The sequence below is a fragment of the Alosa alosa genome, chromosome 18, assembly GCF_017589495.1.
Source record: "Alosa alosa isolate M-15738 ecotype Scorff River chromosome 18, AALO_Geno_1.1, whole genome shotgun sequence".
Classification (NCBI taxonomy): domain Eukaryota; kingdom Metazoa; phylum Chordata; class Actinopteri; order Clupeiformes; family Clupeidae; genus Alosa; species Alosa alosa.
In genome coordinates this window covers 11,953,816-12,025,904 of record NC_063206.1, presented here as the reverse complement: position 1 = coordinate 12,025,904, position 72,089 = coordinate 11,953,816, and the positions used below count along the sequence as shown (strand labels likewise).

The following is a 72,089-nucleotide window of genomic DNA, read 5'->3' as shown; positions in this document are numbered from 1 at the left end:
AGCGGCATTTGTTTGTGTTTATGTTTATATTTAAATTTATTAGCAGATACTATGTCCAAAACAACATGCATTATATTTTAACCAAGGAGCAAAAACAAATCACACAAGAGATGCACGCAGGGTTTCGGTTTAGTTTGCGGGCCTAGGCTGCATACAGAAAACCATTTTTTTTACAGTGCACGGAATGGGCAGCTAGCTGCCATGAGGAAATGATTGCTGAATGTGACAAAAAATGTTATGGGCTTGAAATCGTGTATGATTGCTAACTGCACCTTTAAATGTCTTGTTACCCAGTCCAGCAAATGAGAATGTAGGGTAGCTTGCTTTTTCCCCACCACCACTAACAGAGCACAGTAATGGACCTGCCATCATTACAAAGAGTGAGTATGGCTCTGATACTGCACTTAAAACAGTCACATACTGTAAACTCCAATGCAACTGAACTAATCCAACACACATCTGTAATGAATAAAATAATTTAGATCCACGTTATCAGCTCCAAAACAGGTATTTCTTCATAAGCCCGTCAGACATACGCTTACTCAGTATACCACTGAATAAAGCAATGCTGTCATCTAGTGGTGACCCTCAGTCACAGCAACCTCATGCTACAGCATTGGCACTAGCCCCTGACTTTTTAACAGAGACTGAAAAACACAATCACACAATTCTGAGGTTTGTGTGATTAATTCTATGAATAAAATCAGTCAGTATAGGTTTGCCTATAAATCAGGCACATTTAAAGGTCAGTAAATAGCTACCACTACAATGGTAAGCAGCACAACCAATGCATTATATTCCTGTCAGTCAAGCTTGACACATGAGTGTCAGAAGGATGCAGTGAATTACAGATGGGAAAAATTCAGAGCAAGTGCAGAGTGCTTTTGTATTGTTTCTCTTTCCTCTACCATTCTCTCAGCATGTTGACCCTTTCAAGAGAGTTCCATTATCAGCATCATAGTTGGCCCCACAAGGCTTCCGTTTTAACATTCCATATGTTATCTTAATGCAGAGGAAGTACATAGGGAACCAAATAGAACGTTCAAGCATTGTTTTTGTTTTTATTGTTGAAAGGGTCTATATTCTGAAAGTCAGCCATCGGGCCCCTCCACAAGGCAGACTGCAGGCAGTGTGGCCTTGTTTTGTCCCTCTAAGGCCATCAGGTTGGGGCTTGTGGGAGAGAGAAGCACCCACAATGCCTTGTTTTCACAGCATACACATTCAGGGCAGGTCGCCACGGGAACTGGCACCAGATGTTATCGTCACACCCGTTGTCTTCGGGGCTTGTTGTGATTTCCTTTTCACATAGAGAGTATGCATAATCCCCCACACATCAACATGGAGGGACCCAGAGTGAAAGGCAAAAAATAAACACTTGACCCACATGTCAAATAAGAGGTCTTTAAAAAAAAAAAAACTCTTCAAAGAGTCCAAATCACAAAGAGTGAAGTGTAATTATTAGACTATCATTTAAGAGTACCGTAAGTGATTCTGGATGATGTCATGTCCGGTGATATTTGAACAAAACACCAAACGAAAAACTAGAGAGTGAACTCACCCCTCCCCTCCCCAAACTTTGCTTCCATTTCCCTAAACTCCCAGTCTTGACCTTTGCTTATTGGCTGGAACATTTTTTTATGATTTGGGTGACAGGCTTGTTCCACTTTGTTTGTTTCCTGTTCCTTGAGCCAGGAGTCTGTACGGAGACCGTTTTTTGTTGTTGTTTTTTTACAGTACTCACACAATGGAAAGCTAGAGAATTCAAGAAGTGAAGACAAAAAGTGTCACTTTGAATCGTTTACGCCACTTTTAACTTGAATCCACTATTACACTGGGGACAGTCATACATGCCAACATCAATACAGCTGCAACCATCACATAGTTTCACGGTTAATGCACCAGCTGTTGATCATACGATATTCACAAGTGACAAGAGAGTTCTGGACATGTTTGCCCAATCCAAAATGGCAGCTGAGACAGGCAGCTTCAAACACTTCCCTTAATCTTTTAATTTCTTTTTCATCGCACATCTCACTCGGATGAAATAATGTCACAGAGTGCTGGTGCTGTCAGTCAAACTAAACAAAACAAATGGCCTATTAGGTGGTGTCAGCATATGTGAAGTGACAAGAGACAGGTGTTTTGTCTGTTTTTCTATAAACAATTTCAACTTAATCTGCCACAAGAAATAGCAAATCAGAATACATGTGAGACAAACCAATGCTTGTTCCTTAAAATAATTTAAGATTATTTTTCTGTGACAAATAGCCAGCTCAAACACATGGCTAGACAAGTTTGATAATTGATTTTTGTATATAAAATTGCATACAATTGGACACGGGGTTGGAAGTAACTAGTTACATGTAATGGAATTATATACAGTAAATTATCACAACTAAATATAATCAGATACAGTTACTGAAAAAGGTAGGCTAATTAAAATCTTGCTGATTACAAGGGTATTATATCTTAATATGTTTCTTGGTAACACAGATTACACAGATGTAACACAGATTATAAATTGCTGTTGCTATGCACCTTTTGCCGTCTAGTATGCCAAGTGTCATTCATTTGGCAGTAAGCCAAATGAAGTATTTTGGGCACTGTTTTTGTGAAGTCTTTTTTTTTACATTTTTCATTGATTTTCCTCTGCCAATCAGATATAAATACAATGTAATAACTTAAATAACTTTCTAGTAACCCATTACATTTGAGAAGTAACCTTTCCTGCTTGGATCAGTTTTATTTGGTGCCCACTGACCTGTGTTACAGTCCTCTTTGGGTCTGTTAAGTAACTATGCAAGAAAGGCGTGCTCTACTCTATAAAAAACACTACATAAAAGACAAGCTCATATATCCAATAAGAAGTAACCAGAACTAATGTAAAAATTCCACTGCCAAAAAGTGTAGTCTGCCCTAATTGAACCAAATGCACTCAAAGACAACTACTAGAATCTTAGAAAAAAATATTAACCACAAGCTTAACTGGATCCTCAACAGCTGCTCTGTTAATTTCCTTGTCAATGCATCAATTCTCTCAATCTTCTCATTAAGATTTAACAAATACAAATTGCTGATTTCACACACTGATGTTATGAACTGATGAGTATGAGAAGGTTCTCTGTGTCTTCTGCTACTCATTGCTGCACTGAAAACTGTCCTTATGTGTTTGCTGTGTCTCTTTTAGGCCTGTAAGGGTTTCTGCTGATTAAGGCCTCGGCATAGGCCCACACAATGAAAAGTTCTGATGAAACAGGTGAAAATGGGTGAGAGCATCTTTACTGAAGGAGAACTATCTTTTTTTAAGCTGGCCTATTGTTCCTAAAATGTCGGGCAACTGGCCGTGAGTACAAGAACATAGGCAAGCTATAACTTAGTTGATAGTTGAACATCTCAGGGGAAGTGGAGTTTTAAGACCGTTAAGCGAAACCACTAGAGGTATGCAGTAGCCTTCACTGTAAAAGTAGCCAAATAAAACAGAATTGTCTAAGATTATTGCTAGTTCAAACGCTCTTCACAAACAGCACACTGTAATGTGTACCTTTAAAGGGAAACTTGGCAAGATTTCCCCCTCTGCTGGAGAAATTGCACATTATGCTATTTCAAACTGTGTGAAAAGGTAATGATAAAGCACATGGATTTGTTTACAAGCTAGCGAACTGTTAGCATACGTTTGGCAGAACTATGTGGATGTTACAAGGTAAGAAACACGATTTAAAACGAGTTTCTTGTTTCTCCGCGTCTCTTTCGGGGCGGTAGTCTCAATGTTGCAAGGTTGGTTTTCCGCCTGGGGACGCTAGGCGCAGCGGGGAAAGTCACCATTTTCACCGGAACAGGTCATTTAACCATCCAAATGATTTCTAAACGGGTTTATTAAGTTGAAATAGTTGCCAAGTTCCCCTTTAATGGAACACTAGTCAAACATCAGGTCATAAAACATGTTGGAGTTCAGAGACCATTATGTTGATTAACATCTAACATTACGTTCTGATATTTTGCCTGTGTGCCTCTCAATAGCTAGGTTACAGCAGGAGTAGAACAGACTAATCAAGATCTACCAAAAGGGTATTCGTCTTAAGTCTATGGCCTCACACGGCCAATGCAAGGTGGGAGAATAATCAACAGAACCCAGATGAACTAGCATGCCCCTTATGATTATCTTAAGGGAAAAGGCTATTTAATGACAAGCACGGAGCTTCTGTTCAAGCAACCAGGGCTTTTGCAAGAGTTCAATTTATTTCTGTGAGCAAAGAAGTACACCTGAAGCAAACAGAGTAGATGAACATTTACCAGGAGTTTAAAGTCACTTAGTGCCCAATCTATTTATCAGCAGGCGTCATAATAACCTTTTAATTCACAATTAGTTATGGCTATGAATCTAGCAATTATGAGCACATGTGCCTACCCCCTTGGACACCTGTTTATCTAGAGAAATCTTGGCATACAGTTTGTCTGCCTGACCTAACAGACATCCTCCAATGAATCTATTGCATGACAGCTGCAATAAATGCTCTACAGGACAGATGCACACACAAAATGTAGGCCTGGCCTTTTCTATTACTGTGTGACACGAGTGTACAGAAGGCATCGAAATGTCAACAAAGGGTGCAAACAGTCAAAGACACCGTTTTGTTGAAATTGACTTAATTGACCTTTAATGCACAGGTATTCTTCGATGTTAAGGGAAGTATATTCTTGAAGTATTCAACCATTGGCCTTCCTCTTAAGAGTTAAACAAAGCCTGAGGTGAGGAGGTGAAACATAATCTACAGTTGCTTTGTTCTGCTGGTGTAATGAGTCTGTAATGACATCATGCAATATTCAACAACAGGATCGTGTGTCCTAGTGTCCTTGGCCCCCTGAAAGAGAAATGTTCTCCCACCAAAGCCTAAATTGCCCATACACTCTCACCGTAGGCTAGATCAGTGGTTTTCAAAGTGGGGGCCGCAAGGGGGTGTCAGGGGGGCCTCAGCAAGTTGTAAGGAAACATAAAAGCAACAAATAAATACATTTGAAAAATGTAAAATATACCTATTACTATGAGGGTTGTTATACAATGCCATTATAATAATTTGTTGCATATCTGAACAATATATATGATGATAATGACTGGGAATAATAGTAGAGTGATAGCTCTCATATAGCAGAAAGCCCCAAATGCAATTTTTACACACTGTATGCTCCATCACGAAGTGCTTATGGCTAAAATAATTATCAGGATTAGCTCTTTTTTTATTTATTTTTTATTTGCCGTAGTATTGTCGATGGGTTTAATAACATATCAAGGGGGTCCTTGAACATAACCTAGTGGTATTTGGGGGGCCTTGTCGTGGAAAAGTTTGGGAACACCTGGGCTACAGTAATGTGTGTAAAGAAATGGCAAGGGACAGGGTGGCCCCAAGTGAAGACCAATTTTATTTTTACAGCCTTGTATCACCATAGTTCAAGCAAGTGATACATTTAACTATGAAGTTTTGCACTGGCCTCTCTTCTTAGGATAGGTAAGATTCAATTTCAGACGATCGGCAAATTTATAATAAAAGGTGGCAGGACAATAACGACATAATAATGCAGCCAAATAGTACTGGAAATATGAATATAAAAACTGTATGAGGATGCACTTGTGCAATTCTGCACACGAGCTGTGAACCGCTCTAGAATCTTTGCTGTTGATCTGGCAGGAAAAGTAACATTATTGAACTGCATAAGATTAGCTAGATCTAAGTCATTTAAAATTGCTGGGACATCATTATTCTTCATCATGACAACCAGAGTGGGCTTACCTGAAAAGGAATCTGGTGCTCTGTATGTGTTGTATGAAATCAGTCAGATGCACTTAAATTTGATCAGTTGGTGGATTAATAGATCCTCAAGAAAAGTTAACGTTAATGTTAGCCTACTCTAAATGGCCAGAACCATTCATTGTTGGTTGGTTTTTTGCGTCAAATAATCCAAACTCCAAAGGCAAAGTGGCTACTGGCTAACTAAACTCGAATTATGTTAGCAATCAGCATTACAACGCAAATGAACGTCATTACAGTACTGGAATTATAAAAGTGATTTTAAAGGTGTCTATCGTGGACACAGCTATCACTTGCATGTCCAAACCTGGCTAGGCTAACAAGCTAACATGTGCAGGGATTGAGTGATTCGTGTCCAAGCAACCAAACAGCAAACCCGGGTAAAACTCGATGCGAGTTTGTTGAAGTCATGCTAAGCACAAACTTACGGTAATTATCATTACGGCAAATATGACCTTCCGGGTTGGACACGCGAATGCATTTTTGTTACATAATATTTCTAAATTGGGAGTTATGGACACTCCTTGATACAATGTGTTTCTAAACCGTCGCAACATTCCATCTCACGGTAATTGTAAACATTTCATCAACTCAGGAAAGACCGTTAGTTATCCTCAGAAACAGAGTAGGCCTAGGCTATTAATTAGGCTACCCATTTAAAATTGCATATCATTTGTGTTTATTGCTTATTGTATTGCTTTGAGAACATCGCTGTATAAATGTTGCATACCCTCCACTAATAAGTTTGTGTCCAACTGGTGGTTTAGTGTGTTGCCACTGATTGTAGGCAATGTAGTCTTTAAATGACCTGGTCGAACGTTTCCTGTTGGCTTTTCCGTACAAGTGAACTACGAGTCCCATAAGTCAGTTAACCTGCCATCGTCGTGCTGTAACCCGTGACTATCTCAGTAGTCTACAAGAAGGTGACCTCCGTGACGGTTGAGAAGTGGGAGTGCTGTGGTTGTGAGTTGCTGTTACCCGAAGATGGTAAGTGCAAAATTGTTCGAGCACAAGTTTTTATTAAGTATTTGTAACAAGTTTAAGTAGTGTATGAATGCACCCTTTTTTATTTTGACTGAATTCAAGTTCACGTTTTGAAAAGAGTAGCCTCTGACTTAGGACTGACTTCGATAGCAGGTCAAAACTTGCATCATCCATTCAGTGTAATGTCAACGTTACAATGTAACTTTAAAGGTTGTCGAGTAGAACAGTTTGCATTAGTTTGTGCAGTCTATCTTCAATCCGGCAAGGTCATATTAAAATATGATTTTGTTACTTTTGTAAATAGGCTGTGTGTGGAGACTAGCTGCTCTGCGGGGGACACTGACTTTATGGGTTCTGCCATGGAGTGCATTAGCGGCTTCAGTTTTGAATCGTCGTCATGACGCACAGTTTAGTTTGATTAACCTCAACCTGTTTTGACCTGGAACTATATTGGTTGCCGCAAAGTCACAGATATCCGATGTCGTATAGCCTACTGTGGCTGGTCGATCAACTTTAATATCAAGAATAGGTTGGATCACGATATGCATGAACTTGGGAAGGAATGAATGGAAAGTCTGCAGGCTATGCCTAAAAATACATCTCCTTTACTACGTCATTCAGAAGTCAAGCTCTGATCACTAGAAATGTAGTCTATTTTTAAGGTCCAACGTGGTGAGCCTCGTGAGCTTCGTTAGAGTGCACACGGGTAGCCTAGTCTTTTTTACATGGTCTGAGAGCTCGGACATCTCTTAGCCTACAAAGATGAATGTTTTTGACACGTTATCTTTTCGCAGTCTGACCCAATTAAAGTGTTGGTGACCGGCGCCGCTGGGCAGATTGCCTATTCTCTCCTTTACAGCATTGCAAAGGGAGATGTCTTCGGCAAAGAACAGGTAAAAGTTATGTTATGACTGAAGTAATGCAGAGACCTAGGATTGACTTTGTTTATTGACACATTTTATGTTCATCTCGCGAATCTTATATGGTCACTTTTCCCCCATTTTTAGCCCATCATCCTTGTCCTGTTGGACATTACACCCATGATGCCAGTTCTGGATGGTGTTGTTATGGAATTGCAGGACTGTGCCCTCCCACTTCTGAGAGGTGACCGGACACGTTTGTCATTCATCATATTACAATTTATGCAGTTCATAGTTACTCAATATCTCTTCAGATTTTCACCAATGTGTAGTACAGGGTTTGTGTCCTTCTTTTAGGATACATGTGGGATGTCTTTTTAGACTCCATTAACTAGGAATACTGTTTCACGTTATGCTCTTAAGCGTGGGGCACTTTTCGCAAACAGTATTGTGAGCCAGTATTTTTCTTTAATCTCCGCAATTGTTCTGTTCTTTTTTTTTGTGCAAGGGGCCTCAGTCAGAGACCCCTGTATGTATGCACAGACCCCGTTTGTGCAGCAAAAACAATGTGGGCCCAGTGACTGAGTATGTGAAAATGCAGGGCTCTGATTGGTTGCTTTCTGATCCCCCGCCTCACTAAAACCCTATCCAAGCTTAGATGCTATGGACAGACAAGACGCATCTAATACCGCCTCTTATCTTGAATTAGAGAGGCCATTGCCACCAAAACATTTCACTTAAATATGTATTGGCTTTACTGCTTGGTTCTCAGTAATGATTGCAAAAATAGAGCCTGTTATTTTTAGCGAGAAGTTTTATTTGTGGTGTAGTAGCTGTCTTTGACATTTATATTTAGTCATTTGAGCTTATGCTTTAATTCAAAGCCATGAAGAGCATAATTGAAGATTTATTGACACACCCAGGGGATTTCACTTTTATCTGATCTTTGCTTCCCAAAATTGAGCTATAGCTATTTGGATTTAAAAAATGCAGGTAATTCGGTCACAGTGAAAAGCATATTGTGTCATTTTTTTGCACCAGTTTTAAACATTACTAATGTTTTTGTTTTCTGCAGAGGTCATTCCCACCGACAAAGAGGAGGTCGGTTTCAAGGACCTTGACGTTGCCATCTTGGTGGGCTCTATGCCCAGACGGGATGGCATGGAGAGGAAGGATCTACTGAAGGCCAACGTTGCCATCTTCAAGGCCCAGGGATCAGCCCTGGACAAGTATGCAAAGAAAACTGTCAAGGTAGCGTGGCACACTACGTTAGCTTTTGTTCATTTTAAAAATAGTCAAAAGGTTAAAGTTGTTTAAGATAAACCAATAAGCTTACATTTTTGTTCTGTGCTATTCGAAAAAGGAGTGGACTGCACTAAAGGTTGAAAACATGAGGTTATTGACAGGGCCGGTTCTAAGCAGGGGCCAGGGTGGGCTAAGCCCAACCAAGCATTGCGTTTTGACCACCCAAACAAAGTCAAGATTTTTTTTTTTTTTAGTTGTGCATCTGCGCAGTGTGCAGCCTCAAACCCAGCTAGGATGTAGAGGAGTTGGTGTTGAGTGGAATGGTACATAGCTGTGCAGTAGGCCTATGTATGTCTGTTAGGTAAACCCCCCTCCTAATGACTTGAAAGAAAATCTGGCCATTTTTCACATAGATCTCTGTTTATTGAAGTCACTGAATACTGTCTGTACGAGAAAAAACAAAAACAATAGGTACAGCCAGGCAGCTTCAGTGCTACACTCTGGGGTGTATGATTTCTCCAGAGTGTAGCACTGTAGCTGCCTGGCTGCTCTAGCTGTCCGATTTAAGTGGACAATGTTTGAGATTTTCTCTACCTACAAGACATGCCATAACCTTGAACCATAACCATGCCAAATCTTGAATTTCCCCTTTTTCTTGAATTTCCCGTTGGGGATCAATAAAGTATCTATCTATCTATCTATCTATCATTCATAACCTGCAAACAGTCAATGCACTCAGTCACAACTGAACTTGTCAAGCGGATGGAGACAAGTCTCGTCAATGCATGCCCAGATTGAGCAATGTTGCAGGGCAACCACATAACCGGTTCCATGTGTTTCGATTGGATAATTAAACAAAACTAATCAAAAAAGAGTTCTCAAGAAACTTGAGGTTGGTATGAGAGGGAGTGGTGTGTGTGTGTGCGTGTGCGCAACCTACAAGTTACTACTCCTTGTTTTTGTGTTTGTCAATTTTGATCCAATTTAACCGCTTTGCCATGTTGCCCACCCAAAATTTCTACCGGCCCACCCAAATGTAGTAGAACCAGCCCTGGTTATTGATGAGAAATATCTAATAAGATTTTTTGTGATGCTGACAATTACAACTTTGAAGCAGCCTCTGTCAAACCATCAGTAAATCACTATGGGCCGAATTCTCCCATTCGCACGTGAATTCCTTGTAAGCCCTTTTTTACGGGCTTCAAGTTACGCACTTTTCAGTTATGCGCATTCTACCATTCCCGCTTCTGTCACATCCACAGCGCACAAGTTTGGAATTAAGGCGGCCTTAGAGGCGTGATTTATTTAAAATAGAACCAGACTGAGCCACCGCCTCGTTAATTAGGGGTCCAAGCAGAGAAGCTACGGGACTCCTATTCTGTGTAACCTACATGTGTTTAGAACTAGGCCTACTGCCGACATCAAGCAATATGCTATTTCACCTTGTAGTGGCGCTCAACCTTAATACAGCCCTCAGATGCGCTTAGCTGGAAAGGTGCTTAAGTCAGTGGCAGAATGTGCACAAGAGTTGTATCCATAAGAAACGCCCGGATTTTGGAGTAGCTCCTTCCAAAGCGCTTTACTGGCTTCATGGCGTGTAAATGACAGACTTAAGTGAAGGGAAGAATGCACGCAGGCTGAAAAGCACAACAGTTGCACGCTTTTTTTGACTTACGCACCCTAAGGCACATGGGAGAATGTCCCAGAGGTGTATAATCTTAACTAAAAAGGTGTTCATTAAAAGAGTTGGGAACCAAAATATTGGTCAAGCAGAATTCATAAGACAGAAACCGAATTCAACAATTCAGAAATGATTTGTATCAATTCAAATTTGGTTCTGCCTATCAATTCCTAATAGTCCCTTTATTGCAAACAAAGACAAGGAAAGAAATTACTAATTGAGACTCTCCTAAACAAAAAGGCCTAGTAGTTTTACACTGCGTTCCAAATTATTATGTAAATTACATTTCTCAGATTTTCCTAAATAGTTGATGCAAATTCTTTAGTCATCAACCGTTATCGCATAATTTTAATTTTATTGAACTAACCTCCTAATGATGACAGTATTTTTTTCAAAAATAAACTCAAAATCCACTGTTGCAAATGATTATGCACGCCAGAGTTGTTATAGGTTGTAAAGAACTAAAATTGTTCATTTGTTGAATTTGCAGCATTAGGAGGTGATCTAAATTAAATCAAAAGTTAACTCCATTAAAAACATCTTATCAGGCCAAGTTGCATGTTAACATAGGACCCCTTCATTGATATCACCTTCACAATTCTTGCATCCATTGAACTTGTGAGTTCTTGGAGAGTGTCTGCTTTAATGTCTTTGCAGAATAGCCTCCCAGAGCTGCCAGAAATGTCAGAATAGCTTCCCAGAGCTGCTGCTTGGATGTGAACTGCCTCCCACCCTCAGATCTTTTGTTTGATGATGCTCCAAAGGTTCTCAATAGGGTTGATGTCAGGGGAAGATGGGGGCCACACCATGAGTTTCTCTCCTTTTATGCCCATAGCAGCCAATAATAATATAATAATAATAATAATAATAATAATAATTATAATAATAAATAATAATAATAATAATAATAATAATAATAATAATAATAATAATAATAAAGCTTTATTTGTATAGCACCTTTCATACACAGAATGCAGCTCAAAGTGCTTTACATTTGAAACATGTAACACAATAATAGTCAGTCAGTCATTATCAATCACTTTTCTTTGCTGTTTATGTTATACTCAGCAACATATCAAAAATATAGAAAATGACGCCATAAGACTGGCAGCCTTAACCCTCTTACCCCCACAAAGCACGCCATATGGCAACTGTGGCAAGGAAAAACTCCCATATTCCAGGAAGAAACCTTGAGCAGAACCTGACTTAATAGGGGAGCCCATCCGCTTCTGGCTGGCTAAGCCCTCCAATAGTAGCAGATGTAGAATAATCTGAAAATGTAGTCTACAGGATAAGATGAGTTAACTAAAAAAAAGCTTTCCTGTACAGGTATGTTTTCAGATCTTTTTTTAAAAATATTTACTGAACTTCGCCTGCTTGATGTACAGAGGCAGGGTGTTCCATAGTTTGGGGCATAATGGATAAACGCAGCTTCTCCACTTTGTTTGTGGAGCACTTTGGGTAACGATTAAAAGATTAGAATTGGATGATCTAAGTTTCCTTTGTGGTTGATAAGATATTAAAAAAGCTCAGAGATATATGAAGGTGCTATGCCATTCAGAGCTTTGTAAGTAATTAACATAACCTTAAAATCAATTCTATAGGAAATAGGGAGCCAGTGCAGTTCAGCCAACACAGGGGTGATGTGTTCTCTCTTCTTAGTCTTAGTTAAAAAGTCTAGCCGCCAGAGTTCTGTATGAGTGCCAATTTCTTTTAGATGTTTTTGGGAAGACCAGTGAAAAGTGCATTGCAGTAGTCTAACCTGCTAGTGATAAAGGCTGAATTAGCTTTTCTGCATCTTGTTGAGTTAAAAGGGCCGACTTTGGCAATGTTTCTCAAGTGGAAATAGGCTGTCTGAGTAACTTTACTGATATGGGGCTTAAAACTTAACTCTGCATCTAAGATGACACCGAGGCTTGTTACTTTTGGTTTGACCTGGTGTGCCAAGTTCCCCAGATTACTAAGAATAATATCTCGCTTTAGTTTTGGTCCAACCAGAAGTACCTCTGTTTTGTCATCATTTAGTTTCAAAAAGTTTTTGCTCATCCACTGATTAATGGAGGTTAGGCATGCAGTGAGGGAGCAAAGGCCATCTGGGTTAGTTGGCTCCACAGAAAGATACAATTGGGTGTCATTCATAGCTGTGGAAGTTTACATTATGCTGACTTATGACGCTTCCCAATGGGAGCATATATAGAGAAAATAGCAGGGGACCAAGGCAGCTCCCCTGGCCACACCAAAAGGCAAGTCATGTTTTTTTCAGATACATGATCTCCTAGACTGATATAAAAATCTCTGCCAGTAATGTAGGTTTGAAACCAGTTTAGAGCATTATCAGAGAGACCCACCCACTTTGCAAGCATGGGTGAATTAGGATGCTATGATCAATGGTGTCAAATGCCGCACTCAAATCCAGAAGAATAAGGATTGAGACTTTGTTTGAGTCGGTAGCTAGTCTGAGATCATTGACTATCTTTACTAGAGCCGTTTCTGTGCTGTGATTTGATCTAAAACCTGATTGGAATTTTTCAAGGATACTGTTTTCGTTGAGGAAGGTATTTAACTGATTGCAAACAACTTTTTCAAGTACTTTGCTCAAAAAACTTATAGATTTGATATAGGCCTGTAGTTGCTCAGATTGGTATGGTCAAGTTTTGACTTTTTAAGTAAAGGTTTCACAACAGCTGTTTTTAAAAAGCAGTTGGAAATATACCTGTTTCTAATGAGGTATTTATTACCTTGAGAAAAAAGGGAGCTAAGCCTTCATATACTTTTTTGAGGAATGTAGTAGGGATTGGATCTAAAACACATGTTGAAGAGCTGGTTTGAGTTATAATTTTGACCCAGAGGTATTCTTTGCAGCATGAGATGGTGCATAGTCTTAAATAAAGATTTTGCTACAGAAGGCATGGTTCTTTTTGTACCACAGAAGAAAGTGGTCAGTCAGAAACTCTGTACATACTTTGCCGAGGTCATTTTCATAGTCAGGGACCCTAAAGGGGGCTACCAGCTCTCTCCCCATGGTTCTGGCCCAAAACATGACTCTGCCACCTCCTTGCTGACGTCTCAGCCTTGTTGGGACATGGTGGCCATTCATCAACCATCCATTACTCCATCCATCTGGACCATCTAGGGTTGCATGGCACTCATCCTTCAACAAAACTGTTTGAAAATGAGTCTTCATGTATTCCTGAGCCCACTGCAACCGTTTCTGCTTAGGGGTGGCCCTTGAGGTTCGCGGGAGTCCAGAGGCACCAGTGGCTTCAAATACCTGTTTGCTGCTTTGCAATGGCATTTTAGCAGTTGCTCTCTTAATCCTATGAATTTGTCTGGCAGAAAACTTCCGTATTATGCCTTTGTCTGCACAAACCCGCCTGTGCTCTGAATCGGCGACAAATTTCTTCACAGTACGATCACGCATACGTTTTCGGGAAATTTCCAGTGTTTTCATACCTTGTCCAAGGTAGTGCACAATTTCACACTAATTATCACAGGTGTTTGAGATTGATTTCAATGATCCAAAGAGCCCTGAGACAGAATACCATCCATGAGTTTAATTGAAAAACAAAATAATAATATTGCATAATAATTTGGAACACGGTGTAATTAGTTGCTCTAGATTAATCTGAATATGTGAATATAAGGCTTTAGAGTTTTAATGCAAATATGTGTGAATGTTGAGTTAAGGCTTAAAACATAGACTACTGCTGGAATAAAAAAAATATAAATATGTCTTAATTTATCAAAAGAAAATCTTTTAGACCTTTCGGTGTCAAAATGAGGAATTGATTGATACACTTATGACATGCCCTATGCTATTTGTTACCAGCCCCTCTCTCCTTTCTTTCTTTCTTTCTTTCTTTCTTTCTTTCTTTCTTTCTTTCTCGTGAAGAAACCTGGTTACATAAAATTGCTGGGGGAAAAACTGCCTTGCTCTCTTGAGCCATAGCTTACGGTGTGTTTCCACACAACGAAATTTCGCGTCGCTCTCATTGAGGTTGAATGGAGACGAAATTCGCCCTAGTTGGGCGAAATGAAAGCGAATCGCCGAGGCAGGCGAAACAAAGTTGGCTAAAGTTTAACTTTATTTAAATGAGGACCATTCGAGAACCAATCAGGTCCGCGTCTTTGTGTTTGGAGGCGGGAGTTACAAAAAAGTCTGACCAAGATGGCGGAGACTACCTGAGCTGTAACACAAATATTTGTATGTGATTTAAAATGTTTCTACACGAACATTGGCACTTGTATCAACACGGATTGTGGTTTATATGCCACACGAACTTCAGAGCACATACACCACTAAATAGACCACTATATATGTTAGTTTAAGCACTCGATCTTTTAGCTAGCTGACAGGCTTAAAATGCTAGTATTTTAGGACATTGGATTGCATTGTAAACCTAGCTAGACAGCTAGGCTACATGCTGCAACACAGGTATGAAATATATGATGTCTTATTGACCTTGTTGTTTCTATGAACATTAATTGTTGTTTATAGGCAACATAGTCTTAGTCGAGTCATAAAGACCCCTGGATATCTTCATTAAGTACTTAAACGTTTGAATTAGCCTAATTAGCTCGCTTGCCACCACTGGCTAGACACTGCAGTCAAAAGGTTAAGCGGTTTTAGCCGTCATCATTCGGAGAATTTAATTTCGCTGGCCGAAAAATCATGAGGTGTGTTTCGCTGTGTGGAAACGCACCGTTACCCCCCCCCCCATCAAAGGTCAATACCATTAGTCAAGCACTTTTGAAAGTCCATGTATGTCATTACCCTGCTTTAACTTTAAAAATTGAGTTTATTTTGTATTAATATGTATTTATAATAATGTATTTATTTTAAATAAGGTCCTTGTCGTCGGCAACCCAGCTAACACCAACTGCCTGATTGCTGCCAAGTCCGCCCCATCCATCCCCAAGGAAAACTTCTCCTGCCTGACCCGTCTGGACCATAACAGGGCCCGCTCTCAGGTGGGTGCTATTTAGGGGAATCTGTTTTCATTCATTTGTTTTCCCCAAAATTTAAATATTGTGGATAGGTAATATCAGTGGAGAGACCTGATTGGACAAAAATGACACATGCTCTCCCCGTTGGTACCACTAGGTGGCAATGCGCTGTGGCATTCCAGCAGACAGTGTGAAGAATGTGATCATCTGGGGCAACCACTCCTCTACCCAATACCCTGATGTACACCACTGCAAGGTTAACATTAAGGGCAAAGATGAGGCAGCCTTTGATGTAGTGGCGGATGATGCCTGGCTAAAGGGAGACTTCATCTCTGTAAGTCCCACTCTGGATCTGGTGTGAGTGTGTCTGTGTGTGGGGCTACTACAATAACAAACCCAACTAATGCACTAAACATAGTCTATTGGGGTGGTTATTGCGTCAGAACTAAAGTTAACCCATTATTAAGAAAAGCCAGAAAAGACCAGGCTTGCTGAGAAGCTTCCTTTGCTTCATTTTTGTTTGTTTCCACTCATCTCCTGTAGACAGTCCAGCAGCGTGGAGCTGCGGTGATCAAGGCCAGGAAGCTGTCCAGCGCCATGTCTGCTGCTAAGGCCATCTGCGACCACATGAGGGACATCTGGATCGGCACTGCTGATGTCAGTACTGATCATATTGGGATATGGGATCATAATCTGATCCCTTGCATCAGATTATGATGAAGTCTCAACAATATTGTACATTCACAATATATGTGCTCCTAGTTCGACCTACTAGTCAAATACAATGGCAAATTCAACAAGTCAAGTTAATGTATTATTCAATAATGAGTTGAATTGAAGTCCAATAGTGTGTCATGTCTGTCCAATGGGACTTTATACTCCGTCAAGGTTAACTCGAGATTAACTCTACTTTCAGGGTGAGTTTATTTCAATGGGTGTCTACTCCTCTGGCAACTCTTATGGTGTTCCTGATGACCTAATCTACTCATTCCCTGTTACTATCAAGGTAAGACTTTAAGACAAGTTAATCACACTGTATCAGCCTTGTCTTGATGTCGAGTTGTTTGTAATTGATTAGCCTTGCATGGCATCCAATGTGACCTCACGCAGGGCCTACAGTTATGTAATTAGCTGACATACAGAGTGTGAAAAGCCCCAGTTAATGTTGTGCACAGGCTCTGTTAATAGACACCATTAACAGCAATCGGGCGTCTATCTCATTGTGGCACTTTAAGATCACCATTGCAGTTGTACAAGGCATACTTTTACTCAGGTTTGCTGTTTTGTCAATTGCTTAAATTTAAATTCCCACAGAATAAGAGCTGGAAGATTGTTGATGCACTGCCAATCAACGAGTTCTCCCGCGCCAAGATGGACGCCACTGCAGCTGAACTGGTAGAGGAGAGGGACACAGCAGTCGCCTTCTTGTCCGCTTGACTAGAGCCCCAACTACCGACACCACAGCACTTAGGCAGCCAGAAACCTCCAGACCCTCGTCTGTGAAGCACTCCTAACAGTTCTGTATGCAATACAGTGTATGTGCGCGCGAATGTATGTGTTTGTGAGTCATTTGTGAACTAATATACATTGACATTTCATCTGTTACACAAATGGAACAGGTCCATATTCAAAACCTGGGAGGAATGTTTCTTTAGCTGAGAATGATGCACTAGATGTACAGTCACTGTAACGGTTCATTACTGAGTCCAACCATTAAAAAAACAAAGTCCAACTCATGCTTTTATACTCATTTGTACAGTCATGATTTCCTGCACTTTTGAATGACCACCAAGATGGCTTTGGGTTTTCCCATGCTGCCTTACGTGCGCAATTTTATTCACGCTGCTAGGCAGCCTGGATTCCATGGACTTCCATTTTCACCTCAACGAAGGAACCAATCACAGAATGGAGGCGGGGCAGCAAGACGATGACTACACACTGAAGCGGTTATGAGCTACGTACAGACGCATTTGATAGACATTCGTAGCGCCCAATAAACGGGCATTCGTAAACCATATACCATTGCTGAGATGCTGCCAATCAGGATATTCTGTTGTGCATGAATGATCTTGTACCTCATGCAACAATATTCTGATGTCAATTTTATCTTCCAGTTCATATTCTATTGAATGGTCAGTGTCTTTCCAAACTGAAACAATTTGATAAATGCCTTAAAAATGTTGGCATGCCACTTATTTCATTCAATGGAGAATTTACTATTACAAATTCTTAATCCTAAACAAATATGGTATTACAAGGTTGATGTGTAAAAACTTTTCAGACAATGGCAGTTCAGGACTGGAACAGTGTTTTGAAAGGGGGCATTATCTGCTTTAACCTGTGTTCTAATTTCAATTTTGTAATGGAGCAGCAGAGTTTAAATAGCATTGTGAACATATTTTAACAGCCCTTCATTCATACCATGGTAGTCGAGCTTATATTAACACTGATTGGGGAGGCTGCAGGAGCATCTATGGACTTACGTATACTTTGTTTATAACTTCTTAATTGTGCTTATAGAATCGTTGTTTGTATATGTTTTTATTAATGTTCGATTTAGTGTACTAATACAATTTTTTTTAATTTTATTTAGGCCATATTACTTGATTATATATGGTGAATTTCAATGTGTATTGCGGTCATTGTAGGTCACTTTGGACAAAAGGACTACTGAGAACCTTAACACAGTGGCATCTCACAACCACATGAGGGCAGTACTTTCCATATTTGAGTTTTTCACTGGCTGTCCTCTGAGGTTTTAGACTATGAATATAAACAGTAGCACCTGCTTTACCCCCAACAAGTTGATATGATGTGTGAAGAACTTTATAGTTATCTTTATAGTTAAATTTTAGAACTCTATAGTTTTGAGTTAAAGAAGAGAGTCTCACCAGCTTTCAACTCCCAGTTATGCTGATGAGCTGAATGAAAGAATAGCAAGACACAACATTGACTGCAGTTCCACACAAACCACATCTGTGAGAATCGTAATCTATTGTCCTAAACAGCCAGCAGATGAAAAGTTGGCAACTCACAATGAAAAGTGTTTCATCATATATTTTACTTTACAGGTGGAGATACAGACATTAACAGCTATACATTATTTGTACATGTTTACTGTAATCCTTTAAAAACATAAAACAATTACATTGTACATCCATGACACAGCTTTATATGTGGCCACTGCCCTAGGAGCTGGGTCAGATGCTTGCAGAGGTGAAACAGTCAACGCAAGGTGGTAGGATACTTTTGCTTTGTACTGTTCTGTTTCACATGAACACTGCCCCTCTCCTGACCTGTTTTTAACATACAAACATACACTAAATTTGTACATGGTGTACACACAAACACACTTGGTTATAAAGAACCAAGAAAGAAAAAATATTCTGGATCAACAAAATGATACCAATATATAGCATAATGAAAATAAGTAAGTACTTGTAGAGAAATGTACAAAGCATGTATTTTACACAGTTGAAGAGATTAAGAATGTAGTGAGAATTTATTCACCTGAGAATATGACAGCGACACATGGTTCCCCTACGGACCAATCACTGGATCAGGTATCTCTTGATCTATCTATCACTACACAAATAGTAGATTGGGGGTCAACGTTTTAATGGCTTAGTCTGAAAACCAAAATGGCATGGGGCCCTAATTAAATGGCAGTCTTAAAACTTAAGCTCATTTAATCTAGAGTAACAATGAATGGCCTTTTGACACAGCATGTCTTCTTTGGGTGTACTGATTCATTTGCACAGTCACCATCTTCTTTATTTAATATTTCCCAGTGTTTATTTGAAAATTTGACTGGGCATTGAGATCTCAATTTAGCCTTTCCATTCAGTTCACTTAACTACCACAAGGGGGTGTTAGTCCATAATCCAACATACTGCAGCCTATATTCCTGGCCAGACTTGTGCATTTTCTGAATAACACGAATATACAGAATATTCTTCTGAGATAAGATGATGTTAGATAAAAGTATATACTTTACATTTGTGAAGGATTCGACTATTCTGGCCCATTCATAGGCTATCCATGGAAGACGCGACGTGGCTTCTTGTACGGGGCCTTCACAGTTCCACTGACGCGCCTGTGTGTAGTTTGACAGACAGTCTACGTGGCGCTAAGAAATCAGTTCTCAAGCTGATGGTGGGGTTTTCGGAGGATACTGCGATATCATTGGTTTGGGAAGAGAATAACGCGCTCTCATTGGCTGTAGCAGTTATTCAGAAATCCACACACAAATTAGGTTTCTCAATATTTTTGTATAAGTTAGCTCTCTTTTAAGAAAAGAGCGCGCGTCTTGCACGTAATTTTAATCAATTTCGACAGATGCCGACAGAACAATGCCATGCTGACCAGCTGCTTAGGCTATAATTTATCCCTATTGAAAATTAAACTTAAAATTGAAAGCGCTTTGTGGCCACTGACTTGCCCCTAGGTAATTCGCCTTTTCGCTGGTAGGCTATATGTGTCAAATGTTTAATATTGCCACCTGTTTTTTTTTTTTTTTTCATAGGCTAGGCCCTATGGCACATCGACACAGCAAACGTGGTCATGTCCGTTGCTTTTGCAATATAGCCTAATATTTTGAAAGCTTACATACAGAGGGAGAAACTCTCTTCCCGTAGACTGCTAGCCAGTGCTTGCAGAACTACTCGGACTCGCACGTAGATCATACGCGCTCTTGTGCTTGGGGCTGGACCATCGAGACCGTCCGTCAGCATCCTACAAGACCAAGCGTAAGGATTCACATTTATTTGTAAAGTAGGCTAACATATGCCTATACTATGCCACAAAGATTACAATCGTGCAGCATCACTCAGATTAGAGTCTTGTGAGCAAGATGTTAAACGTCACTTTCGAATCGAAAACATGGATAAACTTATTTCTGGTGGTATGCAGCTAGCTTGCTTATGTTTTGTCAAAGATATTAAATATCTGATTATTTCTTGTAGCCTAACGTTAGATTGATTTGTATACATGCAGTGTAATTTTGGCTAATTTTACAGCCCATGTTCTTATCCACATTCATTTCCGCGTTTTTAGCATAGGCTACACAGTAGCGATTTATCTTCAATGCCCTTGAGTATTGCTACAAGAAGAATCCCCTTAACCTTCCTTTTAGTATAGTCTAGGCCTAATAGCGACATCCAATATGTGATGAAAGGCTAGGTTGTCCACAGTTACGAGTTAATATCGCATAGCCTAGGCTACTGGGGTAAGAGACCACCACCGAGAGGAGGTCTTGAGAAAATGGGGTCGAAGCAATATGCTGCGGTGATGGCAAGCAAACTTGAAACAGTAAAATGTGACATGGACTACGCATTACTAGGCTTGAGTGCAAACATCATAAAATACGTAGGCTAGGCCTATGTTAATTTTGTTAAAATATAACTTAAGGTAGCAAAAGATAGTATTTGCAAATGGCCCTTGATTCCTCCCCTTCGTAGGGCAAGGCTACAGTAAACCTCGTTCTGGAGGAGGGCAAGTAGAGATGATGGTTCATTTGCTCGAAGTTGATCTGAAGATGACGGTCAATAGTCAACGCGGATTGAACACATCAATTCTTAAGTGAATATCTTAAGCTTCAAAGGCTCTCTTTTTTTTTCTCTCAATGTGGACATTTTTACTTTACGCCAATACAGTTTGACTATTTTTTCGTAGGAAAATTATAAGATAGGACTGGTTTAATTGGAATAGCCTACATTTTTTGTTCGTTGTTTAAACCTGGCCTTACTTTCAGCATGTACTACGCAGAAGGTAAGTTTTTTTTTTAAAGGGTTGGATAGGCTACTTCATAATTAGACGATGTTTTAGATGATGCGATGGTGCCTGCATTCCTAACCGGCGGTGAATCAGTAGCCTCTTACATTTTCATTTCCTATTTTAAAGCAGTTATCTGATCATATAGGCTACTTAGACTAGAACTTGCATTCAATCTAGGCTATATCTTGAACTGTCAAAAACTCCTAGCAGCCACCACGACTAAGAGCGTTTCCAGCTGTTTAGAAATTTGCCCTGAAGTAGCCCATTCACATAGGTCTACCTAATATAGGCCTAATATAGTTATTGTATCCTTTAACTGGGTTTCTCAGCAGTAATATCCTTGTAGTAGACTCGTAGAGCAGGTAGACCTCTTCTAGGTAGAGTTGTTTGAGGTAGGCTACGTTAAGAGTAGGAACCTCCTGAATGTTTTGCAGTGCTCCACTGGAAATGAATGATGCTATCATTAACTGTATTTCAAGTGTTACACATCAAACATGCACACCTGATAAATTGTAGAATATTGTAAGTCATATTTAACAGTTGATCACTCTACAACACTCACATGATAGTCACCCTGAGTGTGGTCTTCATCAGCATTTTGTTTAAAAAAGATCTAAATAAAATGTACTAAATGAAGTATAATATTATTATTTAATGTTCTATAGCATAGTATGACCACATCTATGACCATAGGGCACCACTAGCAACTCCATATAACATACACATTTATAATTCCATCCACCAGTTTTAAGCACATACCGGTAAGTCTAATAATTTAGCCATACCAAACCATAGACCTGACCTGACAGCCCTGTCTCTGTTGTCTCTCTGCCACTCCCGATAGGTCTCTGTAAGAAGGGACAAAACTCCTGGATGGCTCAGTTTGAAGAAGAGATGCAGCAGCAGCTGGAGAGCTCACTACACAGTGAGCTGGAGAAGCTGCTGAGCACTGCTCAGGGAGCGGACGCAGAGGTGAGGCACTGGCCAAGGGGGCAGAGGGCAGCCGCGCTACACTGCATTGGTCAGGTCTCGATGCTTTCAGGAATGGCATTTTCAGCCAAGTCTTGCATGAGCGTTTCTTTTCTTTCTTTCTTTTTTCCATTCAAAAAAATCAGTTTAGAGTGTAGCGTTCTGGAGGCCAAGATTCGTCACCGGAGTGTTTTCCCCTGAAGAAATGGGAGCAACAAATGAAAGGATAGCAAGTGAAACCTGATTTTTAAGATTACATCAGCTTGAGCCCTGATTTGTTTGAATGTAGAAGCTGTCTGTGTTCTGTTGCACTGTGAAACACTAAGTGCCAACCAATCAGGAAATGTTTCCCCTTTACCAGTAATGTTGTGTAGGTGCTGTACATTCAAGGAAGTGGTAGACTCCCAAGGTAGCTAAATCGCACAGAATTTAGTAAGAAATACTAAAATCTTTTTCAACAGCTTTAACCTTTCTCTGTAGAAAGCTGATATTCAAGGATTAGCCAGGTTTATCTGATATGATTGAATTTTATACATATAAAATTAAACAACATAAAATACATTTCATAGAATGGTCGATGGTTAGTTGATTCAGCATTTCAGTCATGTTTTTCTGCAAAGTCAGATAGACTTTATTTCTCAGATATCCCAAAAGAGGGAACAAGTCTGTAAAACTTTAGTCTGGCCATGCTCACCCTTTAGGGAGATATTAGCTGTTTAACTAATATTTCCATCGGTCGGTAGATAACCTGCCCAATCAATAACGAGAGGGATGGCGCTAGTTTCAAAACCAAAAGTGGCTGTGGTAAACAGTTGTAGCAATATCTGGAAACACCAAAAATTGCAGTCAGAAGAATGTGTAAATTGTGCTATGTCCGTCACCACGTTAGTGTTGGAGAGGTTTCCCAGTTGTGAGTGTCCAGACTCTATTCAAAAAGTGAATGAGTTCGGTTTTAACCAGGCTAGTAAAACTTGCCTTGTACCCTGTACAAGTAGAAGAGGATGGTAGAGTGATTGTGACCCTGATGCTTTTAAAGAGGAGAGAGACAGCCTGCAGCCTGCTCCCATAGGTGCATTTAGGGGGTCCCTGAGCGGAGTTTGGGTGGAATGAGGGATACAGCCCTCTCCTGAATCCCCAGTTGGGCCAGTGAGACATGGCTGGGGTGATCCATCTCTGTCCTGAGTGTGGGGCTCCCATGTGCCGTGGCACAGACTGCCACACTGGGCCCTGTCTGATGAATGAGGTGTCACACTCGGTAGAGATTTCACAATGGCTCCTCGCCATGCAATTAGCCCACAGATGAGACCTGCATGATCTGGTTTCCTCACTGTACTCAGAAGTCCTCTCTCTGTCTGTGTGTGTGTGTGTGTGTGTGTGTGTGTGTGTGTGTGTGTGTGTGTGTGTGTGTGTGTGTGTGTGTGTGTGTGTGTGTGTTTATTGGTGTTTCCTTTCTGTCTCTCTTGCCTGTGAATTCTGTTATTCAGCTCATTCCTCTCTATTTGTCTCCCTGTGCTTTTCCATGTGGAGTCTTTTCCCCCACTTAATTTTACTCTTTTATAGATTCATCCATTCTTGCTATCATCTCCTCCTTTTCTTCCCACCCTCTGTTGGAAACACTTTCTTCTCTTCTTCTCTCTCATTATACCTTCACCCTACACATACACATAGACCCTTTCACCTCCCTCCAGACTCGTTGGGAAGGAGTCCTCAGCAGTGCTGTGCTGCATGGGCTGAGGTTGGTTTGCCCAGGTGGTCACGTAGTTGAGTGATTGGCCTGGTCAGAGGTCTGTCCTCTTTCTCCTTCTGGCATAATTCTAGTAAAAAAAGAGAGAAAAACACTGTCCCCTGAGGATAAAAATTCAGGCCAGTCCTGGACTGAAGAGAGATCAAATGCACTCACTCACACTGTAATTAAACCCTAAAACAGATTTGTTCCTTTCTTAAGAAAGAACCTGTCCTTAGGCTTACCAGGGAAACGGAACAACACACCAGAGAGAAAAGACACAGTTAATGATTGTTGGAAGGTGTTGTTAAGGGAGGTCTATTTTCTTGATAGACCAGCACACCTTTCCTTACATGCTCAACATCACAGCAAGAGGCATAGGAATATCAGCTTAAAGGGACACCAGGCAAGCCTGATGCTTTTTCTCTCTAAAACTCCCCTAAACCGGGTCTGAAGCTCTTTTCCTTTTCTTTGCGTCCTTCCGTCAAGGGTTTTAGCTGCTTCTTCACCCGCTCTGCCATTATACACACGCTTGCAACAATCTCTAGCGTTTAGTTAGCCTGCCTCTGTGCTGTAACTGATCCTGCTTCGGTCGGCGGGTAGGATACAATCGAACTTGCAAGTGGGATATTCTTCCTACAGGCAGTAGGGCGGGGCGAGAGCCTTCATTAAGCCTATATAATGAGTCATTTAACCATATACCGATTTACGAAGATGATTAATTAACACGAAAACGTTGCCTGGTGTCCCTTTAACTGATCCAACAGTCTTTATGGTCCACTTTATGGACACTTTCTGTTGCCTTGGTTTTGAGGATGTGTTGCAACATTTGGCGTAATGTGCAATCTCTGCACATATCTGACTGTGTTCAGTTTCACTTACCAATTAAAAGGTTACTGCTTTATTGCTGTAAGTCCAGGATCTTGTACTCTTCAAATAGGTTTAAATATGAACCAACATCACCCTCATTATTGGACAAGGGAGGGGAAGGACTGTGTGCATGTCATTGATTGCAGTGCAGAAAAAGATGTGATTGATTTTATGGGATGATTACAGTTTCGACCAAACAAGTGAAGGCAGATCTTTTCCAAAAAATCTTTTCCATAGTGATTTGTTTTTGTTGATTTTGTTGTCTTTTCCAGGTTTCCAAGAAGGACTTTGATGGCTTCAAAAAACTATTCCATAGATTTCTTCAAGTGAAGGGACCATCAGTGGAATGGCCAAAAATCCACAGGCCTCCAGAGGACTCGGTAAGATCTTCTCGACCTAAAAAAAGTTTCTGAAAACAAAAAAATGGCCAGGCCTTTGGTGAAGTTTAAGAGTGGTCAGGTTTCAGGTTCTGTATCAATTTCTTTATAGGTTATACAAAGTTGCTGTGGTAGATCTCAAGATTACAGGATCCAAAAGGTTGTCTGACACCATATAAATGTAATATACACTCTCCTACCCTAATGTGAAAAGAAACAAACCCTCAAACCTGTGACCATGAGTAACCTAATGAACAACAGATTCATCTTCACTTCATCAAAAACCTCATCAGAAAGGAAAATGAAGAAGGAATTGAATTTCTGGGAAAAGACATTTTAGCAGTAGGCTAATTCATTTATGAGGTTAGCCTGACTGAACAAATTAATTGACTTGATGATCTTGAAATAAAGAGGAAAAAAACAGATTATTCATGATTGAAACTAAGGTAGTTCATTTCTGTTGTTTGCAGTTGTACACATGCTACTTTAGCCATTATTCACGTTAGTCGTGATTTTGGTGTGGGTTAGTTGCACGATGCATCTTACCATGTTAGTAAAAAGCTAACCTCAGTAGTTGTACAGGAAACGCACCCCTGGTTTGGAAGAAGAGCCCTTGTTTTGTAAGTAGAGTGTAGATTAAGTTGTCAGATATGGACAACATTCCACACACCCATTCTATGGAGGGACAAAGGTGTGGAGTGTAATCCAAAAGGTAAAAAATAAAGGCCAAAAGGAAAAGAACCAAGTGTGTTCCTGAGAATGTCAAAATGAGCAAGAATGAGTCCCTCCGTGGGTCTTTTGTGAAGGCTCCTTTTGTGTTTAAATTACACACCCGCACGCTATGGTTCATGCTATGTTATTGTGTATGCCTCTGACTAATAGGTCTCACTAGGTTGATTTATGGTACTGATATTGGCTATACTCCTTGTCCCTAATAACTATGAAGTGTGATTTATTTGTGAGGATAGTGGGTGGGTCTTCTAGGTTGGGCAGGCATTGCATATGTCCACAAAGTAAGGGCAGACTAGATGGATGGAGCGTTATCATTAGAGGTCTCAGTGTTTCCCACAGAATTGGATTCAATTTGTGGTGGTAGCTGACTTTGACAACGGGGGGGGTAAAATAAAGGTTCGTACTTCTCCTTGGGACAAGCACTTTTGGATTTTGGAAAACACTTTTCCATTTACATCGGGATTTTGCAAACATTCAGTGTCAGAGTCAATAAAATGAGCCCTTCAACGAAATTGACAAGCAGCTGTAAGTAGACTAAGCATGCTAAATTCGACATCCAAACAGTGTTCTAACGTTAGCTTTGAGATACTGTATGATTTCATAACTTAACTTAGTTTAGTCTCTTCAATGTAGCCTACTATGTTGTGATAAGACCTTAGCAGAGTTCACTTCAATGCAGCAGTTTTGAACAAATTTGCACAGCATGGTCACGATGCTAAGTATGGCGGGCCATCCTATATCATTGAAATGTATAGGCTACAGGCTGATGTACAGGCTGAGCACATTAATTTGCCGCCGCTAGGGTGCGTCTAGATTTCTAGGGATGCTAAGCGGATTTAATAGCAATTTAGCCAGACGTCTTCTACGCCAGTGTTTCTCAAAGTGTGGTCCGGGGACCACTGGTGGTCCGCAAGTTATCCCAAGTGGTCCGCGAGCAGACGTGGTAAAATATAATATAGATGAGTTGTTTGCCATATTGAACCATCTTTTATGTAAATCCAAACAGTTCTGCAACGCTGCCTATGTAAGTTATGCCAGTTTAAATCATATGAATCCTCTGACACAATAAGCAAGGTGCAAAGAAAATAAGCAACGTGGCTCAGTGAGTAAGCCTATTGTGTAAGTAACTATTTAAGTAGGTCTACTCTTTTTTTTAGCTAGGTGGTCCGTGAGGTTTTTTTTTATTGTTTAAGTGGTCCTTGGTCTGAAAAAGTTTGAGAAACACTGTTCTATGCAATGCTTCTATGTGGCAACAACAATCTTTCAACAATCCTGAATATTTTGTTAAATGCACATGCAGAGGAGTGGCAGCGGGCTACGAGAGAGCGGGGCGGGTGAGATCAGTTGGTGCTCATACAGTGCACTAATTATTTGATATTTGCAGCTTTGTTGTTTCTAAACAGTTGTAGCAGTTAGACATCAAGCCGTTTTGTATACATGAAATGTATTTCCCAGTCGTTGTAGCTGTTGTCATGTAGAAAATAATGTTTTGTTGTTGATATACTTCAGTATTTCAGAGGTAAAGCTCTCATATTATGTTTGAGAAATGGAAATGGATTTAGTAGAACTTCATTAGAGATATCTATGTTCAGTGCCTGCCTGTTCACACTGCTCTGAAGTTATAGAATGGTGAATAATAAGTGGCAAGTGGCTTAACTTGTGTTATATTAAGTGGCAAGTGGCTTAACATTGTGGATTTGGATTTTCCTGCTAGTCAAACACTTACATCCTTCATTAGGTATAATTCATGCTGTAATCTGTAAGAATAAAGGGGATTGAAGACGTGGGGTGGAATGAAGGTGCCATGAAACTTGAGCGTGTCTGCCTCTCCGAAGGACAACTAGGGCGCCCCGTTTCCAGAAGTCTGGAGTCTGGAGCCTCATGTCCAACAGGCACATTTAAAGCAGCACCAAAGAGTTTTTTATACCTTAAAATAATTTTTCCAAAATCGTTTCAGTGGTTCATCAACTCGTAACAGGGTGAACGGCAATTCTGCATTCGCTTCGCGGCCCTCTATCGGCTATAACTGCACTATGTAAGTTTGCCAGATCGGGTAGCGGATCTGTAGTTCGATGGAATGAGACATAAGAAACTACAAATTTGACTTGCATCTGATGCCGCAATACATCGTACTTTTATAAGTCATGCAAAATATTCTACCTTGTCTGTGGACATCGTTATTTGCAAAGCCGGTGCTGGATAAACAAATAGCGTGCGTGCGACAGAGGGAAAGGTCTTTGGTGTTGCTTTAAACAGTGTTGGGAGTAATGCGTTACAAAGTAACGCGTCACTGTAACTCCACTACTTTTAGTGGTAACAAGCATGTAACGAAGTATTTTTGTAAATTAAGTAACGCAATTACAATTACTGAAATTTCAAAGAGTTCGTTACTTGTTACTCTGTTGATCTTGAATGAACGACTGCAGACAAGAAGACAGATGCACATTTGCTGCTTCTGATCTAACGTCTCCCGACCTTAGCTGTGTTTCCAGTGATTGTGTTTCATGTTTAGATTGCAGATGCATTCTTTACAGTTAATAGGAGCCTCCTCACATTCCTCCTTATTTCGGATTTATGCTAAAACACACAAGAGTGCATTAGGCTACAATTTAAATGGGCATCTTAAAAGCCTTTTCCCTTTCGTTTCCATCTAAGTAAAGCTCCACTACAGTAAAAGCGCATTGTTGTTTATCTCTGCTCTTTTTTAAGCCTATTAGCAAAACCTCGTTATATCAATTTCTCATTCTTACAACATAGCCACGCCACAACACCAATAGGCCTACATACAGTAGCCTATATATAGCCTTGGCACAAGCAAGCACACGTTTAACTCGAGAGGAAAATGCAGATTTCACTTACCAGATAAAGAAACCTCCAAATAGCCTACCGTACGTACTACAGCGACTTGAGATCGGAATTGACGTCCATGGTGTTATAGATTCATTTGTCTGCGACGGAACATGCAACTTCTCTCTGGAACACCTTAATAGCCAAAGAGTAACCTTCTGCATAGTGCGCGACAACCCCAAACCCTCGGATGCGCATTAGAACTTATTTCGATAGGTCAGCACTTGTGCAGCGCAGGCTTTTCCCAAACTGGTGTAGCTTAAAATGCTATATAATTCAACTGTGTTCAAAGCAGGATGAGGATAACCTAAGGTTGTATGTGTGTGTGAGCAGACAATAACTGCTTTGAAAATAGGCCATTTAACATTGTTTCACATGACATCCCATTGAACTCATTCCATGTAGCCACAGAAGGATTTCAATAATAATAATAATAATAATAACTTATTACTAAATTGCAGAATTCAGTGTCAGTGCACCATCATGCATACTACTCCTAGTAGTAGTAGTAGTAGTAGTAGTAGTAGTAGTAGAAGAAGGCAAGCAATAGGCAGTGTACTGTACATATTTATCCAACCATCTAGATGTTGAGGGTGGCGCAAAACAAGGTCAGGGAGGCGGAAAAAGTTTGACAACTCGTGCACAAGGCTATTGATTTGAAGGCCCGTTGAAACTACAATAAATAGGTCTAAAAATTAGGTTTATTGTGTGTGTGACTGTTCAGTACTGTATATATTGACATTTTAAAAGCAGACTTAAAAGTAACTTAAAAGTTACTTTCTCTAGTAACTAATTACTTTTGATATACAGTAATTGGTAAGGTAATTCAATTATTTTTGAAAGAAGTAACTAGTAACTGTATCTAATTACTAATTTTCAGTAACTTGCCCAACACTGCAAGCCTATCCCTCTCAGGGACAGATACATTCCACCACGGCATTTTGTTTGACTCTCGCTTTTAAACATGCAGTAATGAATAATGAATGACTAATGAATGACAAAAAAACAACAGCTTTGTTATAGGTCTGTTTATTTGCCAAAGGTTTGTGGCACAATAGGTTGGCAGAGCATAGCCTCTCAAAGACAGCTCTTAACAGCCTCTCTGGAACGGTAGTACCGTAAGTCCTCTGAGGCCCACATTACTGAGTGATTGAGAACTCTCTTCATTCCGATTGAGAACTTTGCCTGTGCCACTCCAGATTGCTGGTTAGTCCAATCCAAGTCCAATCCGGTGGCCATATCACACGGAAGTAAACATAATAAAAACAGACTCTGTTACCTCAACAACACAATAGAGATCAAAGTCTCAAAGTTCAGGTGACTTATTAGTATCAGCAGATCACCATGACGAGCTGGTTTTATAACAGAAAAGATGTCTGTTCGCTTATTGCAATGGAATTTCATTGAAAGGGAAAGCAGAGACGGTTGATAAAGTTAACTATAGAATCTTTGGGGAAAGTAAGCTAGTAAGACGTTGCCACGCAACACCTGAAACTGTCAAGTTCTATCTGTGTGGTGAACTATTTATTTTGTCAGCAGAAGACACGAAACGGTAGCAAAATAATTTTAAAGACCCATTGTGTTAGGTTTATTTTCTCGTTTTGGCAAGTAGCCGTGTAATAAGCGGGATAATGTATTGTCCGCCGGAAATTATCAGAAAATAAGTCCCTTCAGGTCGAAGCAAAACCCCTCCGCTGCGCGTCGGGGTTCTGTTCTTACTTATTATACGGCTCTTCACAATGCTAGTAGAACGCTCCATTGACTTGAATGGGATTTCCCAACGTTCTACGGTAAAATAAATTCATGTAATTACCGCTGCAAACATATAATTACCGCTGTCAATGGCAACGGGTTTTGTACTTCTGATACGTCTTTCATATCACTATGCAAGGACTGGAACTTCATTCAAACGTGAAAGCAGACGGTTGATCAGCTGTGTTCTAAAGAATGTTTGATTCAAGTTCAGCAGCGTGTGTTGTTGCAAACTATTTGTTTCTCAGCAAATGCCACGATGAACGGTAACAAATAGGCTAGGCTATGTAGGCTAAAGTCATATCGTGGGGAGTTTATTATTTCGTTTTGGCAAGTAGCCGTATAATAAGCGAGATAATGTATAGAACGCTGGTCATTATTGACTTTGCAAAGTATATAATCTCCGCTGGCGCGTCGGGGTCCGGTTCGCCCTGTCGGGACTTATTTTCCCAATAATGACCGGCGTTCTATTAGCCTGGCGAGCCAGACATTATCCCTTACGTATCGCTTTAACAACCCGAGAGCCTTGAATGCTGATCTCTTTCATGACGCACAATGTGACAGCAGGTCACTATGACGAGGTGGTTTTATACCAGAGTATCACTTTAACAAACCGAGAGCCTTGAGTGTGCCTCCTGAAAGATATCAGCAATGTGACACAGTGGTCTTTTTTCCAGGCTGCGCTGGAGAGGGTGGAGGCCCTCCGAGGGGCGTGCGGGAGGAGAAGAGCACCCACTGTGCTGTTCAGGCAGGGGGCAGGCGATGGGGAGATGGATGGGTCTCCGCTTTTTAGGCAGGACAGCAGCAGGACAGGGGCCATGGTTGGTTCTGATTCCTCTGGAGCTTAGTATAGAAACTCCACTTGGAGAGGGAAACCAAGCCAGCCGCTATCTCTCTTTCTCTCTTTCTTGCTGGACTTCAGAGGGTCTGGAAGGTGGTGCTTCACTACAGAACAGAGAGACTACAGAACGCTCCCGGGATTTGGCATTTGAATTTCATTGGTGTAAAAATTGCATGAGTGCTGCTTCATTTGGCAGAAAAGTGGAAAAATGTGGGCGCTGAAAGTCTCATGCCTAAAGTGCCCTCAGAGTCATGTGGATTCTTCCATGAGGGAGGGAAGCCACTCTCTGAGACACCTGGGTAACCCATTGGTCCCTCCCCAGCCACATCCCTCCCCTCTTACCCTTCACTCCCCCTTCAAGCCCACCATCTCTCTGTCATCTGCCTCTGTACGACACACAAAGCTGGTTTTGAATCGAGAGCAGGAAACGCAGAGGGGAGAAGAGACTGAGAGAGAGAGAGAGAGAGAGAGCAAATACGTTTTCATTTTAGAATGCTTTAATGAGCTTACAGCAGATGGGTCTGGAATGTGTTTCCTCAGAAGGAGTTCATTTAATGTAGGTATTTAGAGTGTGTGTGTGTGTATGTGTGTGTGTGTTTGTACAGGCTGTTTGGGGCCTTGAAGAAGCCGTCTGCTCTTTCGCTCTCTACATTGTCTGGCTGAAGCCCAGGGCTTGGGCCCCTGTTAATCTGGACAGGGGGAAAGAGGACAGAGAAGGGACTGTGTGGTTACACATCTCTGGCCAGACACACACATATAGATAAATATACTGTGTACACACAGCACACAGATAGTGTGAATATGAATACATGTACTTGTAATAGTGTACATTCACATATAGTTTACCTGCCCAGGTATACGTAAGCAATGAAAGTATTTGTACATTTAGTTTACCAAGTTGTTTTTAACTCATTGAGTGCCAAAAACGTAATATTAAGTTTTTCCTTCCCATGCGTTGAGTGCCAAAAACGTAATATTTAGTTTTTAGCTTCTTTTTTTAATTACGAAACTAGACACTCTAACACACCTTATATGTGATTTTGTGAACTCTGTGATGAATGGAAATGAAATATATGACGATCGAAATCTCATGAAAACGAAAGATCTGGACATTTTATCTGGACGTTTGATCTTAACTCGGCTTTTGATGGTTGCCGCTTTGTTTCGAATCAGTCTGATTAGCCTATCAGTGACATGCACGCCAGGTCAAAATCAGGTCCTTTATTTTCGTGGGTTTATCACTAGGCGGCAGGTCTCGTTAGATCTCTTCCCAGAAACTTTGCAGGCAACACTTCTCAAGTGCTGAAGGGAGAAATGAAAAAGTCGAAGAAAAAGATATTGCAGCAGGTGCCTTTTCGCCAGACAACGCTGGTTGAGTCAAAAACAGTACAAGGAGTGACTGAACACCGTGCCGAGGAGGGAGTTCCATCTCCACCACGAGCCGGGCCTAGCGGAGTGGGTGGTAGGCCACGCCCTTGCCAGAGTGCCGAATATGTCGGTGATAGTGACTCATAAAAGACGCAATATCTCCATTTCTAGAAAAAAAACAGGGATTTTGAGGAAAACTAGCCACTGTTTAGCTTGGGATTTCTCAGGAACAGAGGCGTGTAGAAATACACGGTTTGCACCCACTGAGAGCTTAAAGTCTCACCTTTCAAACGAGCCATTGTATGTGTTCATAGCTATAACACAGAATATGCTGTGGCTGTACAAAAATCAACAATGGTCTAGATTGCTGGCACTCTAGGACAAAGCTTCCGAAAACAGCTTGGCATTCAATGAGTTAATGTTGTGCACAGCACAACCCATACTTTTCTAATTGAAAAGAGCCAACAGTGCACACACACACACACACACACACACACACACACACACACACACACACACATTCACTGAAAGTCACACTTTCAGTGAGCTCCAGGGAGAGGCTCCTGGTCACCTCTCCCCAGGCTTTCCTCCTCCTGTCTGGGCTTCACCGGCAGCCCAGGGTCCTCTCCTCTCCTCCTCTCATCTGCTCTCCCCTCCCCTCTGCTCCTCTCCTCTGTTCTGCTCTCCCCTCCTCTCTGCTCCTCTCCTCTGTTCTGCTCTCCCCTCCTCTCCTCTCCTCCCCTCTCCTCCTTTCCTCTCCTCCCCTCTCCTCTTCTCCTCTCCTCCTCTACTCTCCTCTGCTCTACTCTCCTCTCCTCTCCAGCCTGTTGTCCTCCATAACTCAGCCTGTCGGCTTTTTCCTTGACGTCATGCATTTGACTTTGCTCTCCGCAGCACTCTCTCTTTCTCCTCACTCTCCCTCTCACTCCCTCTCTCTTTCTATCTCTCCATCTCTCTAGCACTCCATTTCTGTCTCTCTCAGAATCCTAGTTTTAAATCGTGCAAGGATCCACCTCCACAGCCAAGCTTTTTATTGACCTTCTGTTTTATAGTAAAATCTATTTATTCATCATTCATCATTTCTTGTTTCACATAATTACTATGACTAAAGTGGGTACCAGAGTAAACCAAATGCTAGTGCAAATAGAGTAGTAATTGTGTGAATGAGTGACCATATTGGTCATCTGAGGTTGTGTAATGTTTTACACACCCTTTGCAAAGGGACAGGAGTTAAACGATTCTTGGAAGGACCTGTCTGCAGCGTTCAGGATGTGTTTGTTCAGCATGGAAATAGCGAGACCAGCCCTGTCCTACTCCTGTTTGCAGAAATACGGTAATGACACTGGTCAAACGTCATAGTGACCGTATGTGTTTTTCCAGAAAATTCCGTCATGTTCTTTGGGCATGCATGACACATACTGTACATACTGTGGCTTAGGAACCTTTTGGACCGAATTGGTGGCGGCGATTTATCAGGCTGAGCGGGAGACTGACAGGAGGTGTGTGGTTTACTTTAGCCAGGGGAATTAGATTTCATTTTAATGCCAATTCGTGATCAGGCAGGCGGAGGGACAGCTGAACTTTAGGTCCCGTCCCACGTCATCCTGATGTCAACATGGAGCTGGGGCAGAGGCATACTGGATGTCAGTCTCAGCTTCCATAGGGCATTGGAAGTTCAGGAGTGAAAGGCAGAATACATACAAAATGAGATACATGTGCTGTGTGTGTGTGTGTGTGTGTGTGTGTGTGTGTGTGTGTGTGTGTGTGTGACAGAGTGTATTTTGGATGGCCAGAGCTGTTCAGTTGACACTGAATATCTGATACTTATAGGGATTTTTGTTCAGGTAGTCTTCATCTCCTCATGTCATGGCTGTATTGTATTTGTGATTGCGCTTGTGTGTATGAAGGTGTAGTGTGTGTGTGTATGTGTGTATGAAGGTGTAGTGTGTGTATGTGTGTACGTAGGTGTAGGGTGTAATGTGTGTACGTAGGTGTAGTGTGTACTGTGTGTATGTATATGTTGACCATCCCTCTTGTGCACGTTGAGAAACACATTTTTCACTCGGTCACTGTTAAGCAAGCCACCCTAACAGTCACACCCCCATGCCCATCTCCCAGCCAGGGAACTGTGCTCGTGTACCCGTATGTGGCAGACCTTGAGATCAGAGAAGCATGGGCACCCTCACACTGGTTGAGGAGGACACAGCGTTCAGTCACACACACACACACACACACACACACACACACACACACAGTATGTTATGTGTCTGGAGTCCACAGTGCAGCATGAGGTTTTAACTGCAACAGGCCATGTGCCAGAAGCTAACCCTCAGGCTGAATAACTTCTGTCAGAAGCCTGTGTGTGTGTGTGTGTGTGTGTGTGTGTGTGTGTGAGTGCAAACACTTTACTCTCAAAAGATGCCAACCTTTCACAAGTACTCGTTTCAGAGGCTTCGGTATTCATTAGCTCGCTCACAGGAGTCGTCATCAGCTCTTCATTACATCTGCGTCATAACTGTGCAGTTGCCTTTCTCACAGCGATCCCAATTCTCATTTCCACTTTGCTGAAACACCCTGCAAGCGCTGCCTTGAAAATCCTCGCCGGGACCCCACTGGGAAGGCTGTGCGGTACTCGTGTCTGCACAAATCACTCTCATGCAGCCTCACTTCCCCCATTTCCTGAAGCAGGACTTCATCAGCCTGGTTTCCTGTTTGTTATTTTCCCAAGTCAGAAACGTCAGGCCTTGCCCAAGGTTACTTTTGTGTCTGCAAAATGCCCACCCTTGTGCTGCGTCAGGGTTTTGGGGTGGGGGAGGGGGGTTCACATTTGAGCAGCACACCCCCTCGGAGCCCTGTCACAACTGATCGAGTGACTCAGAATGGCGTAGCACTGCCTGGCTCATCTGGAGGACATCTGGCTCCGAGATGCAGCCCGTCCCAGGGCCTGCTGGGAAAGTGTATTGTGTGTGTGTGTGTGAGTGTGTGTGTGTGTGAGAGAGAGAGAGAGAGGGAGAGAGAAGGAGTGCAAAAGAAGGCGGCAGTGGAGAGACTGAGAAAGGGGTCTGGACGAGAGGGAGAGCGAGAGAGAGCAACAAAAAAGAGAAATATAGTGAAAGCTAGAGGGAGGGGGGATATCTTTACCGGTATGGCTTTTACCGATATGTTGACCAATATGTTTCTGATGGCTGTCCTATAGGATCATCACTGATGGCTTTTGCATGAGTGAAGTATGGAGTGTGTCAGTGTACGTGAGCAGGATGCAGCTCAGGTGAAGGTGGAACAAAATGACTGTTCATGGAACAGCAGTGTTTTCTTTAAGCTCCTGAACACAGCTTGGTGTGAATATGAGGAGAATGAGGGTGAAAACTGGTGCTAATATGTGGCAGCCTGTGTTCCACACAGCATGTTTGATTTTCAACACTTCAGCTGGAAGAGTGAAAACACCCACACTGTTGGAGTTATGCCTAAAATGACAAGGAAACATTTTTAGTATTATTAATGATGTGGACACATTTATTATGAAAGTACTGTCATTTGTCCAGGCACATTCACCGGAACTAAGTGGTCATTAATTCTCCCTGGTAGCAAACTAGTTGGTTGAGTGAAGGTTGCCAAAAACATCAGCAGAAGTATGTTCTATCACTTAGACTAAAAGCAATGGAAGATGCTTTCAGGTGGAAGAGATTATATTTTCCATGTGCCATGTGTATTTGTGTTGTGTAACTTTTTCCAGGTCTTTGGAAAAGAAATTCACTTGTAAACTTCATCAGGAAAATAACAGTACAGACAATTCAGTAACATTGCCTGAAGAATTTCCTTTGTTTCTTCTATGATGAAGAAATACATTTGAAAATGGGCTGCTTAACCTGTGCTACCCAAAGTCTGAACATCAACTATCTAACCCTGTAATCTTATACAATAGTGTACCATGGTACAAAATGGCAAAAGGGCTTGTGATCCAGGATACGGGAATCAGGATTCAGGAAACTAATTATGTCTCAGTTGGAGAGCAAATATCGTTTTCCACTCAACATTCATACCTTTCCCTTTCAACCAGCTACTCTTGTACACAAACACTCCTTTTTAAATGTTTGTGTATCTCACCCTCTCTCTCTCTTTCTCTTTCTCTCCCACACACACACACACGCAGTGCATAAACGTCATAACATCATCCTTACCCTAAGTATCCACTGGCTGCAAGCCCATTCTCTCCGCATCTGGATGGAGTTTAAGACATGAGGCAAACTGACTAGTGTAGTCATCATGACTGTGTCACACAGCCCTAGTCCTAACCCTACCCCACCCTTCCCTTGTCTGACTACGCCACCAGCGTCAGCAACATGGCCAAGCTTCCACTCAGCGGTTATGGGTCAGTGTCTGCGTAGAGGCATTTAGGAAGGGGCATGCAGGAGGGATAGGCTATTCAGTTTTTCTTTCTGAGTTTTTCTTTCTGCACACCTGAGAAAGACTCCAGATGTCAGTTTCTTGGTTCTGAATGTAGGCTAACAACTGAAGTAGGCCTAGTCTGGTGCCCTCTTCCTCTGTCATGCTTTCGATTTTTGAGTTTTGACAATGAGCAGCAGGAACACATTGAACCCACGTAAACGGCAATATAGGCTATAGGCCTGCTAACCGTCAGTTATGCTTAAACCCCGTTTTTTAATGCTGCCTAACAGAACATCCAGCTGAACTATAGTTATGAACACTACTTTAATCGTTTCCATATTTAATTTTACGCACATATTTAATTTGCGGAGTGCAGTGTATCATCGGTTTGTCCCGCACCCGCGAACGCACCTCTCTCATCCCGCCCGCTCCCGCAAAGAGCTTTCAAAAGTTGTCCCGCTCCGCACTCTTTTGCGTTAGAGGCATTTTGGTTACATGGTGACATGAGGAGTCAGTCAGTGGACTTGAGGGTGACATGAGGAGTCAGTCAGTGGACACGTTGACATTGAAGTCAGTGTTTCCCATACATTGACTTATTTCTGGCGGCCCACCCCAAAATCAACATTGACCACCACACAATGATTTTCCAGGTTGTACTAAATTGTGCTTAAATCCGGTAGCATCATAACCACGCTGTGCTAATTTGTTAAAAACTGTTGTATTCAAGTTAATTCTGCAAACCAACCACCACAAATGGAATTCAGTTCTGTGGGAAACACTGTGAAGTGTCAGTTCCTTAAGTAAAGTTAAGATCCTTAATGAGTTCCAGCACCTGACATCACTACTTCTCTCTGTTTAGAAGAGGTTGTTTTGTGAATCCGGACAGAACACATTACAGAGCTGAGTTTTGTTCACATCTCTGAAGTATTGAGGAAAGAGAAACTCACTAATCTGTCTCTATCTCTCTCACTCCTGACACCCTTGCTCTTCTGATTGATTGCCTTCCCTCTCTCCCTCAGATCCAGCCATACGACAGGATCAAGGCCAAGGGGCTCCCAGACAACGTAGCTGACAGCCTGAACAAGCTTGTGGTGGTGAAGCTCAATGGAGGCCTGGGAACCAGCATGGGCTGCAAAGGGCCCAAGAGCCTTATCAGCGTCCGCAACGAGAACACCTTCCTGGACCTGACCGTGCAGCAGATTGAGGTAGAAACACCCACCGAATGACCTTCGGCCCACAGAACCCTACCAGATTACCCACTGGAATAATAAAAATCAGATTTAGATCTGCTGCCTTGATTTCAGCCCAGTTTGGTTAATCCCGTTTTTATATTATGGTATGTAGCCTCCCATGTACTGTAATGTCAGTTTCATGTCATGTAGTTGTGAGGTGATATTGTATCCTATCCATGTGAGTGTTATATATAGTCAGAGAGCCTGGAAGCGGTCAGTAATCAAGGATAGCAAGGATGGCAGTGTGTTCATAATCATCAACTTAATACTAACCCCACATCTAGACAAGTGTCCATTTCATAGTACCAAAGTATAATTCATGTGAAGTAATCCCAGATGGATTTCTTTGAATATATTTTGTTAGACTGTACAGTAGATGTTGGTGGGGAAGGAGGGGGAGATTCTCCCAAGAGCAATTGTAGCCTGACCAGGGGAAGAAAACAGAAAACCACCCTGTTGCGCTAAACAATGAAGACCTTTTTCTGCTGGAGTGCTTTGCCACATTTACACCCCAGGATCTTTTAATGTCTAATTTCAGAGTGGTTGGAAACCCCCCTAACCCTCTCCTAAATGGTGATTCAGCTTACATGTGGTAGACTCTAGTTCATAGCATGATTTGGTTCCTATTTTCTCGACAGCATGTCTTGGCATTTTATTTTCACACAAAGAAACCTAGCGGTGTTATCCATACCCAAACTCAGAGACGGTGTGACGGGTGCATACCCACCGTCACGGTAGCGAGGCGCTACCTATAGTATACAAACGGACTGAGTGTCATTGTTACCTGTGTGTGTTTGTCTGACGTGTCTATGTGTTCAGTTCACCTCCATACTAGTTTTAAAATCCTTTGTTAACATTGCCATTCATCATACACCTCTGCCGTAATCCCGTAGCTGTTTAACTAGTCGACATACCATGAAACACACCCCAGGTGATTTATTGCATGCCATCCACCACTATCATTACATCGCTTACTGTTTACAATCATTTACTATTCACGTCACATATTCTGTTAAAATAACCACGCAACACAAATGTCTTTGTCTTAACTGTTCCGTTTATTTTTAGCTCAATAGATACATGTGTTATCACAGCGTTATGTTTGTCTTACCGGTGTTTCGTCTTGTCTCGTCTTGTTTGTATAAAAGAATGTGTGCCGCAAATGTCCAGTTTAAATATCGTTGAAACCTCCGGGTCAACCGGAAGGGATTCATAGTTTAGTGAATTTATATTTTTAGCTGTTTCATATACGTTTTGACTATGTCAAATGGAGCATGGTGACTAATGATATTTTAAATGTATTCCTAGTGCAATAGATTGATTGGTGATGGCTGTATTAGCTTTTTCATGATGGATTACCTGGAACACCCCTGTCTTTTGGTTTAGAGTTGGTATGTGCCAATCTTAGTGGTGATTCTCAGGCCTATTTATACTGTGTCAGTCAGTTTATAGGGGGAGCAGTAAGTGACAGGACATGAGTCCTATTTGCTCTCTGTGCTATGGTGACTTGTTAAGGTCAAACATTATTGCCGGCTACGATTGTTGTATTGTTTTTTTTTTGACTATCATGTCAATTTTTTGTTTCATTTATTGAAAGTATTTTTTTTTTTTTTTTTTTTTTTTGTTTATTTTTGTTATCCTAATTGCCAAATATTGGCCTTATTTGGGAAAAATAAAAATCCCATCAAACTTACTCCTCTGCGTTCTCCTGAGTGTGACCAACTAGCTCAAGACTGTACTTCCACACTTTACCCTTCAACAGACAGTTATTGAAGTAAAACTTTACATTGCAAACGGCACGCTGTAGAAGCTGACCTTTTGTCCACGCTAGCTATGTATTCATCGTGATTCAGTGTAAAGCTTCTTCTAATGAACAGTCAGAACTCTCGACACCTTGTTGCTATGGCGCTTGTTGTGATGCTGTTTTTGTGCCACAGCAATGCAAAGGTAGGGTATATTCCCTGTTGGGAACGCTGTGTGCTATCACAGAGAACAGGTTGATGCCTAGAGCGCATCTAACATCTACAGATCACTGCCTTGATCCAAAGCCATTCGTAGAGTTGTCTGCAGGCGCGTCGTTAGACCTGGGCATTCGGGGCTATAGCCCCGGATCTATGGGCCGTCAACAAGAACAACAAAAACTCTAATCATGAATGAAATACATAGCCCCGTAGAAGAGACTTTTGTGTTTTGTGTCCATTGTGTGCATTAACAGCAGCGCAAGAAAATCTGACGTGATCTGGGCAGGTTTAGAATCATTTGTTGCAAAATGTTACAATTTCAAGTACCTTCTCCTCTAAGCTATTACGCATTGCTGTTTTAGTTGCTTCTACTAACTAGCCTTAGCGAAATAAGTGTACAGAAGGACAAATGGATATTAGAAGTTTCTTTAGAAAAAAAAGGGCAGAGCAGGGACAAGAAGTGGAAACTCACAGTGCATCATCTCTCGCAACCCAGGAGGACATTTCGATCAGCTCAGGTTCGTGAAACGCAGCCCTCAAAGACAACGTTGATCAATGCTGGTCTGATGTTACAAGCTAGCAGGTTACCACTGCACCTCACTAACTTGAAGGACACTTTGTTTGAATAACTAGAAAGAGACACTAACTTACGTTTGGTTCTGTAGAATGGAATCACATTCTTCACCACCAACAAAAAATTGTTTTCCATGACAGTATAGTAGTTGCGCCAGTCTTTTTTACCACAGGTTAGCAGTGCAGACTTATTCATTCACTGACGTTGGTATGATTCCAAGAAACGGTCGAATGTGACCTAGCAGCGAGTTGAGCGGAGCAAGCGGCAAAAGTGAAAAAGAATGAGGAGCGAGCGGTTTTCACAGACGGACTTTGGCTATAATACCTAACATCAAGCTATTCCCCTTCACCAATCCAGTAATTGTGTCCAATATTATACTTTCAGTGATCATTTGAAATACATAGTATTTCATAATAAACAAGACAGCAGTTTATATCGTGATTTACTATTGAATCATGGTCACATGTGCAGTAAATATGGTAAACCTGACCTCGTTTGAGGGGGCTTCCAAGCAATGCATGCTGGGCTTGATTTTGACAGAATGGAACTTTTTCTTTGGGCAAAAGTTTGTGATACACAACCCAAATGCATTGCTTTCAAGGCACCCGTAGCCCATTTATTGAAGGTGATGGCGTCCAAATGTTTATCCCGAGAGCTAACTCACACCTGTGCACTTGACAGAGGTGCGTGGCGATGTTTATTCTACAGGCTATTTTAATGTCATATTTTGGGTGTTGTATGTGGTGCACTTTGGCAGAAGAGACGTTCTCCACACGGTCTTTAAACATCAAAATATTCGAATGCCGTGGCGTGAGTCATTCTGATTAGCCTTCCTTTTCATTCTCAAAGTAGGTTAAAATGTCATGTTCATCAGCCCGATTTTCAAAATCTCTCGGGGGGGAAAAACCCCCCGAACCCCCGGACAAAAAGGACTCTAACTTCGGGGCTCTAGCCCCGAATGTTTTCAATAGCTAGCGACGCCCCAGGTTGTCTGTATGCTTTGCGTCACCTGCATGCCACGAATGTGTTAATCTGACATAAGAAAACAGTGTGAATACTAATGGTCAGAAGAACACACTGTACTGAGATCCTGGTGTAGAACAGCACATAAGCCCAGTTCCACATCAGCAGAGCACCAGAGGAAAGTCTGCATGTTCTAATGCACCAGTCTTTCTTTCCCTCCATGCTGGAGAACAGTCCGCCGCAGTGTCTCCAAAGCACAGCACATAGGAAGGTCTTGCAGAACACATCAAAGAGCAGAGCTGCTCAGCGAGGCTCCCAGACCGCTGTGGTGGCACCACGGCCTACGTGTGGTAGTAGTGAGGAAGCAGGACTGGTTTCGAAAGAGTCAGGCAGTGTGACGGGGATTAACAGCAGGAGCAAGTGTTTTTTGTGACGCAGAACGTTTTTTCAGGGCATGTGAGATAAATGGAAGTGGTGTGGCAGTTGTGATTAGAATGTACGTGTAAGAGGTTTTTGCGTAGCAGGGAGGTATCCATGGCGATGATGATTTCACTTATTGCAGATATTGGTTGTTTGTTCTTGTTGGCCCAAGGGAACCAATCCGCCTCAAAGACGTCAGAGAAGAAGTGAATGGATGAATACAGAAAAAATGGAGAGACTTTCTCTTTCTCCCCCTCTCTATCGCTCTCTCTTCTCACCCTCTGCTGAGTTGGAAATTGCAAGCATATGTGTGTTCACACCATGGACCTCCACCCTTCTCTCTCTCTCTCTCTCTCTCTCTCTCACTCTGTCTCTGTGCACTCGTTCCCCCTCCTCAGCCCTGTGGAAGAGTGTGGACACACACACACACACACACATATGCTTTCAGTTAATGGCTCAGCTGAGCTGAGGGGCAGGACAGGCCCACAGAGCTGGAAATGGCTGGACCCAGGCCCAAAAACAACTCTCCCTCCGTCCCTCTTGCTCGCCATGGCGGATGGAGTGAAAGACATGATTCAGAGCCAAACAGATCTGAGGACAAGAGTGTAGAGGAGAGTAGGCAGACAGAGCATTCTGTGTTCAGCGTGTGTGTGTGTGTGTGTGTGTGTGTGTGTGTGTGTGAGAGAGTGTGAGTGAGTATGAATGTGTGTAAGAGAGAGAGAGAGAGAGAAAGAAGGAAATGAGAAAGGGGGATAGAGTGGGGGTAAAGACAGACAAAAAGCTGAAAGTAGAGAGCAATCAAAGAGTGAGACACAAAGACACAAAAACAGCAAGAGGGTGAGAACCGCGGTGAGAGATTTAAACGAGACTAGACACAGCAGAGGATGGAGAAAGTGTGTGTGTGTGAAAGAGAGAGTTAGTTTGGGTTTGGGTGTGTGGTGTGTGTGTGTGTGTGTGTGTGTGTGTGTGTGTGTGAGCGAGTATGTGTGTGGTTGTGTAATTGGGGAGAGGTCCAGAGGGCCGCTCTGGTGAGTGAGTGGAACACTCTGTCCTCTGTGTCTCACAGTCAGACTCCAGCAGCAGCTCACCTCCACGAGGTGGTCAAATAACCTCCCCACTGAATACGGCCCATTGACGAGAAGAAATTGATTCCTCCCTTCCCTGTGTGTGTGTGTGTCTATGTCTGTGTGCCTGTGTATGTTTTCTGTATGTGTTTTAATGCATCTTTGAAGACTATCAAACTCTGACCCAATGACAGGATGACGCCAAAGTGGCCATGACGTTGATGTGAGGGCCGGCCTGACCGTCTGAATACTCCTTATGTTTTATGGCTCTGGCTGTAAACCACGCCTGTTTCACATTCCACCCTTTACACAATCCACTCCAGTCTGGCCTGTGTATTCCAGCCACACCTTCCAGTAGGAACATCAGAGCCGCATGTTGCAACGCTGGATTATTGTGCAATGTTGTGCAATGGCGGTATAATTGAATAACTTAATAACTTATAATTAAACATGCGCTGCAAACAAATTGAATGTCCTAACAAACTCAGGCTAAAATGAGCCATATACCAGCACAGTGTGCTATATAATCCTTGTGGATTACGAGATGCAGAGGTGGAAGAGTCTGGGATTAAGTGGCTAACGAGATTTCACTCTTTATCTTTGTTTGTTAGAACACTGGCTAGTGTATGTGAAAAACTATTTGCCAGAATTTCTCCTCTCCTCAGTTCTTATATCCCATGTTCAGTGAATGACCACTTCTTTAGTAATCCAAAAGTACAAATGTAACTCCTTCACCTTTCTTGCCCCCCTCTCTGTCTCTATCAGCATCTGAATAAGACCTACGACACAAACGTGCCCTTGGTGCTGATGAACTCTTTCAACACAGATGAGGACACCAAGAAAATCCTGCAGAAGTACACACACCACCGAGTGAAAATACACACCTTCAACCAGAGCAGGTACAGTACCTGATGCATGTACTCTCTCTCTCTCTCTCTCTCTCTCTCTCTCTCTCTCTCTCTCTCTCTCTCTCCCTCTCTCTCACACATACTCACACAAATTCAAGCTTTGAAACTTGCTTTTTAAATTTGCGTATTTTACAGTTACAGAACTCTTACCACTGCATTTGAATTGTTAGTGGGCTAAAAAAAAAAAAGCCCAAAAACTGCCATCCATGTGTAACAATATTTGCAAGCGAAAACCAAGTTACAAAGTGTTGTAATAAGCAAACTTGACAAGTGTGGTAGCAGGCCACCTACAGCAGGAACTTCTCTGAAACACTGGCAGGCAGCTCATAGCCTACTGCTGTCTGTCTGTCTGCCTGTTTGTCTGTCTGTCTGTCTGTATGCCTGTCTGTCTGCCTGCCTGTCTGTCCTCACTCAGCATGAGGAGTGGGTGGAATTCTACTCACACGATTGTCATATAGTCCGACAGATGTAAGAGACTCGTGGGGGTGCTGGATGGGTGCTCTGTTTCAGGCCCCTGTCAGCAGATCTGAATCCCACCAGCCCCCCTGCCTGTGAAAGGACACCCAAACGAAAGTGCACTGGTGTCAGTCCAGGTCTGCAGGGTGGTGTTAATGCAGGGATCGCTGTCCAGTGTGGGTTGGATGCGAGTGTCATATACAGACAGACAGCATGAGGTCCACAAAGCACTGAGCACTATTACGTTTCCACTGAAGATGACAGGCCCATACATAACTGGCTTAACTGGTACTGGGGGAAGTAATACATCCTGTCCAAGCTGTCCAACTTGTTGGAGAATAAGATGGCCCTCTCACCCATTCGCTTTTGTTGTTAGTCCTTCTTCAGTCTGACACCCGCCCAGGCAGAGTTAGAGTGTTTGGGAGACTGGAATAAAACTGATTAGTTATCGTTACAACCTTACCTCAGTATGAGGCGAGTCTGGGTGAGCTGTCAAACATATAGTGAACATCAAAGCATCTATTTAATCAAAAGTATATTGAGGAAAGGACAGCAGGAGCTACCAGTTGCTCCTCTTATTCCTTCAGTGAACATGGGGAATTTCACAGTGACCCACAGAGATTGTGAGCGTGGACTGAACTATGTTCAAACTAGGAGTAGACAACTACCTTAAAGGTTGTATCACCGATTGCAGGCCCAAAAAAGGCCTAAACATAAATGATCCCATTCATCTAATCTTTCCTAACGATCCGCTAGCTGCCCGCCCCATAAGCAGGCCGTCAAAAAAATGTGTCTCTGTAGGCAGCCTAGGCTCTGAGATCTGCACACAAAAACAATTGCTACTAACAAGTGTTGCCAACCACTCAAAGGCAAAATAAAGTGTTCCAATCAATAACCGATGAGATGCGTGTTCAGGAGAGTTTCAATTGCACGGGAGGGAGGAGGAGGGAGTAGCGAGCTAGCTCTCTGTTTTGTTTGAACGTCAACAGAAGTGACGTTACCCCGCCATCGCTGATACAACCTTTAATAGACTGCCTCAGACAATAACAAGTATACTACTAATACAGTACCCAGTGCCTGGAGGATAAGTGAATTCAGACTATGGATAAATGTGTAAGAGTACAACACTTGAGCAAATAGATTTAATGAAACCTTTCCAACAAATACAGGAGAAATGAAACGGAAAACGGATAAACAACGGTAAACAAGGTAAACAATGAAGCTTGATGACACCTGGAAGGGATCCACACTAGGCATCTGGTGGTCATTTGGCAGCTCAGAATTTCTGGTGGTGTATCCATAGTTGGTGTCTGTCTGTCATTCATCTTAATTGCTGCTAGTGTGAGGTCTCTGTCAAAGAGTGTAAAATAAATCCGTGGAAATGCATGAATTCCAGTTGCTTCCAGTAGCAGCAACTGGAAACCATGCATTTCCACGGAATTATTTTTGGAATCTGATCCCTTATCATACCTGTTCATTCGTACTCGTCACTCGACTTATCATGACTAAATTCAAGATGGCGGCGAACAGTAAACTTCCTGATGGTACTGTCTCTTTTAACAGTTTTCATTGATTTTCTTCAGAAAAAAAAAAGTACAACAACAATACAATTACAATTATGGAATGCACTCAGTGAACAACCCTCCCCAAGAGCCCACCCATTTACCCACCCTCAGCTAGCCTATAGAAAGTAACAGAAATATAAGTAATGTGAACATAAACAGGCGCACACACATGTGCGCGCACGCACACACATACATTGAAAAAAAAAAGGGGTCATCTATTGTTCTTGAATTGGGTCTTGTATACTGTCTACCCATTGTAGGAGTATCTGACGCCTTGCCAGGAGAGATGTAAAGGCTATGACAACATAAAAGTGATTTTTAAGTGAGCATGTTTCGTCAGTGAAACCAAAAATTGCACATATTGGGTTTGGGGGGATTCTAATGCCACTCATAACCGAGTATGCATTAAAAATGTCTGTCCAGAAGGCTTGCAGGAGTGGACAGGACCAGAACATATGTAAGAGGTCAGCAGGTTGATTTTGACAACGGGGACAAGGAGGGGTCCATATTGGGAAATATCTTTGCCAGCTTGGCTTTGGTCCAATGCACTCTTAGGATGACTTTGAGTTGAATTAAACTATGTCTGGCACAGGGGGAAGAGGTATGCACTAAGTCTAGAGCTGCGTCCCATTGATCATCTCGCAGTTCTTCTCCAAGGTCCTTTTCCCATAGTTGTCTAACTTCTTGCAATGAATGGGGAGAGATATTGTTGATGATACTAAAAAGCCCTGAGATCAGACCTTTTCGCTGTGGGGACAGGGAGAGAAGATTATCAATGGTGTTGATGGGTGGAAGGTGTGGAAAGGAAGGAATATTCTTCTGCACAAAGTGCCGTACTTGGAGATATCTAAAAAAGTGAGAATTTGGCAGGTCAAACTTTTCGGAGAATTGAGAGAATGAACAAAATGTACCTTGAGAAAAGAGATTTGAAAGAGAAACTATGCCTTTTGTCCTCCAGATTTTAAAAGATGAGTCCAGGATAGAGGGTGGGAAGCTATACTTGTTAGTAATTGGTGAATGAATTGACACTGTCTTTAGCTTGAAATGTTTTATGAATTGTGACCAGATTTTAACTGAATTGAGGACCACTGGGTTGGAAAAGAAACGAGTGAGTGGTGTTGGAGGGGCTGGTGCGGAGATCACAGAGACAAGATGGATTGAGCAGTTTAAAGATTCAAGATGTAACCAGGCCTCACTGCGCTCCGGGTGATAGTCTTCTTTCCAGAATAGCATTTTTTGAATGTTGCACGCCCAGTAATAATAGATAAAATTAGGTAAGGCTAGGCCAGCTAATCCCTTTGGTCTTTCAAGTGACCGTCTATCCTATGTGACTTGCCATTCCAAATAAAGGAGGATGTGCATTGCTCCAGAGTTTTAAAGAATTTTTTTCTTATTAGGATGGGGATGTTTTGAAAGAGGTAAAGACATTTGGGTAATACAATCATTTTGATAAGATTGATAAGGCCAGTTATGGAGAGAGGCAGGGTAGACCATCTCACCATATCCTGTTTGCATTTTTCAAAGAGTACACCAAAGTTCTTTGTAAACAGGAAGGGGAATGAGGTGGTAATTTCTACTCCAAGGTATTTAAATCCTTTCTTAACTACTTTGAAAGGAAAGTGAGAGTGCAGTATTTGAGTGGCTGCTTCGTTAAGGGGGAACATCTCGCTTTTCTGAGTATTTATTTTGTAACCAGATATTTAACCAAATTGATCCAATGAAGGGACAGAAGTTATAGGGTCAGATCTATATAAGAGTAAATCGTCAGCATACAGAGAAAGCTTGTGAGTCAGCTCTCCGCGTACTATTCCTGAAAAGCCTTCAGATTGCCTTAGGGCAATAGCTAATGGTTCTATGGCTACAGTAAAAAGGAGAGGGGACAGTGGACAGCCCTGACGGGGGCCTCTGCTCAGTGGGAAATATTCTGACTGGAGGCCATTGGTGATGACGGCGGCCAGGGGATTCGCATATAGCAGTTTCACCCAGAAAAGGTAACACCATTCCACGCGGTCGTATGCTTTCTCTGCGTCAAGTGAGATTACTGTCTCAGGTGTAGATGTTGAAAGTGAGTGGACAATATTTAATAGCCGCCTTAAGTTGGAACTAGGGTGCCTATCTAAAATAAACCCTGTCTGATCTCTTGATATTATGTGTGGCAGTAGTTTTTCCATTCTAGCAGAGAGTATTTCAGTTGAGAAATAGGGCGGTATGAACCGCATTGATGTGGGTCCTTGCCTTTTTTAAGAATAAGCGTGATTGCGGCTTGTCTCAGAGTGGGGGGGAGATGTTCATGGGACAATGATTCATTGAGCATGTTTTTTAGGTATGGAGCTAGGTCATTGGCAAACTTTTTGTAAAATTCTGAGAAGAAGCCGTCCGGCCCTGGAGTTTTATTGTTTTTTACCGATTTAATGGCTTGCATAATTTCTATGATTGAGATTTCATCACCCAGAGATGCATTAAGTTCAGGGGGGACAGAAGGGAATGAGAGTTTGTCAAAGAATGTTTCAAAGTTTGGAGTATTCATAGTGTGCTCAGAGTGATATAAGTCGCAGTAGTATTGTTTAAAGGTATGATTGATCTCCGCGTGATTTGTTACTACCTCACCAGTTTGATTCTGGACCTTAGGGATAAGTCTTGACGCTGCAGCCTGTCGCGCTTGTCGCGCTAAAAGTTTGCCAGCCTTATCACCAGATTTATAGATATTAAAATGGGCCTTAGTGATCAGGTGTGCATCTTTGTCTGTGGTCACCATATCATATTCTGTTTGCAAATGCAATCTTTCTTTATACAGAGCTGAGGATGGGGATGAAGAATGTTGTTCGTCTATTTTGGCCAGTGCCTGAGAAATGTCTTTCAGTTTGGCCTCTCTGATTTTCTTCATTCTAGATGAAAATTCAATTATTTGTCCTCTCAGGTAGGCCTTCAAAGTCTCCCATAGTGTTGAGTGGGACACATCTGTAGTTCTGTTGGTAGCGATATATTGAATTTGCGATGTAATGAAATCAGTAAATTCGTCATCAGAGAGCAGAAGTGGGTTTATCTTCCAGTGATATGCGGGCCTGAAAGTATTGGCTAAGTTAAGCTGAAAGATAGTGCACCATGGTCAGAGACAGAGATTGTGTGGTATTGGCAAGAATGTGTGCTCCCAGTCAGTCTGTTATCAACCAAAAAGTAGTCTATGCGAGTGTATGTGTGATGGACTAGAGAAAAAAGAATACGCTTTTTTATTGGGGTAGTAAAATCTCCATATGTCAGATAAACCAAACTGTGTACAGAAATCACTGATAACCTTGGCTGATTTAGAGAAATGTTGTGGCCTTGGTGAGGATCTGTCAAGTAAAGTGTTAAGGACGCAGATAAATTAAGAGAAAAATAGAGAGATAACAAAATACATAAGTGAATAAGACAAACATTTGAGGCTAAGCTGAAAAACTCTTTCTATCAAAAAACACCAAAAGTGTGTTCTACCTATTCTTACACTTAAACTCTATACTCTGTTAATGTATGTCTAAGATTAAAGAAAAGTAATGTCAGTGCACAATGGAGACACAAGGAGAACAAAAAACATCATGGTTTAGAAATTGCCTAATTGTACTGTAATAGGCGAAACATGTACATTCTTTACATTATGTGAGCAGTGTATGCCTTTCCTTGGCATAGAGGACAAAAAAAACTAGGCTACATCTTAGAATGATCAACTATAGGAAATAATGAAAGCGCATAGGACTACCAATGCAGCGAAATGTCAGTCAAACCAAACGATTAACCAAAGTCCAACAGTGGGCCATATAATGCCAGGAAGAGAAAAAAAAATGTCACTCATTTCTCATGCGACTTCACTGGAACAAAGGCAGCTCTCTTTCTGGATATTTCAGCGCTGAAATCTAGGAAGAAGTGGATCTGAGTTCCACGAAAGTAGATGTTGCCGGTCTCCCTCACCAGTCTTAGGATGCGCTCCTTCGTCTGAAAGTGGTGGATTCTCACGATGAAGGGGCGAGGTCTATTGTCGCTTGGGTTTGTTCTCGTGATTGCAATGCGATGGGCCCTGTCTGCGATCATTGGTGTAGGGAAAGTTTCCTGTCCAAATACTTCTCTCAGCAGCGTATCAGTAAATGTAGTGGGTAGTTTCCCTTCAATTTTTTCAGGAAGCCCAATTATGCGGATATTATTGCATCTAGATCTGTTCTCAAGATCATCCACCTTCTCTTTCAGTTCCTCGTTATCCTTTTCCAGCGTGGCACATTTCGCTTCCAGTATTTCTAGTCTGTCCTGTACATCAGTCACAGTCTCTAGGTGTTGGATAGACTCGTGATGTTCCTCGATACTGGCCCGATTGGCAGAGAGTTGCGCCGACAGTTTATTCACGATGCGTTCCTCCGTGGATGTTAGCAATCGTTCAATGTCTGACAAGGTTAGCTTGCTAGTTTCCCTGTCAGGTTGAGACTGCTTAGCAGCGTTTGCGCCCTTTGAGTCCTTTGTTGTTCAGTCTCCTTAAACTTCTTTTTTCCGCTCTTATTCTCACTGTTCTCTGTTTCATTCATTGGACACTGACAGTTGTAGGATTATGATAGGATCTTTGGGTAATTTTAGATGAATTTCAACAGAGCAGTCCCGGCTTGCTACCTACTCCTCCATGTGCCAAACCGGAAGTCCTGAAGGTACTGTCTGTATAAATCGTCGTAAATAAACTACCAGTGTTTTTTTAAAGTTCTCAAAGACATCGTTTTAAATGTCAGGGCCCTTGGATGTCTACCAATAAAGTGTGGAGCTACTTTGAGCCTTGTAAATGGTGTAAAACAGTGATTTATTTGCACGGCTAGCCCTATGCCCGAGGCACCCCTATTGAAAACCTGTTGGTAGCATCGGCTAACTAGCACCAGATTTCGGAGTGCAGGGGACAAGCCGAGATGAGCTATGAGACAAAAGTTCCCACTCGGTATCATGTTTCAACACACTTTAGGTCAATATCACACCAAACATCTCCTTTAAAGCATGGCTTAAAGGATGCATAGCATAGGAACAAATAAAGTTAACCCCCCTAAATAGTAGCCTATAATTACTATTATATTATAGATAGATATAGATATATTCTAGTTGCGTATGTATGGAGCTCTCTCTAGTAATGTATAGCAAGCATCAAATAGGCAGAGAGAGCTGAGTGCTAACAAGCCATGAAAGATTAATGAAGCTTCTCTTGCATTAATGGGGATACTTAAATATTTCACTGGAGGGGAACAGTATCACCATGTGCCCAGTCTTAGAGATACTCCCATATACGGTTTGGATATGAAGACTAGAAAAATACCAGTGTGTACGACACTATCACTTAAAGCTACAACCCACTAGTGGTATGAGTGTGGGTGAGCTGAGCTGGAAGCCTTTAAATGAAGGTTCTGGATTAAGGGTCTGGAAGGTAGGATTCATGTTGTTGGGAGTTGGAAAGAGTAACTAGTGTTAAGGGAATTGGAAGGGGGCTGTGAGCTTGCACGTTTCCATATGGTGTCCTGTTCCACATGATCCTCTTTCATGGTCCCTTGTGGAACGCCAACACACAGCTTCAGGCAACATGGATGTATGCTTTGCTGCTGATGCCACCATAACCTCTTTACAGTGCTGTTACAGTTAGTTCTTGTGCGGACAAGTTTGTGGTCTGTGGAACACCATCAAACATTCATGCCTGTGTTTTACGTATATATATAACTCTCCCTGTTTCTCTCTCCCTTTCTGTCACTACATATTTAAGCAGTTATAATGTGTCCTCTCTCTCTCTCTCTCTCTCTCTCTCTCTCTCTCTCTCTCTCTCTCTCTCACACACTCTCACACTAACAAGGTGGCTACAACTAGGTCACCCTCACGTTTGAGCAAAAGCATTACATATTTATTGATTTAGCCAAATCCCCTTTTCCCAGCTCATATTTGTTCTGCAAACACCTAAATGATCTTTCTTCCACTTTGACTTTCTAGCAGCAATAGTAAACATTAATGTGCTTGCTTTTATGGTTCCTTGGAAATTGAACTCTAAATAATCCATGCAGTATCATGATGGATTGTACATTTACTGCAAATAAGACTCAGCAGTATGGCATCCATCCTTGTTAATGACTATTACACTTAGTTCCATGGCGGGGCTGTTTATGACTCTGGGTTCTATCTGAGCAATCATATGTCTTTATTTCAATCATTCCCAGACGGTATTTATAATTAAAGTTACACTATAGATGAATCTTTGAATGAGCTGATTGGCTCAGGATTATATTAATTTGCAGTCTTTTGATAGTCTAAGCATATCCTTTTATGTTGTACATCAAGTTAATGACTTATTAAGTGTTGCCTAGATCATTAGATTTATATTGATTAATACATGTACTTTTTCTATGCTTCTTCTCAAATGAACTTGGGTTGTTGCATATCTGTGACTGTAACTCTCTATCTCTTTGCCTCCCTCTCTCAGGTATCCACGGATCAACAAAGAGTCCCTTCTGCCCGTGGCGAAGGATCTGGGCATGACGGGCGAGAACGCAGATGTCTGGTACCCACCAGGCCATGGAGACATCTACGCCAGCTTCTACAACTCGGGCCTGCTGGACCAGCTCATTGCAGAGGGCAAGGAGTACATCTTCGTATCCAACATCGACAATCTGGGCGCCACCGTGGACCTGTCTATCCTGAACCACCTGATGAACCCGCCCAACGGCAAACGCTGCGAATTCGTCATGGAGGTCACTGACAAGACTCGGGCTGACGTCAAGGTACACAAAGCAGTCGGCGTAAAGGACATGAATCGCTTTAAACAGGCACACCTGTCAATGCAGGGTGTTTGTATGGTGGATGAGTGGTCAGAAAATTGCCTTTGAATGTGGCACCCGGGCTACCTCAGCATATTCTGCATCCGCTTGCTATGCATGATATACACATAATGTATTATCTGTGTGTTATTACTAAAATACTGTAAAAGGACTTCAGATCATCATTTTTAACACTTGGGGTTGGAAAGCTTGGGGTAAGGAAGATGGGAAGCTAGGCAAGCAGCTGCGGCCTCTCGAGCCAAGCAAGGGCAATGGGTGAATTTGTTTACTGTTGAGAAAAGGAGGATACGCTGGTGAGAATTGTGGGCCGTGGTAGTGCCTTACTTTCCTTGTTTGAGTGATTGAGTGAGCCTCACTCAGTACATATATCTCGTAAATTGGTGAGCCATAGAATATCCCACCATCAAGATTATTATATTTCAAGATTCCAATCTATCCCACCTAAATATGAAAAGTTATTTCTACTGACATGTTTCCTGGTGACATAAAAACACAAATGGTTTCCTTTTGATATAAAGGCTGACATAAGAGACATAGCTATGCAAGATGGGTAAAAATCCCAGACTGTCCTGAAAAATAAACAAAATGGATGGATGGATGTATATTGTAGATACAATGACAAATTCAAGGTCTCAAAGGGTTAATGCTTCTTTCCAAAAAACTCACCAGAAGTCTATATTTAAGGGGTTATTTTTTAAAAATGTCTTCTGGGGGATCATGCCCCCAGACCACCCTAACTAAGCTGAGTTACCAACCTTTTGAAGTGGCCAGGGGGGCTGTTTTTACATCTGTGCCTAGGGGCCCACTGTCTGATAATCCGTACATGTGTACACACCTTTTGCTATATGTGCAAGTTTTACGCACTTATTTTAGTACATGGTGCACTTATCTTAGTAAATAGTGCACTTACTTTATTAAAGGGACACCAGGCAAGCCTGATGCTTTTTCTCTACGAAACTCCCCCTCGTTTGGTCTGAAGCTCTTTTCCTTTTCTTTGCGTCTTCTGTCAAGGGTTTTCGCTGCTTCTTCGCCGGCTCTGCCATTATACACACGTTTGCAACGTCCCCCAAAGAAAATCTCACTCCAAGCTGAGCTCAAAACTTGAGAACCCTGTATTGTTAAGTGTCTATGATGGTTTTAGTGCAAGAATACATAGGCTAGGTTGTTGGGTGTGAGTACTTTCATATGGCAATGCGAGGTTCACTACTGTGGGAAGTCCCCAACCATTAGCCTCTTTTTATACACATCTCTTGTATAAAAAACTATAATGTTGTGCAGCAAATTACTTAGGGGTACATTATCAAATCACAATACACATTTTTATTGTGTGTGAAAAATTCATCCAGTCAATCTCTCTCTTTCTCTCTCTGCCCCCAGGGTGGCACGCTGATCCAGTACGATGGCAAACTGAGGCTGCTGGAGATCGCCCAGGTGCCCAAGGCCCACGTGGACGAGTTCAAGTCCGTCAGCAAGTTCAAGATCTTCAACACCAACAACCTGTGGATCTCCCTGCCCGCCATCAAGAGGCTACAGGAGCAGAACGCCATCGACATGGAGATCATTGTCAACCCTAAGGTGAGAGAGGAGAGCAGAGCACACATTTGAGCACACCATGCCAAGAGCCCTACAGTACTACAGTAAATCTGTAACTGCATAGTCTACTTCATGTAGTTGTACTGTTTTGTGATGTCTGTGTTGATTACTCTGGTGGGGAGCAGAGGTTTGTCACTGCAGTAAGAGTATTATTCAAGTGCTTTCTTGACGGCCAAAAAGCTACCATATCCCATGGACACACCATGAAACAGGACTGCCTTTGGACACTTAATTTAGTGTTGAGAGAAGGATGTATCCCACAACACATACACACACACACACACACACACACACACACACACACACACACACACACACACACACACACACACACACACACACACACAAATGACCTCTCCCTCATACATGTATGTTTCTTCTCATTTATGTTTTATACCATACATTCCCAGTTCTCCTCAGAAGGACTTTTTACCTGAAGGTAACTTTGATTGATTGATGGATTAGAAAACTGTCCTGAAGACCCTTCCGGTCAAGTATAACAGACCAGTCCTCCTTGTGTCCCTTTTGATAGGTTAGGCACTGTTTGTCTTGTGACCTAGGCCTCTTGTCCAGTAGGTCCTTAGGGATAAACCTCTCTTAGTGTCTGTAGATTTGTTTGATGTGCTTACCTGTGAAGCTAGTTGTAATTACCTGGAATTTGGGGTATTCCCTCAAACTGAACACTCTGGTATATCTACCGGTAGTTTCCACTGTTCTGTGAGAAGGCCACAGCCGGTTTGTGCATCTAAATAGCTTAATTGGCCTTGCAGTCTTTGTTGTACTGTAGCAGAACCCGAATGTCCTGAATCTGAAAAAATCTTGTTAGAGCGGTTATCCCACAGCCTACTGTAGAGTGTTAGATTTAGGAATTGTGTGAGCCCCAGAAGTGAGACCTGTTAAAACATAAGGAGATCCATGTGTGTCTCACACTACTTCTCCCCCCCACACACACACACACACACACAGACACTGGACGGTGGCCTGAACGTGATCCAGCTGGAGACGGCGGTGGGCGCCGCCATCAAGAGCTTCGACAACGCGCTGGGCATTAACGTGCCTCGCAGTCGCTTCCTGCCAGTCAAGACCACCTCCGACTTGCTGCTGGTCATGTCCAACCTGTATAGCCTGGATGCCGGCTCGCTCACCATGAGCCAGAAGCGCGAGTTCCCCACCACGCCACACGTCAAGCTGGGCAGCTCCTTCACCAAGGTAACCGAGCCAGACGGTTCCCATGGCAATGCACAGCTGGCCAGCCAACTCAGTATACCTCCGCCTGCGATATATGTGTGTGTGTGTGTGTGTTTGTATGTGTGCTTGTGTGTGTTTGTGTGTGTGTGTGTGCTAGAGTGTGTCGTCTCAGCTTGTCTGATTGTGTGAATTAGAGTTGATTGTCCAAGATTTTCATTATTATCAACAAACAGGTTGTACAAGTGTTTGTCATATCACATTCTCAACTTTTCAAATGTGGGATATTCTAGATCTTAGAACCCATCGCTGAATAAAACCCACAGCATGTGGAGAGGATTTTCTTTACCTTTAAACTAATAAATAGTAACTAAAACACTAATGTCTCTCATTCCCATAAAATGAGAGGTCTTCAAGATAGGAGAGCCTCCTCATCCCTACTGTATGTCCCTGCACAATTGGAGTAATGGGTTCATTGAATTCAACATAGAATTTTAGAACCTTGAATTGTTGCGGAACGAAGTCTTATGTTGGAATGTTCAAAAACCCACACCTTTTTAAGAGCCATTTCAACCATTCCTCTCTCGCTCTCTTCACCTTCACCTTTCTTTCTCTCTCCCTGTCTCTCTCTTTCACCCATTTCCTCCCTCCCAAATGTACATACACAGTACATTTAGTGCTTATGACTTCACTCACTTAAAGCCAAGTATTTGAAGGAGATGTACCGTATCTCTTCCACGTTCATCGAGATTACACTGACACTGTTCAGTTCTTTCCCCCTCCCATCATAGACTGTAGCCTCCCATACACCTTTAACACAGATCTGGCTGGTCACCCTGTTAAGGTTATCAGATAAAGTTATGGCATCTATAAAAATGCACTGAGCTGTGTTAATTGGATGCACATAATAGATGCTATCACCCAGAGCTGCCCTTGAGACATTGGAGCACATCTCTTGCACCACAGAGTGTTTGATTGTGTGGTGGTGGAGTATGACAGTGTGTACTGCAGTGTGTGTGTGTGTGTGTGTGTGTGTGTGTCTGTGTGTGAATAAGTGTTATAGAGGTGCTGACTGTCGTTGTTTTGTGTGTGGGCTGCAGGTGCAGGAGTTCTTGACTAGATTTGAGAGCATCCCTGACATGTTGGAACTGGACCACCTTACAGTGTCTGGAGACGTCACGTGCGGCAAGCGCGTCTCACTAAAGGTAAAGACTCGTCTATTTCATGAGTTCCATTCATACTCTCCATACGATCTTAGGACACTAACAGTGCTGGGAGGGTAAATGATGTTTTGGATATGTTTAGTAAATTATTTTGGATAAACAGCTTAACCTCAGTCGAATTTTCTGTCAAAACTAAAAAGAAATTCCCGGATAATCATCTTAGTCTACCGGTAGATGATGATGTACGGGTTTGAATGTCGTACTTGGGTGGAAATATAATTTTCTAAAACTGATAGTTCCGGTCCTTGATTTTGATTGGCTGAATCACGTTCGATGCCGTTGTAAAATGTAGCATAAACATACACCTTGACCGCTAGCGTGTCGTGCCTAACAACGCCCCTTAGCTGTTGTAAAATCAGTGTAACCTACTTTAAAGTACTAAATGGAGTAAGTGACTAAAGCTAAACATCTAATCAGATCTAGAGGCACATTCTAGGGATACATGTAATTAGTTCTGACATTTTTTTTTTTCGTTTTGCCTTTTGTGATCGCAGAATGTACAGTATGTCACTGTCAAGTATGGTATTTATCTGTCCGCTAGTGCGTTGTGCCTAACAATGCCCCTTAGCTGTTCTAAAATCAGTGTAGCCTACGGCCTCTCTGGGTTTATTGCTTAATTGTATGCTCTTCATGCTGCAGGCAGTTGCATTAATTGTCAGTTCCTAATATCTGCTATTCCTGCCCCTCCGATTCTATAGGGAACTGTCATCATCATTGCCAATCATGGAGACAGGATCGACATTCCGGCCGGATCGATGCTGGAGAACAAGATAGTGTCAGGAAATCTGCGCATTCTGGACCACTAAGGCCTTTTAGGAACTTTCCGGAACCCACACAGAAGCCTCCACAGCCTCAGTCTCTCTGCTCTGAACGGTCTGTTACGGCAGGAGAGACTGGTGCCACAAACACAACATGCATTACCCACTGTAAAAAAAGAAAGAGATTATATGTAGCCTATTAGTTTTGGTGTTAAGAACTTTGTATTTTAAAAAAAAGAAAGAAAAAAAAATCCCCACCGTCACTTTGAGTCGAAATGTCAGACCTTCAGGTTTGTGTAATATTCCCCCCCACAGATTATATTATTAACACCACTTCTCCTCTCTTCTTTTTCACAAGGAGAAACAGAAAACACCCCTGGTGTAGTACTATCACAAGATGTTTTTTTTTTGTTACAGTTTTTACAATACAAATGCGAACATGACTTGTGAAAATGTGAACGTTGTCTGCGGACTGGGAGTCTGCAAGCAATAAGTGTTTCTTTGGCAACGGCGACAATTATACCCCAGTGTGTCCGAGCCTCAATGGGACGCCGGTACTGTCCTTGGAACAAAATTAAAAAGTGCAATATGGATTTCAATATGGCCGCCGTGTGACACTTTTTCACTGCTTCACTTCAGAGACAAATGGGAAGGGGGAGAAAAGACTAGAGGGAAATTCAGGTGATGAGACAAAATTAGAAAGACAGTAACTGAAAGAGAGGAAACGAAGGAAGGGAATAGCAACAGGGGATATAAATGCAGTCAGCAAAAGCGATCGGTGCGAGTGCATCTCAGTGCGTTATGGTTTACACATCTCTCCCCAGCAGCAGACACAGCCACTGTTTGCTCAGTGGTGCGTGGAGTCGCCTCCGGGGATGCAGGGCTGTTTACGACTGCTGCTCTGGGTCTTCTGCTTCAAGGTAACCCAGACTGATGCACACGGAGCCACATACGCACAGACAAGCACCACCACAGGGTGGTAATAAATGTACTCTGGAGACTCAGTGTATAGCATCACCTCGCTCACCTCTGCAGTCAGAAGAGAGAGAGAGAGTAATGGTTCACAAACAGATTTAATTAAGACAGCTAGACACAGACATGAGGATGGGGGGGCAGAGAAAGACCAGACATGGCAGAAACCCCAACCAAAGAAGACAGACTGAGGCAGAGAATGAGCATTAGACAGGAATAGACGATTGCAGATGACTGAGATGAGAGCAGTGCAGGGAGAAACAGGGACTTGGAGCTATCCAAATGGGAACCAGCAGAGACGGTGAGACTGAGTCATATTAAAAGCCTTTCAACCAGATGAAATCAAGGCACTGTCTTGGGATTTGCTGACTGCAAATTAGTTTTTTTTCTCCAGAGAGTGCTTCAATAGGTCATGCCTCATAAGCAGGGAGAGGATTGCTGTGTGACTGCAGAACTAGTATAAATGGCTGAGTGTTAACTTCACACACATACAATACACACACACACACACACACGCCCAAACAAGTCTAGAGAACAGCAATCAATTACTAGAATGAAAGGAGCACCATAAAAAGTCTTTGCTGTAATTGAGTGCCTTTGCCATTCGGAATATTTAATTAGGTAGGCCTACAGTTTTGGGAACGGCCAAAAATGGGAATTTTTGTGGACCTCATCCACTTGGCCCTTACCGCAGTTCAGTTGTCCTAATGAGTGGAAACCATGAGGTTTCAATATTTGTTTTATTTTTCTTGGCAGAAGTTGTGAAACTGTCAAGTGGAAATGCTAGGTATGCAAAAAAAAAACATCTGAGGTTAATGAAAATGGCACAATCACAACTGAAACAGCATTTTTGTTCCTCTCTGAGGAAACAAAACAATCACAAAAATAGTCTATCCAGGATAAAAAAATTCTCAATGTCTTAAAATAATACGCATTACATTCTCCCAAACATCAAGGTAAAAACTGGGGGGGCACGTACGACAACCATGGCTGTACCCTTCGGTTCAGCTGTAAAACCTAGTGGCTCAAGAAATGTGCTGTCAACATGCGTGCTGACTCAGCACATCACCAGCGCGGGCTATCCCCAGGACCACGAGCCGCGCTCTCAACAAGGTCACAGTGAAATATGGCCATTATCATAAACACGAGGGATTCATGCACTAGGCGAACACATGCCCTGTCTACAGCGAGCTTGTACTGTTATGGTGGTTGTAGCGCAGGTATCATAGTTTAACCCTTGTGTTATCCTCAAATCTTACCGACACTCTTTATCCTTGGGGTCAATTTGACCCCAGCTAAATAAACCCTCAGAAAATGATTATAATTCATATTGTTACCCAGTTTTTTTTGTGACAGGTACTTATAACAAGAGTGTAATAGCCACCACCAAAAGCCCTACAAAACAATCCCACCCCCCCACACCCCTTTATGAACCTTGGAACCCTGGCTGGCAATATTGCCCATCCAGTGTCGGCAGCCAAAATGCTTGCTGTTGCTTCCCCTTTTGACTTATACAGTCCTGCCAAAATGACTTAAATGTAATAAGTACTTGTGTATGTAATAATGATAATAACAATATGTTCCCATACTATTCAAATAATAATTTCCATAATGTGTCATATTCATGTATCCTATGTTTCATACAGCTGGGGTCAAACTGACCCCAAGGAACATCAATGTACAAAAAAAAATGGTATAGGACCAGGGTAGGAATTTCACGACGGCCATGGCCGTCGTAGCCCCTTGCATTGGCCGAGATGCCCCTTTGAAAATAAGAGGTTTACAGGCCACTGTGGCCTTGGTGCCCCCTTCTCTCAATATTCTGGTTTGCGTCGGACTAATAGCGTATTTTATTAGCCTATGGCCTGACAAAATAATCTTTCACAGCGCAAATTATTGTAGCATTTTACGCAGTGGAAAAGTGACAGCGCACGGCAAGAAAGTAAGTGCGTCCAGATTCCCATTCTTCTCAGTTGAACTACTCGCGAAGTAGCCTACTCATCATACAGGCATCACAAGTATCACATCACATGAAAGAGCTTTTTCTCAGCTTTTAAACGATGTTAGCCATTTGGTGAACGGTTCGCGAGACAAATAAATACTATGATTAAATTGAATCATAAATTCTAGGATCTGCGCCCATCTCCCTCATTCATCTTGGAATACTTAACGAACATTTCGTTCAAAACATGGCAAACCATATATCAAAATAAACAGCAGACCTTACCAAACACGAAGGTTTAAAGCAAATTTCGACATGCATGTCTCCAAATTTGGGCTTTAAGTTTCACAACGTGTTTAATTTTTTTCCTACGTGATTTCATAACATGCCAAATACAAAATAAATGTTACAAATATCGCCTAGATGTCGGTAAATATTAAAATCAGAGGATGTACAGCTGACTTAGAGTTTGTTAAAGTAGCCTTAATGATGACAAAATGCTAAGCATGCATCTAGGCTATTTGAGTTTCTTAAAGCTGAGCTGTGCTTAAATTGTTCAATACATGATTTCATAACAGGCTAAATATAAAATAAATGTTAAATATAGCCTAGATATCTGTAAATATTAGATGATCAGATGATTTACAGTTCTATGTAATATGTCATGTTTTTGTAATGTTTCATACAGTGATGCAGGTCTATTGAATAGGCTAAATACAATTTCAATCATTTTTATAGCCTACTGTAGCCTAACTTTGGCCTTGGTGCCCTGACATGTGGCCTTTGTGCCCCCCACCAAAAATGCCCAACTGAAGGCCAAGTGGCCTTGCCCCCAAAATGGTGAAATTCCAAGCCTGTATATGACATTGAAAACATATTATTGTACAAATTTCATGCTAACTCTGTTGTGCCCTTTAATTGAGGAAAAGTCATGAAACATGAAGCAAAAAAAAAAAGTGAACCATATATTTTATGATGTTAAACGTGGCTTGAGGTCAAAATGACCCCAAGGATAACAGGAGGGTTAAGGGCGACTGGTTACATCAGAAAAGAAGTTTAAGATATTCCTTTGGTGCTTTTGTACAATTTGTGTACAATTTCATATCGTCTGCCGTTCTCACACAGGCACACACAATGATAAGAAAGCCTGATTAACTATGTGGCTAAGCAGAATGTAGCCTACCACAGTGTGCGTTATTGCTTGTCAGTTACATTCTCGTAGTGCTGATAACTTCTTTGAAGTCCCCCATTTGATGTTCTCCGCATCAGACTAATTGATGCAATTCCCTTCATCTATCTATGGTACATCGGTAAGATTAAAACCGAATGACGTGATTCTCCCTCTAAAAAAGATGATCTCATTACTGAAATCCCCTCAAACTAGGGCACATCAGATGATGTTAGCGTCAAACAAAGCCCCTCTTTCCTCATGAGTTTAATCAAAAACTGACTTGACTTATTTTTTTATGAAAAAAAAATAGGGGATATGACAGGTTTTGTCACATGGGATATCTTCCACATTACACATGAGGAAGGTTTCATCAGGCAGCAGCCTGCAGTTTGGAGAGATGCTTAAACACTGGATCAGGCTAGGGGTGGCATTGGTAAGGTCTAACAAACAGCACTGGAGGTCGGCTGCTACCCCAGTCTACGCTGCAGGCACGGTGGGCAATCATTCTCTCAGAGCCCGTATGCTCCCTGGGCCCTAGCTGCCAACGACGTCCCATATTTCTATTCACGCAGGGTTGGAGCTTTTGAGAGGAGCTGGTGGGGGAGGGTTGCGTAAAAGGAGCCTACTTTTATTGATGTCTTTTAATGGGGTGAGACGTGTGATATGGAGAAGACTGTGTACAAAATGTGTCTTCTTCAGGAACTCCATGTTCAAACAAGACATTTGTTTGTGTGCTACTCTGTCTTTAGTATTTCAGGGCACTTATGAACATTTATAGTGTAATATAACTCATGTCTGGACTGCTGAAACCTTTGATGATAGTGATGACTAACTTGTGTGAGAGCCAAGTAGGTATAAAGCCCAAAACAGCCCCTGGTGGCCTGCCAACGTACCTTAATAAGGACACATTGGCATATCACGTGTCCAGGGGCGACAGGTCTTGCCAAGGTAGGGGAGACCGGGGCTGGTTAGAACAGGGGCAGGTTGAAACTGTTAATATCCAGGCTACTAGAGGGAGCTGAAACAAAATTCCAACACTAAACTGACTGCCTTATTGAGTAGAGTAAACTCACACGTACTGTATGTAACAGGTCTCCAGGTCATTTTACTTTAGGTGAGAACAACTTTTTAATTTTGTAGTGTCAAAACTTAGAATATGCACCTCCAACTAAATACATCCTAGAAGGGTAATAGTTAGGGATCAGGGTTGGGTAGTAACTGATTACAAGTAATCTGGATTACGTAATCAGATTACAAAAAAATAGTAACTATTATCAGACCAGATTACATAAAAAAAAATGTGTAATCAGATTATAGTTACATTGTCGAAGATTACTTGACTACATTTTGTTTATGTGTTTCAGTACATACAGGGATGGGCTACATCAGGAAGTAGCCTATTTTAAAATAAAATATCAAATACCCTCTTTTTACAAAATACTGTATTTTTGTATTTTGAAAATACTCAAAATACTTTTTACAAGGGGGCATGGAATCACTTTGTAAATCAGCTTTTTTATCCCAAACATTTAGGCTATTAAAACTTGAATAAGGCTACATATGGAATATCACACACCAGAAATTCCAAAACGGTTTGCATTCTGTGCACCCATTACTCTCGGTTAAATATCTCACAAACTCTTCACTTAAAACATGGCAAACTATATATCACAATAAACAGCAGACCTTACCGAATACGAGGAAAGCATGCCTCTGTAGGCCTACAATAAGCGGTTCCCGAGTAATCCGGTTTTGAAATTGCAACAAATTTCTACATGATCTCCAACTTCGGGCCGGAATTATAATGTATTTTAATGTAAACTATTTGTGTCAGTAAATACATTTTTGTAAATTGCTTAGCCACAGAGTAGCCTACCCCACTATCATGGTTCTTATATCCAGATAGCAAAATCAGATTGGCAGATAGCAGACCGCTTGTGGCATGTGAAAATCAGCACATATGCTTTGTGGTTGTAAACTTTTTGCAGTATCATCATAACTATTCCACCTGTGTGTGCATGGTTAAAATTCTGAAGTGCAAAATAGTTTAGGCTACAGCACAAATATTTCCATCCATAGATAAAAATAATCACCTTTTCAAAGTGCACCAGATTGATGCATTAAAATGTTAGAATATACAAAGGTTTCTTCCGGGGGGAGCTCCCCCAGGTCTCCCCAAGGATGATACATCAGAGCTGAGGAAACCCCTTTGGTCTTTGGCCACCAGTCCCCTCTGTTGTAGTAGTCCCCTCTTTTAGTAGATCTCTTTGGTACCCTAATGTTAATTTAACTCTGGGACCCCCTACCTGGTGGGCCCAAATATATTTTAATCTTTCTAAAACTGTTTTTCCATGTCTCACCTCCATAAGTTATTGTTTAAACACAGATATTTGTGCATTTACTTAAAATACATGGAGTTACAGCCTGCTCGGGACAATCGTCCCGACAAAGACATATGCCACGATAGCCTGTTTTGCTTTCCATGTAAACAAGCACGCAGTATGAAAGTCTGGGATTGTGGAGAACACTAAATGGTCTACTGAATAAGCATGAAGTCGAACCTTTAAATGAAAAAACACTCATTAATGATCGAAAAAATGTAACCACTAATGAAGTTTACTTTCAATCATCAAAACCCGTTTATCGCCTGTAACACAGTGATAAAAGGACATAGCAGGAAGATATTTGGCTGATAGAAGGATGTTAACATGCTCTATGTTTTGACCAAAGGACGTCTGTCTATCATCATTGCACTCGGAGAAAACTGGAATGTTTCATTTTTCCCGCGTTTCAATCGTCCCGGCTCTTCCCGAATATGGCCTTTTTCGGTTTATTTGAATCAGAATAAGGTGTTTATAAGACACATGCATATTCAGTTTATTCCCAATACACTGATTCGAAACCGTTTATTGGCTGCATAAAAACATAGTGATAGTCAGTATTTTACCTATCAAGTAGGCCTAGGCTAACCTGACTCTCGCCAGATGAATTTCGTTCCGCCTAGCTCCACTCATCCATCTGGGATCGATTAATTGGAGTGGTGTTTCAGAAGGCTGGGCCTTATCAAAAATCCTTGCATATAATTGGATAAGCCACTTGTCCGTCATCTATTGACGTGCTACTTCAACCACTCACATCAAAGCCAACCCGTGACGCAGAGAACAGTCTTACAGCCGCTTCTACGCTACGTCACATCTATGAAACTCCCGCCCTGCGTCCTGATTGGCTCTACCATAAAATCTGGTGCCGAAATCACTCTCAACGGAAGCGATCCCAGATGGATGTGAGTGGAGCTAGGCGGAACGAAATTCATCTGGCGAGAGTCAGGTTAGGCCTAGGCCACCTTGCACCCCCAACACACACTCGCAAACACATAGAGTCAAGGGCCTTTTCAATACACTTTTTCCTCTATCACTTCTTCTGAAACAGACAAAAAGCTCCTACCTGTGAGAATAACATTAGGCCTACATAATGCAATAGAAGGAATTCTGGGTGTGCATTGGCAATGTCAGACATTTTATTCTCCGTAAATACCAGTGTAGCATCAAAATGATCTTGATTGAGTGTCTTTTTTATTCAATGTATTTCATTTTTAGTTTTTTTACTTTGAAGTAATCCAAAAGTTTTCAGATTACATTACATTATTTTTGTAATCCAATAGATTACGTTATTGATTACAAAAAATGGTGTGTAGTCTGTACTCAGTAATGGATTACATTTCAAAGTAATCTCCAGGGTAGGCCATGGGTAGGCCACGACGGCCATGGCCGTCGTAGCCGCTTGCGTTGGCAGAGATGCCCCTTTGAAAATCAGAGGTTTACAGGCCACTGTAAACCAGTAAACCTCCTGCAAACCAGGGCAAGGCCAAAGATAAGATGTTTGTTGATAAACTACCAAAGGAAGTTGACAAGGTTATTGATTAAAGAAAGACTGAGTGCACGTCTGTCTGTGAATGAATGGGGATAATTGTATGCTGTCTCCATCACTGCCTGTGTGGCGAACCAGCATTTCAAAGTGTCAGGCATCATGTTTAGCACCTTGCTGTTGCTGTCTTAATCAAAATAAATATTTAATTTATAACGCCAAGGCTCAGTGCAATGAAAAACAACTTTAACCATGCAAAAGTAAATATGTCAGTCCTGACAAGCACTTCGCTCATCACTGATGCACTTCCAAGAAGCACGGGGGAGGCAGCCCTCAGCCTTGCCTCAAAGCGCCCTTTCAGGTGGATACAGTAGTCAGTAATGAGCTTTCCAAAGGCCAGAATGATAACAGGCACCTCATCTCGCTGGGCTCCGGTGGGAATGGTCTTTAAGGCCACCACCGTGCTGCCTCTGCAGTGCTCCACTGGGTTGTCAGCGGGGGATGCTTCTCTCGACTTCCTTCCTTATCAGCAGCCTTGAGGTTGATGCTGCCACAAGACATCTGTGGTGAACTCCCACTAGCAGCACCTGCATTTTCTTTTTTCTTTTTATTTTATGCAAACAATGTGACATTAATTACGTGTGACAAATATTAACAGACACAAAAACACAATACACATAGTAACAAACAGAAACAGAACGAAAGAGAGGAGGGCACTGACATATCTGTTCTAGTAGCTCCTACATGTGTGTGTGTGTGTATGCGATATGAAATGTATGAGAGGTATGAGGTGTATGACAAATATAAGAATCTAAATTAAAGGGGGGGAGAAATAAAAAAAAGAAGAAATAATAGTAATAGTAATTGTAATTTTTGAGGTTAGCCCTTGCCAGGGAGAGGCACTGGGGGGCACAGGGCCCACGGCCGCCAACCTCCACCCCCCCCCCAACTCCACTTAAATTATATTTATCTATATTTATATTTTTTTGGGTAAGTATAAGCCTTATCTGATGTGTGATGCATTAAAAGAAGCGGGACATGCAGTGTCAAACCAGTCCAGGGCAGAAGGCCTAGGCCTATAGCACCAGCACCTGTATTTTCTAACCATGCTGCTGTTCTCTGGATGCTTGAGGAATACCACACACTTTTTACAGCATCATCATTCTCCTGTAGCACACGGCCCATCACATGATGCAAATTACACTCACAATGTTACAGTAGGCTATTTCTCTCCATTTAATACAGCAGGGTAACAGCTTGTTATTTTTTCGATAGTTTTTACACTTAATACAGGGGTAATTTCCTGTATTGAGTTGGTAGCGGCATCACCATACCACTTATATTTGTTGTGAAAAGACCAATGTATTTGCCTACTTGTAACTTGATCAGAAACCTCATAGAAGTAGCTGAAATGAATACTCTCATGGGAGCAGGCATTTGAAATGACATTTTTGGCCTAACTTGTATATAGAAGAGCACTACTCAGCATGAACACACCACAATTTATTTCTATAAATAAGGCCCACTTGAAACCATTTCGTTTACACATACCAAAACTAACATAACCAGAAAAGCCAATTACCTCCATTTAAACACCTATTATGGGCATGCCTACTTACGCCTACCCAAGCAAACCTCGCGGAACATTTCACATTGCTGAGGTCCTTGGACTGGGCTGCAAGTTTGCAGTCTTTTCATACTCGTTGCCATTAGAGTAAAAACCATAAATGCCTCTGTTAGCACGCAACTCGGAGAGGTGTTCCAGAATTAACCATGGAATGGGCTCCTGTGGCTCCTCTGACCCAGCACATTTTAACAGCTAGAGGTTATGAGAGGCAGGTTATAGACCCTTTCAACAATAAAAACAAAAACAATGCTTGAACGTTCTATTTGGGCCCCAATCTACTTCCTCTGCATTAAGATAACATATGGAATGTTAAAAAGGAAGCCTTGTGGGGCCAACTATGATGCTGATAATGGAACTGTCTTGAAAGGGTCTATTAACGTTTTTCATGTGACGTATTCTAGGTTCTATAGCTTTGTTTACATCCAGCTGGTAGGCAAGGGACAAGTTGAACCCATTGAACATCGTTGTCTGCAGCTGCCTCTCAGTAGGCTACATTTCTGTATTTCAGCAATGTCAACATTTCAGGCATCAATAAAGGTGATGATGAAACGTTATCCCATTGTTCAATATTTGATAGCCTGTCACAGGAACGTTGTTTCGCTAAAATCGCCCTGATTTGGTGCATTGATCTGTATCGGAGAACCTGCATGTAGCCTAATGGTAGCCTAACTTTTTTTCTCTGTTCAAAACTTCGGTTTACACGAAGGCGATAGCCTTTCTTAGACGATAGCCTTTCTTAGAAGCTGTGAAATTTGACCAGAAAGGAACATGTCTTCCTTCTGAAAGCTGACACAAAATCAAACAATATTTGATCATTTAACTTCAACTGAACAGCGACAGGTTTTGGTAGGCAGTAGACTTTAAAACGGTAGCCTAGAAGCTACTGGTATAGCCAGCGTCAGTCAGCATCATAACATTAATGGCGTTAGTCATGAATCCTGTAACATATTATATCATATAACAGCGATGGCTTATTCCAAGACGATCTGCATGGATATATAACCACCCAGAAAAACTCAGAATGTGAGTGATAAAGTTCAATAATTGTGTGAAACTTTTTATTAGTTATCCATTGCAGCATCGCCTATATTAGGCTGTTATGCTAGCTCAGCCTTTAAATATGTTGTTATTTTGGTCATGTGGACTTGATTAAACGGGTAAAGATAATTCATAAACTGCTTATTTCTTACATGACTGAAGCAGTAGCCTAGGTTCAACAGTAGTGTTTGAGGTTGCTGTGTTAAGTTGTTGTGTGTGATCGCTAAACTATTAGGATCAAATCAGTTTATTTTGACATACGGGGAGTTAGCCTAAGTGACCTGTAACGTTAGCCTATAGCACAAAAGCCTATTCTGTTTTCATTTATTAGCATTTGTTGTGATTATATAATCAAATGACACACATGATAACTTGAAATAGAAGGACAGAAGATAGGTGATTGATGTCCACAAGCACGTATTTCACGAGACAAATTAGAACAAACTGTTCCGGTAAAAATAATCTTGCCATGTTTAAAATGCTGCACTTTTTCCCTTCATAGCCTGTCTCTGGCAATTCATTTTTGGATGACTGTAGATAGTTGTATTTTAGCCTACGTCTTCGTAGACAGTAGGCTACACCATTAGGCTATCTTGAGAATAAAAGACTTCACAGCTGCTAACGATCATCCTCCACAACCACGAGGATAGGTAGGCTAAACGGTTGTTCGTTGCCTTTTTGCTTCTTATTGTAAAACCAACTGTTAGGGCCTACACAAGTGGTCGGCATCCCGGTCAATATTTGATATTAAAATTTCAATTTTGAAGCTATTTGTAACTATGTGTAGCCTATGCAACCCGACTGTTGTAGGCTTGCCTACCACTCTCTGCAGTGCCTTGCCTACCATTCTTGCCTACCACTCTAGTTGTAAACAAACGGTCACATGACATTATGACGTAGGTGCAAAACCTTAATAAGCCAAACACTCTGCTAAATCTGGAGGCGTTACTATGACCTTTTACGCGTCCTATTCCGAAACTCTAAACCAGACTGTCAAGAATGAGGAAAGCATGGCACTAGGCCATTTTCTGTCAACGGTCACAGCTTTCAGAGCTCCCTGTATAACCCTTATGAAAATAACTATTGGACCATCATAGTATTTGGGACAAAATATTATAGTAGTTTTGTAGGAATACTATAGTATTTTGGGACATACTATAGAAGTATTACAGTATTGTGGGACATACTATAGTACTATAGACTGTACACTATATGAAATTAGAGAGAGAGAGAGAGAGAGATATAACAGATCATCATAGAAGTGCTGCTATTTACACAACCATGGCAATCTTATAGCATAGGGAAATGTGACCACTACGCTGCCTCCCTGTGGATTATACATGACATTGCACAATGGAATAAACCAGGCTCTTCAAAGTGCTCTGTGAAGTCTCAACCAAGGTTCATAGACTGAGAATACTTCTTACTCAGAGGTGCACATGTGATGTATGTAGACTGTAAAAACTGGGATGTGTGTGTCAAGGCTGGATGCAAGAGAAAAGACTACATTAAACCAGCTACCTGCAGCAACAACAACCTGTCATTCCTTAAAGAGGGTCTGAAGACATGGTGGAACAGATACTTGTTTACATAACAATGGCATCATTACTGGGGATGAATCAAAATGGGCCTAATAGACCTTAAAAAAGAACCCTGAAAATCAATGTTTCAGAGTATCATCATGTAAAATTCTGATTTGCATGCTTTCAGAAGAACATTTGCTTTTAGAGGTTGTGCTGTGTTAACCCTGCAATATGGAATCTAAATGTCCTTGGAGACCGTTTTCATTTTACCATCTGCCCCCACAACGCCACCATATTTTACTTCACCTCCACATCTGTAGACAGGCTGGCAGCCTGGCACACAGAAGACACACAAAATGCACAGAATCCTTTTAAAAACTTTATTGTTTAAAGTTGGTACAAAAAGAACAGGTAAAATCAAAAACATTCTCAGCTTTTTTTTGCTGTGAAGCATTGGAAAATTCCAGAGCGAAGGTCAGGCAGGCTTCGGGAGGTGGGGGAGAGGACATGGGTGGGGTGGGGTGGGGGTACAGAAAAACACTGTGCTGCTGTAAAAGGGGGCGGAGGGGTGAGGTTCATGCATTCAGGCCAGCCTTTAGAAGACAGAGGGACAAACACAACAGTCAGGAGGACATAGAAAATAAAGCCCTTGGCGCACAGGTTTCTTCCAAGAGAAACACGCGGTGCTTTGAACAGGTCAGCTTGAACACGTTTAATACTGGATCAAAGAACCAAGAAAGAGAGCACAGTGAGACACAACATGAACATGGTGATGTGGTGGGGGGTGTGGCATTTACTTTAATTTGAGTTGCGCCACCTCCTCAGATGGCCTTGACAAAGACAGCTCTGTGTGTGTGTGGGTGTGTGGGGGGTGGGGTGGGGTTGGGGTTTGGGGGGTTTAGCACAGGCTGGTGAGGGCTCCTCCCTGAGCTGGGGGGGATGCTGCGCTGGAGTTTCTGCCTCACATTCAGTACAGCGGCCAAACCCTCCTTCTGGGACCAACCCCATATAGTCAACACGCACACGCACACACGTTGGTCCACAGAAAGGTGGCAGGCATATACACACATACAAACACTTGTATGGTGTGTGTCTGTACAGGCGTTCCACACAGACACGCAATACGTTGTCTACATTAAAGTTCGGCGTGTTGATCACTTCACACACATACTTTCAGCACAGAGTGTATTTGTGCAAAGAACACCCATTTGTCTACTTCACACATGAATAGACATCACGTGCACACACACTATGTGCGAAAAACACAGAGAGTCATAAGACTCACTACATTTCCATGTGTACAGGGTGTAAGTCCACAAACACACTCGTGTGCACAAGCTCAATCACTCAGACTACATTCAGGAGCAAATATTTAGGTTTCATCTTTTAAAAAGGGTCTTTGAGTTTTAATGCAGATTAGCATTAAGGCCCATTTAATTTCCTCCAAATGACATGTTTCGCAAGCATCGCCAACAGACACTAGGAACAAGTCATCAGTTCAGGCAACACGTCAGGTCTTGTGATCAGGACAGTTGACCCAACCATTTCTCTATGCAATCTTGAGCATATGACCAGGGGGAAAGGGCCATTCACTTGCAGGTCTATTGTGAAAGCATTTATCATGCTTTGAGTTGTAGCCATCTAAGTAATAACCACAGCAGAGTGGAAAACAAAGTTCCTGCTTTTACAATGGTGAAGAGCTGAGAATCTCTTTAAGGGAGAGGTGGAATTCTGACGAGAGAGAGAGAGGTCACAATTCCTCACTGGTCACCCCAGCAGGAGTGTAACGGTGTTGGGGTGAGAAACCTGGAAGTCAGGGCCTGAGAGTGGCCAGAATTTAAGGCCACATAACACATACACACACAGACAGATACACACACGCGCACGCGCGCACGCGCACACACACACACACACACACACATAAATACATACATACACACACACACACACACACACACCCCATTTGGGACACAATGAGTAAAGACAGGGCTGAATGTTTCGGTCTGTGCTTAAAGGGAAAGCAGACTGAACAGAAGGCTTCTGGGGCTTTTGAGGGACTAACTGTGGGCTACAAATCCCCCCA

At 41.9% G+C, this 72,089-nt stretch overlaps 4 protein-coding genes across 5 annotated transcripts in view; 2 read left to right on the top strand and 2 right to left on the bottom strand.

Moving 5' to 3' along the window:
* LOC125311539 (WD repeat containing planar cell polarity effector) overlaps window positions 1–6,365 on the bottom strand; it is a 66,612-nt gene extending 60,247 nt beyond the window's left edge. Inside the window, 1 exon segment of the mRNA XM_048269705.1 lies at window positions 5,784–6,365. The gene's annotated coding sequence lies outside the window, so the exon portion shown is untranslated.
* Window positions 6,366–6,653: 288 nt separating this feature from the next.
* Window positions 6,654–17,250, top strand: mdh1ab (malate dehydrogenase 1Ab, NAD (soluble)). The gene is made up of 9 exons (XM_048269704.1): window positions 6,654–6,788; window positions 7,580–7,678; window positions 7,793–7,889; window positions 8,721–8,896; window positions 15,420–15,542; window positions 15,676–15,852; window positions 16,062–16,175; window positions 16,435–16,524; window positions 16,833–17,250. The coding sequence occupies exons 1-9, from the start codon at window positions 6,786–6,788 to the stop codon at window positions 16,953–16,955; spliced, it is 1,002 nt and encodes a 333-aa protein (XP_048125661.1). The 5' UTR covers window positions 6,654–6,785; the 3' UTR covers window positions 16,956–17,250.
* Window positions 17,251–20,044: 2,794 nt separating this feature from the next.
* Window positions 20,045–58,468, top strand: ugp2b (UDP-glucose pyrophosphorylase 2b). Of its 2 annotated transcripts, none has more exons than XM_048269722.1 (10): window positions 20,045–20,266; window positions 22,138–22,265; window positions 25,128–25,235; window positions 38,178–38,363; window positions 44,138–44,271; window positions 52,756–53,053; window positions 54,488–54,685; window positions 55,670–55,912; window positions 56,989–57,093; window positions 57,810–58,468. In XM_048269722.1, exons 2-10 carry the CDS (start codon window positions 22,167–22,169, stop codon window positions 57,915–57,917), a joined length of 1,479 nt encoding a protein of 492 aa, XP_048125679.1. In that variant the 5' UTR covers window positions 20,045–20,266; window positions 22,138–22,166; the 3' UTR covers window positions 57,918–58,468. The 2 variants fall into 2 exon arrangements, with proteins under 2 accessions (XP_048125679.1, XP_048125678.1); XM_048269721.1 differs by lacking the exon at window positions 20,045–20,266 and adding an exon at window positions 20,975–21,287.
* Window positions 58,469–70,372: 11,904 nt separating this feature from the next.
* peli1b (pellino E3 ubiquitin protein ligase 1b) overlaps window positions 70,373–72,089 on the bottom strand; it is a 36,617-nt gene continuing 34,900 nt past the window's right edge. The window contains exon 8 of the mRNA XM_048269075.1: window positions 70,373–72,089. This exon is cut by the window's right edge and continues 1,392 nt beyond it. The gene's annotated coding sequence lies outside the window, so the exon portion shown is untranslated.

Bases quoted from the DNA above. Each gene is read 5' to 3' on its own strand.
- mdh1ab (XM_048269704.1), top strand. The intron at 15,853-16,061 runs GTAAGTCCCACT...CATCTCCTGTAG, and splicing joins TAAAGGGAGACTTCATCTCT to ACAGTCCAGCAGCGTGGAGC. The intron at 16,176-16,434 runs GTCAGTACTGAT...CTCTACTTTCAG, and splicing joins TCTGGATCGGCACTGCTGAT to GGTGAGTTTATTTCAATGGG.
- ugp2b (XM_048269721.1), top strand. The intron at 25,236-38,177 runs GTAAGATCTTCT...TCTCTCCCTCAG, and splicing joins ACAGGCCTCCAGAGGACTCG to ATCCAGCCATACGACAGGAT. The intron at 57,094-57,809 runs GTAAAGACTCGT...CCGATTCTATAG, and splicing joins GCAAGCGCGTCTCACTAAAG to GGAACTGTCATCATCATTGC.